The sequence below is a fragment of the Anas platyrhynchos genome, chromosome 2 (assembly GCF_047663525.1).
Source record: "Anas platyrhynchos isolate ZD024472 breed Pekin duck chromosome 2, IASCAAS_PekinDuck_T2T, whole genome shotgun sequence".
NCBI classification, from domain to species: Eukaryota; Metazoa; Chordata; class Aves; order Anseriformes; family Anatidae; genus Anas; species Anas platyrhynchos.
The window spans coordinates 153593766-153665854 of NC_092588.1; the positions used below are offsets into that span (position 1 = coordinate 153593766).

Consider the following 72089-nt stretch of genomic DNA (forward strand, 5'->3'; position numbering starts at 1 on the left):
TAAGCTAAATCCCAGGACCTTGCCCTGGAGTGTCTTCTTTTCTGCCAGCTCGAGCAGAGGAGCAGAACAGAGCAAGGGACACAAATCGTTTAAAATGGTTCCAACCGGATTTACAAAACCTTCTCTTCTAAGACTTTAATATTTGCTGGAAGTGGAAGTTACACTAACCCTAAGCTGGTGTTAGAGCCATGGCTGATCTGAGGCAGCACACCCCTGCTCACAGCGTGTGAGGATGGCTGGATATTTGCTGGTGCAGCTGTTAGCAAATTCCCTGCTGGCACAATGCTGGGAGGTCTGTCACAGGTGGGGAAATAGCTTTGGTGTGAGGTACGGCTCAGAGCAAGCGTTGGACCTAGAATTGTAATGGAGCTTCCACTTCACATTTCCCCCCCCCTTTCAGCTTCAGCTGAATACCCTAAAAGATACAGTGAGGTTGGGGTGGACATGGAAAAAGTATTGAAAAATAATTTTTTAAAAAGAGCTTTTTATACTTGTGCCAGCATGGTGAGGAATGTAATCCCCCAAACATGAGGCAGGAAAGGTGTGCGCTCAACTTCAAAGTGAAGCATGGCTGGCCTTCTCCAGGCACCTGATGGTGGGGAGTCCCTGCCCTTGTATTTTGGCATTTTTCATTGCTATACGCATCACTTTTCAGCAAAAATACTGCTTTATTGGAGCTGGGAAGGAAATGCTTACAGGTGTGGGTGCCTGTGAGGGGTAAACATAATAATAATCATGCTGTCAGATTCCCTCATGAAGCACTTGATGTCCGGTCACCAAATGGCGGCACTGTCCCCTGCCTGGGGACTGGTTTAAGCACACCTCTTCGGGCTGTCCCTGTGAGGGCGAGCCCTCTTTTATTTTATTTTTTTAAGCTTTCGGGGAAATCCCGTTTTACCCTTTATTAGCACATTATTGTACTGAGGCGACGCCGCCATGGTGGGCTGACAGAGGGCGCTGCAGCGCGCCGCCGCCATCCTTCCTCTCTCCCTCCCTCACTCCGCCATGGCGGCTCTGCCCCGCCATCGCCGCTTTTTGGGAGGTTTCGTCTGCGGGGCCGCTGCGGGAGCTGCCGCATCTTGCTGGGCAGCCTGGAGGCTTCTCCGGAGCCAGAGCCAGCCGGAGCCGACCCCCGAGCGGGTCCTGCCGGAGGGTAAGAGCCGGGGGCTGAGGGGACGCGGGGAGCCGCGGCTCCATAGCGCAGCGCGGGGCGGGAGCTGCTCCGCCTCAGCGCGGCCGCGCTCTCCACAGTCTCCCGTGTCCCCCGAAGAGCCGCTCTGTTCCCCTGTGGTCCTGCTTTTTTTTTTGGCTGCTTCCTCCGTGGAGTGCCCGAAGTGGGCAAAGGAGGGCGGAGGGATGTTATATTGGGGGATTCAGGGCTGAAAATGGGGTTATAAACGCGGCTTCCCGGTCGCAGCCAAGCGGTGCGTGAGGGGAGGGGGTGCCTGCGGCTGACAGGATGGCTGACCCTGTGGGCAGCTGCAGCAGCCCTGCGTGGTCTGGTCATTTGGCATGTCTTTGTAAAGATACAACAAACACACCTACACATATGTTTACTTATAATCCCACAGGTCGGGCAGGCCATAAATAAATTTCAGCCCTTTCCCCCCCTGCTTCCCTGGGGTTTCAGGTGTGTAGGGAAGGGGTATTGAGGGTGCCTCAGGGTGTGGAGGGAGTTAATGTATTTCTCTGTAATCTGAAGGCTTTAAAAGTAAGTAAGGTGGATGCAAATATTCCTCCATTAGAGAAAAATGTTTAAAAAAAAAATCTTACAGTGAAGTTTTCCTCCATTCAGCAGCGTGTAACTATTCCTAGTGATGGTAGGACTTGTGCTTAACACCCTGATTTGCAAGGGGGAGTCTGATTTCTGGCTGGGTTCCTGAAAGGGGCAATCTGTGTGTTGGTACCCTGTGTCCTGAACTCCTCTTTGTCCGATGAATCCCTAAATAAATGATAGTTTCTCCTGTAGAGGCCAACCCAGAGTAATTGCTGAGTAAATGTGTGCAGGCATTGCAGTGAATGAGTTAGTCTTAGAGCTCAGATCCTCCTGTGAGGGCATGATGGAAAGCACAGCTGTTTTTTGGTGCAAAGAAGTTTCACTGGATTGCTCTCTTAATTATTTTTGTCTTTAATTGTGGCAGTAATCTCAAATAGCTCCCTATACAGTATGTCTACATCCACAGAGATGCTTCTCTTACTGTCTTGTTTCTGATCACATTTCATCTTTGGATTGCTTTCTGTTTATTTTTCTCTTCAGAACCAGTAGAAGACTCTCTGCTGGAAAAATATGGATTCCCTGAAGCTGGAACAGAGACCAGATGTTACACAAATCATGCACTGTCTTACGATCAGGCAAAGCGCGTGCCTAGATGGGTGATTGAACATATTTCAAAACAGAAGACACTGGGTATGTAGGTGTTTATTTACTTAGATTTACGGCAGTGAGAATAGGTTTTGCACTTCACAGGATGCGGACCCAGGAATAAACTGGGAGAAAAACCCTGTAGTGATCTCTAGGTATGCCTTTTTCCAGCTATTCACAATCTTACTGGAGGCAGTAGGCCTCTGGATGGATGTCAGCTCTGTTACATTTGAAGGCTGATATTGCTAGTGAATTAAAAGAGATCTGTCACTGCTGGTTGACAGGTCTCTTCAGTATTCCTTATCTTGCTGGGATTTGTCTAGTATTGCACATATAAGACAGGTCTGCATGACACAGCCCAAGGGCTGAGTGTGAAGGGGGAGTGAAGAAGAACTAGAGCTATCTTCCATGAGAAGAAATTTCTGTTGTGAATTTATGAAACAGTCTAAAAGCACCAGATCAGTGTAGCTGAATCAGTGTAAACCTTCTAAGTTATGTTGCAGGAGGGAAGCTTAACTTCCCTCTATTAAATATGAATGGATGGAGAGAAAGTAAAACTGAAAATTAAACTTCTTACCTTATTCAACCTGCAAAATTCAGTCTCAAGTCCCTCAAATTGTTCTCGCTTCCTTAGCAAGCGTAGTTAGTTCTGTAGGACAATTTATGTCAGTTGAGGCACTGCCCCAAATGAGTCAATGCCTTTAATAACCAGACCATTTCACCTATAGATCTTGAAGAGATTTGCTCAGAATGTGAAGAAAAGATGAATCTCTGTTTCTGAGATAAAAATGGAGCAGAGGGCATCAACAGTTATAATTGTTCAAAGCTAGATAATGCATAGCTACTTGCTGCAGACATTACCTACTTTGATGCAGTTCTGTTGTATTTTCTGACGTGCATTATCTAATAGTCTCTTCCCTGTTCTTTATGCAAGACAGGCTTAGTGATTTTTGCTGTCAGTGCTGAGTGAAATGTGAATGGTATACAGTCGTTATAAATCAAGTTTATAGCATTAGTTCAGCTTTTATAAGGTGAATTATTAGTAATGGATAACTGTATAATTGTAAAATGTTTTATGAAATCAGTAGCCCTCTAAATATATCTTTATCACTGTCTTCAAATTACCTTTCAAAATTAAAAGCATGATCCTGAAAATATTTATAACCCACCCCTAAGTAGCATCATTGATTTCCCTTCTTTCTGAGAAGAAAGCAGTAGTTCCAGGCTTACTTTCAAGCAGGCCTTAAAAGTTGAATTGTTAAAACTTTTTCCAAATGATCAGGTACAACTAACTGCAAATTGAAAATATGTATCTTGAGACATTCGACTCAAGATTTATATATAAGAGCTATTGTAAGTGAGATTTGGGGCATACCTGTGTTGTTCAGGGTATCTGTCACAAAAACCTTCCGTGTACTGGAGTTTTTGAACTGAGAGATGTAAAAAAAAATAAAAATAAAAATAAATATGGGGGGGGAGGGAGTGTTGGAAAGAACTTAAGTGTTTAAAAAACACAGTGGGAAGGCATTAGCTTTAAATGTAAATGAGGTCTAATTACAGGAGTAATTCTCCATTTTATCAAAGCAGTGGACAGAGAATAAATCTTGATATATTTTCCATTTTTCAAGTTTAATTGATAAATTACGCTTTGTGCTTTGTCTTAAATAGTGAGATGAAGTGTCTTTTTTTTTTAATGATAATTCTGTTGCTTTGCATGCTGATAACATCATCGGTGTTGCTTCCTAAGCATCGATCCTGTGTTAAACTATCGTACCACATTCTTTACCAAAAAAAAAAAAAAAAGAAAAGTGAGAGCTCCTTCCTTCTACCTGCGCTGCATAAAGATGCTTTGACCACTCTCCATTTTGACATTATCTCCATATTACCTCCATGGACATATGCACAGATGGCCAGTGAAGAAGAGGAAATTGCTTACAGACACTGGTTTCTGATCTGCATTATCAATATGTCTGCACGTTCCCCACTCCTTCCCTTCTTTCTTGTGGTCTTTAGATAATTCTTGGATAGAGAAGCTGCCAAGTGGAGAGCATGGAGCACAGCATGCATAGGGTGTGTATGCACTCAGTAATATCACTGAATGTACATGCACAGTCAGCTGTAGAAGACTTAACTTTAACAACTAACAGTGGTAATCATTAAAAATTGCCCTTCACGTTTTATTGCAAGAGAAAGTACTTTATGAAGTGCCAAGTTTGAGGAAAATTCTTGTGCGCACAGGCCCTAATTCATGCTTGAATGAAAAGAGAACATGTAATGGTCCTCTATATATTGCGTGCGTGAAATTTTGCCTGACACCCTGAATTTAATGAAGAAAAATCATTATGCTGGGGATTCTTTGAATTATATTGGCATTTGGAAAAAAAATGTGGACAACAGTGATGGTGCTTGAAGCTCTCCCACCGCCTGCGTGGCCCTGTTGCACAGGCACAGCCTAGTCAGCCCTTGGGTGTTCCTCAGCTGCCTTCATGGCACACCTTGCTCGTAATGGCTGTTCATGGATGGATCCAAGGCTATTCCCTAAGAAAAACGGTGTTTTGTTGGAGGTTTTCAGTGCCAGAATAAATCATGCAAGTCTTCTGGCCATCACCTTTTCAAGGAAGTGGCCGATTTTGGGATGAAGTTTTCTCAAAGTTGCAGCCTGCTCTGAGTAACTTCTTTCCCAAGGAGCAGGCTGGGACTTAACAACTTAACACAGTGCAGGGACACAAAAAGGTGTATGCCCACGAAATCTGTAAAAAAAAAAACAAAAAACAAACAAAAAAAAACCACCACAGGCTCCCTGGCAGACGTAGCAGCTTAGTTTGGGCTGCCATCTCTGGAACAGTTCAGCTAACTCCTCCCACAACCCTCTGCAAAAATAAAAATAAAAACTGTCTTAAAGAAGACTTAAGCCAGGTCATTTTTGTGCATCATTTCCAAATGTCTGGAAAGGCAGCAGGGGAATCCCGGAGAGGGACAGGAAATCTCTTCACTTAATTCTATGCACGTGAAGAACAAATGACTTGATGTTCTCTGGAATGGCCTTATTACCAGTGGGAAGTTTATAAAATAAAGCCATTCCACTTCCAGGTTAGACTTGGAAAAAGAAGAAATGCTTGTAGTGGCTCAAACATTAAAAAATGGAACTGCTGCTGGTGAAGATTTGTGTATCTTACTTGTCCTAAAAAGAGAATCTGTACTGGTTTATATCTTTAGCAATCTTGCCTTTAATATTAGTCTGCCTTTATGATAAGGGTAAACTATTTTTCTTTTGTTTTTGTCTATAAAACAGTAAAAATGCAGTCTGAGGTAGGGAAGGGTAGTGGGAATGGAGGTAGGAACTGGAGCATGGATCTGTAAGGAGAACTCTTGTACGGCTGAGGAGAATATTCAGATTATTGTGTTGAATCCTAAAGTGTGGGCAATTTGGTGAGATGTCTTGTTGTTGATAGTTTAATGATAACAATCCAGTGTGTTATTTCTTAGGCAATGCAGACCGAAGGCACTGTAAATTCAGACCAGATCCTAACATCCCTCTAATGTTCAGTGCTGTCAATGAAGACTACCTTGGGAGCGGGTGGTCGCGAGGACACATGGCACCAGCAGGAGATAACAAATTTTCAACAGTAGGATTTTTTTATTTATTTATGTTTTTTGGAAAGGGTGAAAAATACTCTTAAGAGTAACGTATGATGTTCCTTTCACTGTTTTTAGATGGAATATGGTCTCATTGTTGAAGCACAGGCCTGATTTCAGACTTAAAAGGTCTGTTCTTGATTGAGCATTGTAGGATGCTTGTGCAATCTAACTCAGGTGTCCAAATTGAGTGAAATTTAGAGTCTCAAATGGGAACAAAGAAGTTGAGAACCTTCACGCGCCAAACCTCACAAGTGTCTTCTGAAGCTCAGTGAAGGGAGACGAGGAGAGATGACTTCATTTCAGCCAACAGGTGCTGAAATGTTTAAGGCTAGATTGGGCAAAGCAAAGATACTGTTAAGTACTGCTCTACATTGGCAAGAGGATTGACTGGATGATTTAAAAAGTTTTTTTCCCCCTTTCTGGCAATGTATATGAGGTAAATTAGAACCTTTTTGCCATAGTTCTTTCAGTCTATAAAATGTCTTCACCTGCCGTTCGTTTGAGTTGTAAGAAAAGCATGCCCTAATGCCTTGGCTGACTAACAAAGCAGCCTTGGATTTATTGGATCCTCATGTGAAATGTGCCTAATGCAGGCAATTTGTCAATTAACAAGCAGTTTGAATTTGTATTTCTGCTCTGCGTAGTAGTATGCTCTGGGGCAGAGTGACAGCACGCTGGCATGTATCGGATCAAAGAACCAGTCATTTTATTTCTGCTGGAAGCGTCTTGGTGGGAGGTTATTTGTGATACCTGGGCAGTTTTAGCAGAAGAGTTACCTGCACAGAGAGATTCTCTACCTGGTTTGAAATGCAGTGAGGTAATACGGTCTTTCCAATACAGAGTTATAAAACCTTAATTTCACGGTTTAATTAGTGCAGGCAGTGTTTGCCCATTACTCTAAATTCTGTCAGCACCTTCACTTTGATGAAGAAGTATCTGAAAAACATTGACAGCTGTAGAACCTGTGAAGATTCTGGGTTAAGATTTTGGATTTTTTTTTTCCCACTGTATTTCCCTGCATATGTGTAGTTGTTTAGCCCCAGGTCATTCACATCTCGAGATATGCAAGCTTCAATTCAGAGAGGTTTCTGACACTTTTAAAGCATAAAATTAAGCAGGTATGTAGGTGTTTGCATGTTAAGGTCCCATCATTTCATTACCTGCATCATATGTATTTGCAAGATTGTAAGATAGAGGTGAATATTCTGTCTTTTGTTCTGACAGAAAGAAAAAGCTGGGGAATAATCACTCAAATAAATGAAAAGCATAAGTGAAAGCATTGTCCCCTTTAAAATAAAGAGTATCTAGTTGCATCCAAAGACATTACAGTACTGGGAGTCTGTTAGCATGTTAATTACTACTGTGCCTCTAGAATTGGACATTCTTGTACTGTTTCTGTCCAAAAAAAAAAAAAAGAATAGATCCAATTTGCAAGGTTTGCTTCTCAGTTTTACACCTCTTATTCCAAAACATTTTTGTAGATACTCTGACTCAGCTCTTGTCTGACCTTTTATTCTGGTAATGGTAAAACTAAACTAGAAATGGCTTCTGATCCAAAAACTTATAAAATGTGTTTACAGCTCAGATGTTTCAATGAAATGATACTATTTTCTTTCTTCATGCAGAGAGCTATGGCTGAAACGTTTTATCTCTCTAACATTGTGCCTCAGAATTATGAAAATAATGCTGGATTTTGGAACAGGTGAGAAATTACTTATAAGGAATTAACTAAATGAAAAATATCAGGCTATCTGTAGAGATCATGTCAACCTTCTCTGAAAGGTAACTCACAGTCCTCACAATGCAAGAGCAGTATAATGGCTGCTTTAGCTCTTTATTCAGGAAAACTTTACAGGGCGTTTATTTAGAATAAAATCATTTATTCTGGCTGATGTGGGTAAAGATTCCAGGCTTAACATTTCTGTCTGTAAGGAAAAATAAGTAGGAGCAGGGAAATGGTTTAGATCTAGTTTTAACATCTCCAAAAAAATCACTTCCAATATCAGAGTATCCACATCTCTGTACGTGGACATCTGTTCACTTTGAATAGGAGAACTGAGTGCTCCCTGCTGAGCTGTGACTACTCCAGGGCTTTTTTAGGTATTTCTCGGAGTGCTGGCTTCCAAGTAGCACTCAGGCAAGTTCTCTGTTGTTTGTGAATGCTGGCTGGATCAGCTGGGAGGTGAAGCGAGTGGAAGTAAATCTTACCTTTCTTTATGTAGGGTTTTTATTCTGTCATCCCCTTGAGCAGAAAAAAAGCCTAATAAAACGAGCATTCATTCTGTGCTTCTTGCATAGGGCTTAAAGAATGTGAAGACTCAGAAACAGGAGGGGAGAATGATGAATTTCACAAGGCTCACTCGAGGGAAGGTTGGCAAAATCATGTACAGTATTGTACTAAAAGTATGTCAGAAATGCATCATCGTTCAACGACACGCACCTGCTTTCCAGTTTTTACAAGAGTGCATATAAAATCATATGAGGCGTTCAGTAAGGTTACACTATTTTATAGACAAATAAAACGCTATAACATTTTAAGAGATGTTTCTGTTTTGTTTTAATACCTCGAGTATTTGAGCGTAAAATTTCCTTGTACTGAAGCTAAGCGCTGGAACCAGTTTAAAGCTGGAAACGCTCCTTATTTCTCTGGAGCAGGATTGGTGCCTGATCAGGAAATCATGGGGAGTATTTTAGAATTTCCCCTGCCACTATCAGCCCCACAATTTAAGCTGCTGTTATAACTTTCTACCAACCCCAGCACCTTATCGCCACAGTTTAAGTACACAAACCGGGCATTTGTGTCACTTGTTTCGTCAATTGCTTTTTAAATGATACGTAGTTTTAAGGGTACTGTACCTCGTATGTGTTGCATCCCTTCCTGTCTTCAGTACTCCCTTCCTTTCTTGATTTTAATCACTTCTTGAATTGTCTTTTGAGGTGCAGACAATACAGCTTAGAGAGTTTAACAGTCTGATGATTTTTAAAGTGATGTTTGCCCTCCAGCTGCGTGTTTTTGCTGCTTTCCCAGTTCCAGCTCTGATATGTGCCTTATTCTACAGCGAGTCAGCTCCATTTACTAACCCAGTTAAACTGATACACATTTTGGTTTGGTTTGTTAAATTTCTGCCAGATTAGAAAATTGGATCAACTGGTGAGATGAATGCTAGAGCCAGCGTGGAGTAGGACAGTACAGCTGGGGCAGGCAAGGGGAGCAGGAGGAAAGAAGACTGCAGGACTGTCTTTCAGGAAGCTGTTAGATAGATATTAGACTGGTTTCTTGATGTGGTCTAACTGTTTATTTGTCATTTTCTTCCTACCAGTGTGCTTCCTACCAACGTGCTTCTTTCTTCCCTTCTGTCTTGAGTGTAACTTCATGGTCACTGTAGTCGGATCTCTGTCCCTGCTACCACTAACAGCTGTTCCCTAGCTGCCTTTATTCCCCTTCTTCCCTTGTGCCAGGTGGTGTTTGTAGTGCCATGCAGGGAGACGTCCAGAGGAACTGAGCAACTTGGAAGCAAAGCTAAGGAGAGCAGAAAACAAAATTAGCTTGTGGTCAGTGCTTTGGCTTGTCACATGGCAGCACACCATCACCAAAGAAAAATGGGTTAATTCCTGCTAATTCTGATTTGTGTGAGCTTTTTTAACTCACTAACCCATCACAGGAAAAAAAGTCTGGTTTTGGTCAGGGTTATGGACAGGTGAGGAATGCTAAAGCTGGCCCAAGTGAGAGGTATGAGGAACAGGAGGGAGAAGGGGGTGAAACTTTCCCCCGTGAAAGCAGACATTATCTGGGGTCGTCTGTCTCCTGTTCTGGTCTCTTTGTCCATTTGAGTGAGGAACAGTTCTGTCTTTAGTAAAGGCCCAGTAGGTGCTCACTTTATGTAATTTCTGTAACACCTGGGATGTTAGATCAGAGTGGCTACAATCTCCCATTTTCTGTAATAAAGCTGTGATCCGGAAAACTTTTTATTTGGAGAAGTATTTTATGCTGTAAACTGAATCAGCTAGTTTAGAAAACAAAACGAATGTTAGTATTTCTGGAGTAACTCTTTTTAATTAGTTATATATCAAAAAAAGCAATAAGTAGGCTTAGCAGGAATGGCACATAACAACTCTGGAAGTTCTTTGAGCTACAGAAAGAGCTGCTTGTTCAGGACGTGGATTCCTTGGGGGATGCATACACACCCAGTAGTGTGGTAGAACCATTTGAACTAAGAATGCCACAGCCTGTTTAAAACAAGTGTCTTGCTAATCTAATCAATAGTTATCTTGCTGGTGTCAGGTGTGGGATTAAGTAGAGAATTCAGATTTTCAAGTTAGGTGGCAAGGCTACAGGAACTATTTTCAGATGTGTGTGATAACACACACCTATCTATACATAAGTGAAACTGGAACAAGAGGGAAGTATGGCTTGGGCCTGTGGTTTACCTTCTTCGGCATGTCAATCAGTCATGTGAGTGTGAAGTCCTCTTGCCCTTCATGGTCTGTTTTGAAGTTTGTTGTGTTAAGTTTTCCCATCTGGCTCTACTCAGTCTGACAAATATGTTTCAGAATGGAAATGTATTGTCGGGAATTAACCGAGAGATTTGAGGATGTCTGGGTGGTTTCTGGACCTCTGACCTTGCCTCAAACAAATGATGATGGAAAGAAGAGTGTTACTTACCAGGTATGTACTGGGTTAATTGTGCAGTGGTTATACTTTTTTAAATTACTATTTAAGAACAGGTTTGATATCATTGCAGCTTGATAAAACAAAGTTAAACATCCTACTATCTACAGTATGTCCAGTAGTAGGTGGGACTAGTTCATGGGAAATATCTTGCCTACGTGTTAAAAATATAATTTTAAAATTATTTGTTTTATTTACAATGAGAGAACTATTGAATGTCTTCATGATTTGCAGTAAAACTATATTCTGACTTCTGTATGACAGTGTCTAAGCAGAGTGTGGGTTTTGCTGATTTGAATGTATCTGTGCAGTCACTGATGTATTTTTTTAGAAACATGGCACTACAAAGGTAATGGGGGTTTTTCAAACCTATTTAGGGGATTGCAATGCCCGTGCTCTGCTAAAAGCAATTTCAAAAGCAGTTCCTTGGTGATATCCCATATGTATCACTTAAAATCCCAGTTGCAAGGCCTTATCTAAGAACAACAAAGTCAATTGAAAGACTTCATTCAAGTTCCGTAGGTTTTAGGTGAATGCAGTATAATCACTTGCCCATGATACCAGTACCTCTTTTGGTCCTCTGTTTTATTATTTGTTTTAAATACCCTGAAGATACGGGTTTGATCAGGCACACTCTCTAGAAATTATCGCTGATAGACAAACAGGAAAGGTTATCACGTTGAAAGGTGAATTTATGGTTGCTTGTCCTAACTTCTTGTAAGCATGCTTATAGACATCTGTAGGATCTGTAAGGTTCCTTGAAAACCTTCCTATGCTCTTCTGCCCCTACTGTAATGACATATTGCTGTTTTCAGTTGTTGAATGCTAGCAAGCATAATGCAAATAATATGGTATTTTGCACCTCTTGAAAAAAACACTTCTCCATGAAAATAAATGCTCAGATGAACTGCAGCGTCAGCTCGTGAGTGATTCAGCTGTCCAGCTAGGTCTCTGAGGAGCAATGAATGAGCTTGCTATAAAAACAAACCCTGTAGCTGAGGATATGAGAGATGCTAAAGAGCGAGATGTTCGGCTTTCAATGCTGGCTTGTTTAGCAGTGAGATTTAGGCACTATTTCTCTGTTCTGAATGCGCTTGGAACTTTTTTTTGATTGAGCTTGGAAATCAGTAGTGATTTCATTGTTTTTTGTTTCTTTTTTTGTTTGTTTCCCTGACAGTCCTGTGTTACACACATGAAAACGCGATAATTATAGTTCATCTTTTTCATGTTGGGTGGCAGTTGCAACCTTCAGTTCCAACCTTGTATGCAGGTGCTGATTGGCACGTCCTTCCACGAGGTCCTTAATGAAGTAGTGCAACAGAGAGAACCATCCATGCCGGCTTGTTTTTGTTTGTTTCCTTGGCTTTTTTTCTACTGCTATAGAAAGATACATCAGCACAAAGGAGTCCAGCACGTACCGGTGACAGTGTGAGATATGTGGCAAAACCATGTAGCTGGGAGCAGAAGGGAAATGTTCCTTTTCAGCAGTGTCAAGCTTAACATTTGGCTCACTGTCACACAGAATGGTACCGTAAGAGTTCTCCAGGTTTGCACATAGCTTGCTGGAATTTGTTTTCTTGTAGTTGTCAAGATATTGCATTTATTTACCATTAAAAATACAGCTTAGTCTTACATTGCAAAGAGCTAAAAATCCTGAGCAGACTTGAAAATTTTATAGGCTAAAATGATTTTCCAGGAAGCAGTTGAATCATTTATCAACTGCATCTATCAACCGTTTTGGTTTAATACTGCTCGTCTTTATTTTTTTTTCTCTAGAGAAAGTGTTTGCTTAGAAGAGGAAAGATTACCTTTTCTGAAATACAATTATGGCTCTACATTTTGGTTTTGAAATGTAAATGTTAGTATTCCACAGGTAAAAAATAACAGCAGGCACTGCATCTTACTGCCTTTATTCAAAGTAACTCGATACCAGGATCTGGTGCTGGAATAACAGTGGCACAAAATGTCCGTGCTGCTTTGATTATCATATCGTTCTGTTCTTGTCCGTTGCCAAGATGTCTTCATCATCTTTGGGTTTGATGACAACTCCGGTCTTTTACGAATGTTTTATCAGTTTTGGTCTTAATATAAACTATGAAGTGAAGTTCAGTGTGGAGTTGAAAAGGGTGGAACGATCACACTCACGTGTTCATTTTGCCATTTGGCCATTCATAAATCCTTCAGTCAGCTTCCTAGGATGAGATTCATTATATAGATTGATTTGTATTTAAGCTGTATTTAAGAATAGATAATACTGTCAGCAGGTGGAAAAATAAAATGTTGATTGGGGGTGAGGTTGGGTTGAATATGCAATTATTTGAGTTGGATCCTGTTTGGGTACACTTCTAAGCATAAATAAATGCAGGCTGAGGATTGTTTGGTTATTGTGAGATTTCTTTATAGTATAAGTGCCTTTGTTTGTCATTGAAGCCCTCCTTTAGGGGGAGAGAGTTCAGAGTAGAGTGTTGAGGGATTTTTTTGGTTTTGATTTATTTTTTTTCCTCCATCCATCAACACGTACTCTTAGAAGAGGGAACACAACCTGTCAAAACAGTGAGGAGAAGTTCTTTTCAAACATACACAATTGCTGTCATCGCAATTGATTTTGGTAGTCTAGGCTTCAGCCCCTAAAACGAGAACACTTAAAGAGTTTGCAGCTGAATGAGATGGGAAGGTACCTCTTAGCCATCTTTCAGGAGCAAACCCTGTAAGGTTCAAACAAGTGACTTAGAAATGAAAGGCTTTTAGACCTCATTGTTTGGGCTTATGAAGCTGATGTGGGAAGGTGTCCTTTTTCTTTGTGTGTGCTGTTTAGGGAAGAGTGCTGTAGTGTACACCAAAGTGCTGAGACTTGCAACGTGTCATCTGGCAACATAACTGTTAAGGCTGAGCTCCCTTCTGATGTTGTTCTCATCCTACAAGACTAGAGATGTAGAAAAAGAAAACACACAAGTACTACTGTGAACGTGTCCACGTTCATTTGCTTCAGTTCCTCTCTTCAATTGTAGTTTCCTTGTTTTTTTGGCTAAGTAAGTGATGAAATATGTATCCGTGGCTTTACAGGCTGGTGTTTTTCTCATCAGACATCCAAAAAGGTTATTTTTAGATCACTATAGAGGAAAAACAGAGCATCGGTCATGGCATTGTTCCCAGTTCCTGCTTGGACTCTGGTACCATTTGCTGTTTAATTCCAGAAAGGGAATTAACCTTGAACTCCTTAGATGCCAACGTTGTTCTATCTATTGGCTGAACTTGCTGTATCCTCAGATATGTTCTGTCATTTCATCTGTCTCCAGCAGTGGCTTTTATTGCAAAGAGTAGATTGATGACCACGCTTGGTATCTGAAAAATACATTTTGAGAATGTATGTAAAATAGAATGCCAACAGGAAAAATCTGTTCTGTGTCGTTGGAGAGGCAGATGCAGGTTTTTCATCTTCGTCCAGATCAAATCAAAATGACATTGTCTCGTTTTGTACGTTGCTGCTCTCCAGTGACTGTCACTTCGGTGTTTTTCCTCTGTCAGCAGATTTGGAGTTGGAAATAAAATTTTGCAATAATTCTCCTGCATCGTGCTCAACCCTCCACTCTCTTATTCCCTATGCCACTGTAGTAAATGTTAATTTGAGAAAGGTTTCCCATTAAAGTAAGTATGGTTTAGATAATACTTTGTTTATTGCTTCAAGACAACATTTTCCTGTACTTTTTAGTAAGCTCATTCTGGAATCAGGTCTACGGTTTAATTTTCAAAATGGAATGGCTGCTTTCCTAAGCTGGGCCAGAGTTGTACAACAACTGAACCAGAAAATACACTTACTTGTCATCTATTTCTGTGGCAAACAAGTCCCCAGGACACAAATCACACCTCTCAAAAATAAGATGGTACTTTATGGTTTCCGCAGTCAGGTTTCAAAAGCAGTAGAGATTCTCCTATAAGTTTCTTAGCCAGGAGAGCAGGAATCTTTGTTAAAGGAAGAAATAAACCTTGGGGCTACTTGTTGGCTTTGCCAAATGTGCTCAAGGCTACACAGACACCTAGGGGATGTAGGTACATTATACACGTCCCATAAAACCTGTGTTCAAATGGGTAGTTACTAGATCAGCTGGTGTAAATGGCCAGAGTGCTGTCAGCCCTAAATTTAGACATGATGTACAAGTGAAAATAATAGACACTGGGTTAAGATCGGAGGAGAAGAGACACCAAAGGTGCAGGGTAGATTTATGGGGTTGCTTTTATTTACCACTGTAGCACTCCTGAAGGTTCTTTTATTATAGGAAGAGTGGTGATAGGGGCTGTGGTGGATTCAGTGTTAAGTACAACCTAAATGGATTTTGTGGGAGTAGTAGTCTGTCATCATGTGAACATGGCATTGGAATGCCTGTACACATCCTCTTGATTAAAACAAAGAAAAAACAATATGGTGGAGCGTGTCCTTTAATGCTGTAATTGTGGTTTTAGGCAAATTTTTTGTTTTATCATCTTGTTTCCTTTTTTTAATTTTTTTTTTTTTAAGATTGCCAGATTTGGCAATAGCAAAATGACCATACCACTTTTTTTCAGAAATACATATATTTGGAGAACTTGGCTGTGCGTTTTTGTAACAGTTCATTAATACATTTTTATCAGTACTGTTTTCTATTTTCTGTGTTACCAGAACTGCCTTCACAACATTCAGTTCTTGTCAATGCTATCTGATAGAGTTCTCCCAAATACTGTGGGGGAAAAAAAAAACACTATCAGCAGAATCAGTGCTGCCTAACACAAATCCAGAAGGAATTGGAGTGAAGGCGGTTAAAGCTGTCACAACAATCAAGTAAACAAATTATACTGATAGGAACGGGATTTTTTTACATTGCCAGATTGTCTGCTTCTATATAGAATTCAATATCAAATTATAATGAGCTCCTGACTGTCAAACACAGGGTCGTATCAGCAGGAAGGATACTATCTGCAATAAAACATCTGATGGGCCTGGTCAGTGGCATGCTGTAAGTTGCAGCTAAAACGAAACAAGCCTCTCTTTAGAGGGAGGTGCAGTCTTATTTTGTGTGATGGGAATGTCCTTTTTAATTCAAGAAACGTGACGGACGTCTTAATTTCGTTAATGGCCAGTTAGACGGAAGTGTTGTTACTGGAGAATTGTACGTGTGCTGTTCTCAGTCCATCCAGGCTTGCAGCATGGCTTTGTTCTAAACTCGGGTTATTAAAGACAGGGTAGGATGGAAGAAATGGTTCCTGGAGTGCAGAGGGAAAATCTGCAGCTATCGTTTTAATGTCTTTGTGATGATACCCTTTGATGCAAGGACTCTTCAGCTTGTGCTGGCAGTTAAGTCATGATTGAACGTGATTTCTGTTTACCAGAATCTCAGATAATTGCCAGTAGAGAGCTGGCACTCGCTGATGAACGGCTAGTCCCTTCTGCTAATTCTCTTTGTGGTTGATTTTCATTTTCTAGTCACTAGGTGGCAAAATACTACTTTCACATTCATGAGTCCTTACTTTTAAAAATTATTCCTACCCTTTCAAACGAAGATAAGTTTCTTACTGCTCAGGGCAGCTGTAACCAGTACAATGTAAAACGAAGATATGATAAAGCTTGTTTTAAAATGTCTAATCAGAATAACAGTTCTGCTACTGTTCTAATGCAATCTTTCAGGTATTCTGCCATTACGCCCTTTATGTCAGAATGGAATTTTCTTTCTCATAAAGCCCAAATTGTGATTTTTAGGGACTGCTTTTTCCTGTCTTTATCTGATTACCCCCATGAAGGTGACATTATTTAATGCCATATGCTTTAACTTATCCTGGATGCTGTTAGCAAATGCCTTCATTCTTTATTGTGATATTTAAGCACTCTGCAGGTATTATCAAATTTGTCCTTCTTCCAATTAAAAAAATAACTACAAGCAAGAATAGTTATGAAGAAATATTATGCAAAAAGCCAAGTTCAGGAAAATCCTCATCCAGTGACTTAGGTATGAGACTGAATTTATCAAAGTTCACTAAATTCTCTGTGTTTTAAGAAATCTTGTTGCTCCTGCCTTCATCTTTGTCTATGTGTGTGAGCTCGTTAAGTGCTTTAACTGCTGTTATGTTTGTTGTTTTAGCAATATTTCAGCATCTCTAAATGTTAGGAATTGTGTGTGTTTTGATGGCCCATCCTTGTGACTGCTGTCCGTGTTTAATTGGGCATAACATTGAGTATAATAAGTTTAGGCACACTTGTTGAATATCAGTATCAGTGTCAATGACAATAATAATTAAAACAAAAAAATAAAAACTATGCTGAAAATGGTGTTGCCATAAAGTTGCATTATTAGATGACATCAGTTCAGTTACAGGGCTTCAGGCAGCACCAGATCACTGTGGAAAGCAAAATACAAGGGAATAAGCAGCTCCAAAAAGTTAGGGCAGTGAACATAAGTATGCTGAACAAATACAAACAAAAAAAAGTGAAGTCATATCTGAAATTTCACATCAGTATCCCAAACGATGATGGGAAAGGAGTACTTTTACTGCTGTAAAAAGAGGATTTTTAAGTTTCGTGCATTTTTTTCCTTGTCATGAGGATGTTGACAATTGGAAAGTTTTAGCAAAAGTTTACAGGAATAGAGAAGACTTTCCTTGTGGCCTGCTCTCAGCAGGGTGTGAAAGCACGTGGGACAGCAGTGATTTTCAATATGCCATGGCTGTATTTTCGAGATTGTTGTATTAGCTTGTGAGATGTTTCTGAGTCACATACACTATTAAAAACTGCTGCTCTTTTCCAGCTGGGACAGATAGCTGTTGCAGGCATTGATTGCTAAAAGATCGTCTGCTGCCTGTGGGTAGACTAGCACAAATCAAAGTCAGCTTCTGTATGGATAATCTTAACCTATTTTCCCTTTTTTTGCATTAGGGGCATATGTTCCCTGCCTCTGTTAGGCATGCATTGAGGATGGGGGATAAAGGGGATGGCACAGGTCAGGTTAGTGACTCAGGCTGCTGTAGCTAGGTGGGAAGATCCTCTAGGTGGCAATAGGAAATGACTTGTTGAGTTTGTTTTTCTTACCAGTTGCTTCTGTTGCAAACTTCACTTCTGCAGAATCACACATTGCTTCACTCCGTGGCTGCTGGGCTGTGTGGTGGGCCAGTGATACAGATTCATTCATCTGCAGCTTCTGTGTCAGCTCCCAGAGAAAGGCAAATTGTGGCATATTAAAGAACATAGTCATGGAAATATTACAGCATGCTCCAGAACTGCATTTATTTTTTAACAGGAATCACTGCATCACACTGGCAGCAGAGCTGATTGGTGATGCTTCCTGTGTGTGCTTCATGTAAGTGTTAAAGTGCAGAAAAATCTTTGTCAGGCATATTTAGTCTGTCAGAGAAATGGGGCACCCTCTATTTTCTTTCCTTCCTAACTGCAGAAAGAGCTGGTGGCAGGGCTTTTACACCCCGTTTTGTGCAAGGAGAGGATGCTGCCATGGACTGTTGCCATTTGGCAGGCTAAGAATTTGTCTTAATCATTTTAACGGTATTAGAACTCAGCAAAGTAATTGCAGAAAGAGTTTATTGCTACTCAGAGGATACGGTATAAAGCCTGTGCACTACTTAAATTTTATTCAAATCCTCAAAAGAGAGCTTGTGCGGAACTGAAGTGGTACATAAATTGCATGTATGGCCATTGCCTGTGCTGAGTTTTTTAGAACTGCTTTTCTCAAAAAAAAAACCCTTCCTTTTTCTGGAAGTAGTCCTCTCTTTCCTTCTTTTCCTCCTTCCTTCATATACAGTGCATAAATGTGCATTATTTTGCATAGAATATATAGATATATATCGGGGGGGCTTAATACTGCATAAGCATAGGGTCTGTTTTCCCTTAACACCCACTCCAGGCATTCAGCATTTCCATTTCGTACCTAACCACTCTCTGTGCAGCTCTGTTCATTCCCTCGCCTTTCTCTCCACCCACTCAAGTCCTCAGCCTCCATCCCCTGTTCCCTCTGCTAGCTCGCTCGCACACATTCACCTGTTTGTTTTACACATGCCATATATATCCCCTAATTGGAGGTGCTCCCAGCAGCTCCAGCTACCTGTTCACCCTTCCTCTGGTCTTTTATACAACAGACAGAGGATGCTGGTGTGTGTTTGTGCGTGGGAGGTGTTGAGGAGCGGAGAGGACAAAGCTAAGGAGGACCAAGGTGTTATGCAGGTATTTATAGCAGGAAAAACTTTGCAAAGAGCCCTGGAGAAGGCAGCGCAGGCACAGGAATGATGTTGATGAGGGGTTGTTGGCCCAGCAGAATCTGGGGAGCAGGGTTTGTTCTTAGTATTGCCTTCTCTGGGGAGGCCACAGCAGCTTCAGGGTGCAGCACAGCTGTGCACAGCCTCTTCTTTCCTCTCTGCCCTGCCCTGGCAGCGTGCAGGAGGTGGGAAAAAAAAAGCTCCAGCCTTCAACAGCATCAGTCGCTGCCTGTGCTCGGGTGAATATGGAAATATGAATCCCCTCCTCCTCTCCCCCTGGGGGCTTTTCATGCTGCTTAGCTCCCTCCCTCCCACCCCCAACACGTTGCATGTGCTCCCCGGTTTGAGTGCCAGCTATCTCAAGCAGGTTACACCCCGACACGCCTCGTTTTTGTAGTTCAGTGAAACCCACCAGGTATAACAGTGGGGCGAAGCGTAGTTTTCAGTGTGTTTTAAAATTACCTGTACGTCAGTCGGCTTTGATTATTTATGCAGTTGATCCTGAGGAGCTGCAACTGTGGTTTCACCCACACTGAATGCTAAATGTAAAGTGCTTTGACACTTGGGAGCTCTCATTTCCCTATCAAGACATCTGTCGTAGAAAAGGAAGAGTAGCTTTGGCATAAGGCATTTATTTATTGCTTTCCGTTTTCAGTCACTGCTAGATGTTTAGGCAGAGCTTTATTTAGGAGAGTGTTGGTGGCACAAGCAAGATCATTTCTGTAGAAAAGTGTAAACTGCAGCAATGCTGTTAAATAGCCTTGTATGGGGAAGGGGAGGAAATATCTGTTTTTGGTAACAGAGTAAAGAAATCTTAAGAGCGTGTTTGTCAGAGACTGTAGTAAAGTTACTGCTACGTTGTTGTGCAAAACCTGGAATAAATCCTCTGTATTTAGAGGCTGGCCTTTCTCCTAAAGGTGCTTTTCTCTGGTTTCAGCCTAACCAGAACTGGCATCAGAGGTAGAAGACACATGTCCAGCACTGAATGGTTAGAATAGACTGAAGTGAACTTTGTTTCAATAGCCACGGTCAAATTTTAATATAAAAAATGTGTTTCCTTTTGCAGAAGTACCGACTACTCTCAGAATAAAGCATACATAGGGAATATTTCTTCTGTGGTTGAGTTATACTGTATATATAAATCGACCAAGCATGTCTGAACTGATATACCAACTTAGCTTGTAAAATACTTGCAATTAATGTGATCAGTTGTGGCAGTGAAATAAATGTCTGCTTTCTCTGAAATTGTGTTTTAACTGCATCTAACAAAGGCTGTCAGAAATCAAATAAGCAGCCTTCGCTTCTGCAGGTATTGCAAGTACTGGAAATACTACCAAATTACTGGATTTGATGTGAAAACAAGATGCCTTTGTAGTTCTTGCAGGGAGTCTGTATCTTTTTCTTCTGCTGCCGTTAGAATAAAAGCACGAATTTTTGAAGGGTGGTTATGCAGAAGGGTTATGCAAAACTGAAACTTCCCCTGCATGAGCCTGTTGTACCTTGTCGGCACAGCAGACCCAGTTCAGCAACACTGCAGGAAAAAAAGAAAAGCCTAACACAATGCATGCATGAGATGCATGAGCATCAATTTCTGAATAGAGATTACACTTATCTTTGACAGGTATCTTCCCTGGGACTAAGTTTTGAGACAGGGTGGGGTATCTTCTGTGTAACATATGTGTGTGAGTTTACAGTGCGCCTTGTGTGACATCAGATTCCTGATCATCCCATCCTGGTGCTTCAGTTAAATTCCTGGATCCTGATCCAATTGACACAGCAGGAAATCTATTATGTACACGCTCATGAGTTGAATCATAGTGAATTCATGGAAGAAGCAGATTCATCAAATTATACATTTTCTTTGGATAGACTTCCTTCAGGATACTGAGTCACCAAACGTACTTTATATCCAGATCCTCTCAAAAATGTATTTCCTTAGGTAATACAGCTTGTAAAAACAGCCTGTATAAGGGTATTAGAGATATGAAAAATGACTGGCAGAAGGTAAGTGAGAGCTGATTTGAAATGGGTGTTAAAAGGTACATGATTTGGAGCAGTCAGATCAGGATTCATGTAAAACATATAGATCCAGCGTTACTGAAAACAGCACTCAAAGTGTTAACAATGTGACGCAGCAGGACAAGAACCTCTACCATGCCTTCATGTCAGTTATGCTTACAGATCAGCACCAGAGGATTAGGGAGCTGGGCTCTTGGCTGACTCCCTGTTTCCAAATATGTTTTTCGGATTCGGTTCCAGTTCAGTTTCAGCTGTAACTGAAGTTGCTCTGGTTTGCAAGTGCTTGGGAGATTTAGGTTAAATTCATTCTTCTGCCAGAGCTCCTTGCTCTGGATCTTTACAAATATCTAGACAATGACAGGCTAATCTTTTGGCCTTTTGTCTGCATCGTTGTTTTTAACAGTGCAATGTGAAGTCAGTGGTGGTATGAGAAAGGCAGAGAACCTTCTGGGAGAGTCTTCTACCAACAGTGGCCAAACAACCCTGCAGCAAACTGTTCTCTGCCCTGCTTCTCCTCTTTGAGAAAGAGATTCAGATATCAAATGACTAGCTCAGTCCTGACTGGCTGTATGAGGAGCTGCAATGAAATTGTGCTTTTCCACTGTAGCTTCTGGTCTGATAACATTGCACGTGATTTCAGTGTGTAGTTACGTGCTAGGACTCCTTTTTAGAGGCAGTAGGATCTCTTTTCCCCTCAGTTGACAAGATCTGTGTCTTTTCTTTTGACAGGTAATTGGAAAGGATGATGTAGCTGTGCCATCCCACCTCTACAAGGTGATCCTTGCCAGACGGACCAGAACGTCGACAGAGCCCTTGGTGCTGGGGGCTTTTGTGGTGCCAAACAATCCCATAGGCTTCAGTCACCAGCTGACCGAGTTCCAAGTAAATATTGAAGAGCTGGAAAAAATGGCAGGTTTAGTTTTCTTCCCCCAGGTGGACAAAACCAAAGATGTTAAAAATATCTGTGAGGTGGACACCTGTAAACTGATAGGCTTCAAGGAATTTACGTTGTACATCACCACTCGAAAAGTGCAGAGTGCCCGTACGTTGCACCGGTTGGAGAAAGCCATGTCAGAGTTAAAGGAGGCAGGAATTGAGCCTGATGAATATCTCCTAAAGCTTCACAAGAAGAAGGAGGAAGAACTACTGCAGGAAAAAGAAACAGCAGCTAGAGAGGGGAAAGCTGGCTGAGTACTTCTTTAGGAAGATGCTTGGGTTTTGTACTTTGAAAAGGGAGCTGAAGGCAAACAAAAACCAGGGTTTTATAAATGATCCTTTTCTGAATTGTGAAAACAATAAATAAACATTTGGAAACTGATGGGTTTGGAATAATGTTCATTCTTGTGTAACACAATGCCCACACGTGGCTTGCTGCAGTGTTTAGGTATGGGAAATGAAAATGACCCCTTTTTGGCAGGAATAGATTACAGGACCTCCAGAAAAGGCTTTGTGCTATTTTCCAAGCTGGACGTCAGACTTGGGGTTTGTACGGAATCCCTTCTAGGAATATTATAAAAATAGACAGTAGACACCTTGGGAGTATAGCTGGAACATGTCTAAATGTAATTCAGCCTGCAATTGTCTTTCAGAATGATGCTGTAGAAACGGTGGTAGTTTCTGGGATTTTTTAAGATTAGATTAATTTAGAAATACTTAACACATTTAATAGAGGTTTGTAAGGCATAATCCAAATCCCTTAGAGTCTTTAGTTAGTTGTGACAAACAAAACACATTGTCTCTTACCTCTGCTGACCTTGCATGCTTTGGATACCATAGCATGTCAGTAGCTGTCAACTGTTGCCCTCTGCAACAGGCTTCTTCCCATAGGATTCTGCAAATTTTAAAAAAAAAAAAAACAACAAAACAAAACAAAAAAAAAAAAAAAAAAAGAACAGCTGAGGCAGAGTTCACACAAGTTGCTACCAGCATAGATTAGGTTTTAGTAATTAATGTAAGCTATATCACTTTAACCACTAAGTTTGGACAGACGTGTTTTGTTGCTTATTGTTTGATTTGAGAGGTTAACGCTGCTCTTTTCATTTGTGGTGGTCACTCGCTGGCTTCTTGCCCAGCATCATAGGCTTTGGTCTGTCAGCTTTGCAACATGAAAGCAGATTGACTATAAATGCATTTCCACTTCTGTTCCAGCTGCAGCTGAAGTTGCTCTGATTTTCATCTTCTTGGGATATTTTAATATATTTTTTCATTAGTTTTGCACTGTGTATGCATCTTAGTTTCAGACATAAATTCGTGTGATTGTATCCTGTGAGATTTTATGTCTGGAAAGAGTAAAAAAAGTCAATATTTAGAATATTTTTTTAATGAAAAGCATCTATATGAATTTGGAGTTGTGCAGTAAAACTACCTTTAATAGTTTTATTGTGAGAACTAATAACTTCTGAGAAAGGGTCTTGTGCCAGGCTGAATTGGGTTGTTTCCTTAAAGGATGAATCAGGAGCATTATTTGGCTATTGTGAATCATTGACATGGATGTTCTAAAGACTATATAGTTTCCTTCGTCTCAGTTCAGTTGCACTATCCAAAAGCAGATCGCTATAATGTCGTTATGGTTCCCACGATACTTCTGTGTTTGCCAAGAACCCATTTACACAACCCAGGCATTTAAAAGCAGAGAAGTGTGCCTAGCTAAGGACATCGTAAAAGCTTACTACCCACATAAATTAGAGACAGATTGGGCGAAATCCTGACAAAATGTTTGCTCATTTCAATTTTAGCCCAGAATTTTGGTTGTTAATCTTACTGAGTGTAACAAAACAGTAAACTGCAAAACAACAGCCCACCTCTCACTGTGTGGGATATAGATGTCAGTGTTACAGCCTGGAAGAACAAACTGCCTGCTGCTTCGTGTGTGTTCTGAGGGCCTTGCATGTGCTTCGCAGGAGTCCAGGCAGCCCTTAGAACTGCCTTCTGGTGCTGTGGTGGCATCAGCTGCTGTGGAAAAGGTACCTGGTAGTTGTTTTTGGCATCACCTTTCTCATTTCAACACTACCTAAGATATTTATGGTTTTAATTCCACCTTTCTCTTTGTCACCAAAGTTTTCAGCTGAGAGGATAGAGAGGTACAGATGCTCACGCACACCTAGCTACCGCTGAAACAGATCTCAGTGCCACAGGTACGTGTCCAACTGGCAAAAACTTGTGTTTGGACAGCACCAGTTTCATGTGAAGAACTCATCTCCCTGTTCTGCTGCCAGCTTCCTGTTACAGCAGGAGCACAAGCACTGAGGGTGGCTCTCCTGACAGAGGCCAGCTATGGAAATAACCCTAACCCGATACCTCCTTGGGCCTTCTGTGCCCCACTGAATTCCTGCAAGCCCCAATTACCATAATTTTCATGCCTTGTGGCTTACTGCATCGACTCCCTGTGTAATTTTCAGCTGTTTCAGCACGCTTGGTGTCCCTCAGCTTCCCTCAGAGGGTGGCAGCAGGTGGCGAATGGTGAAACTGCATCCGTGGTGGCTCACATGCCAAAGGTTTCTATGCCATGGTTCACGTGCTGAAGGATATGGTCACCTGCACGTCTTCGGCTGGTGATGTCGCCTGAGGTAATTGTGGAGTCTAGCATGTAACAAAACAAATGTGTTCTCTTTACTGAGAAATACAGGACAAGTCATGGCAAGGGGGAGTGGGGGCTGACTCAACACCAATTTGAGCCACCTCCACAAGAAATTGCTTCAAGATCCTTCACGAGAATAGTGCTTGTGTCTGCGTCCACCTGTCTTTCCCTTTGCGTGCTTAATCACTTGCAGCTGTGCATCTCTAGCGACGATGTGAACCCCTTGATGCACCTACGTGCCAGGAGTCCCAGAAACAGAGAAGACTCCTTCATTCCTCCACTGTTTCAATATGTTTGTTTCTAAAGCTAAATAACTGACTTGTGAAGGAAGTTGACAGCTAGACCGGCTGTGGCCTGATACAGTAATTTTCTGATATTCCACTGACGGCCTACTCCTGATTGTTGCTGCTAGGCTTGAATCAGGGGGAAAGTGGTGGTAAATAGGACGATGCTGTCTAAAATACCACACTGAGAGCTGCTGCTGTGCTCAAGGGCTCTCAGCTCCTGCTTCGCCAAGGCTGGTGCTGCCTGGGTTTGCAGCCACCGTCCCAGCTCAGTGTGCTGTTGGTGTCTGGCCTTTTGGTGGCAGGCTGCTTCTGTGGTGTCAGCCTCAGTGGCCAGAAATAGTGGGGGATATGAATCGAGTATATCTGGCCCGTAATAACTTTCTTTCTGCTTGCGATCTACTAAGCTATCCATTTAAAATGAATTGTTGTTTGAAATGTTGTACTGACAGCAGTGCAGGATGGAGCTAATGATTTTTCATGGATAAGAGTTTTGACAATGTTTTAAAGTGCCTGTAGATTGACCGGCCAAATTGAGTATCTGCTCCAAAGACAATTTTGAGTCCAGCTTCTTCATGAATCTCATTCTGGGTGAGGATTTAACTCCGTAGCCTTGCAATAATATTGCTTTGCATCTATAAAAGCATCTTATTGAGCAGTTTTAAGTTCTGCTCTTTATTTTTTTGTGTGGTTGGCTCGCTTTGGAGTGCTGTTTTGCAATTTTCAATTTGCACTTCAGTGGAAAAAAATGGGTCTCATTAGCTAGTTATGCTAAGGGCTGTACTAACCTGTGGAGAAACAGTCCCTGTCCTGAAAATGTAATATGTATTGGATACAGTAGGTAACAAACTGGAAGGGGAGAACCTACACACCCAGAAATTTGGGTTAAAACCCATAAAAGGGCTTTTGTTTCTGCAACACCCAACTTTGTGTCCTTTCCATCACTGGAATCATCTCCCTTACAGGGACACTTGGGTGGCCCATAGAATAAATGGATCCAAGTAGATATTAAAAATAGGACTTCTGGAAGGTGCTAACCTTCCAGCAGTGACTGCTGTGGCAGGTGGGCACTGGGTTTCACTGAGGGTTTTCAATCGTGAGCATTTTCATGGAACTGGCTAGATAACTCCTTCATGGAAAACTATCAGAGGCCAATATGCCAGCTGGTTTTGTGAGACATCGAAGCAGTAGTCCTGTCACAGGCCCTTTTATTCAGTTCACAGCCTTGAAGCCACTGATATTCCAAGTGGAAACCTCCACTTCGCATAAACGCTGCTGAAGCGGCAGCTCAGGCCTTGCTGTCCCCTGGGGCTGCTCGTGGGGGTATCAGCCTGGCTTGGGGTCTTCCCTGGGGGATTTGAAGGCCTCCGGTACCCCAGGAGGCTCTGGAGGAGTTCATCACCCAAAATACACAGCTTAAAGAGGCACTGGCAGAGGAACAGGGAAGCAGGGTTAGGACTTGGTGGCAGCTTCCAGAGCAGTGGGCACCTCTGGTACTCTAAATGATTGGGACTCTTTGTGTTTGCACCTGAAGGGAGGCTGCAATGAGGATGGAGCCTGGTTGCTTTCAGTAGTGCCCAGCGCTAGGACAGGAGGCCATAGGCCCAGCCTGGAGCCCAGGAGGTTCCCCTAACCCCCAGGCAGCCCAGAGGCTGTGGGGTCTCCTCCTTGGAGAGCTCCAAAAGCTGCCTGGCCATGGGCCTGGGCACCCTGCTCTGGGTGGCCCTGCTGGGGCAGGCGCTGGGCCCAAGGGACCCCGAGATGCTGCCAACCCAACCCAATCCCTTTGTGCTGTTAAACCCATGGCAGCCAGTGTGAAGTAAACCCTTTCTGTCTCCATCCAGTCCCCGTGTGTGTGTTGCCTGGCAGTGAAGCTGTGGTGGAATTACGAATAAACCCCAAAGAGCTCTTACTGGTAACCTGGCTCAATGGGTAAGTGAAGAGCAATTTTGCTGTTATTTTGAATTGTCTTCTCCTGCAGTTACACAGGAAAAGCTTTTCTCACCATGCAGCAAAGCAGATCAGCCAGTATCGGCAGGGTTGTAGGAAATGTTCCTTTTTTTTTTCTTTTTTTTTTTTTTTTTTTCTGATTCAGGTCCATCTAATCAGCTCCACCTACACAGTGCTGGTGTAGCCAGTTCTCATACGCTTCCTAATAGCCATCTGCCTGTGCAATTAATGGCTTATCTGCCTTTGCCATGCCTTGGAAAAAAAAGACCAAACAAGAGATTTGAGTATTTCCTTCAAATATCTGAACTGTGTGCATGGATGCTCTGGGACGGGTGCTCAGCACAGGCTACAAACACACACACACCCCCTTTCCCATGGTGTAAAATATTACAGAGCGATTGGCAGTTCCCACTATGCCCTTCAAACAGGGCAGGTTTCCCACCTGCCATGTGAAAAATTAATGGCTGTGGCGACATAATATTCCCAAAATACTCGCTTCAAACTGCTGAATGCAAGTCTTTTGATGTTGGTTTAAGAGGTACGGTGGCTGGCATCCCAGCTTCCCTGCCGGTGCCTTCAGCGGGTGGGGAGAGAAGTAGAAAACATTTTTGGAACAAAGTGCCTCCGGCTCTGCTTCAGATGCAGAGTGGAGGTGGTTGGCTGCTCACAAAGGTAAGTTTGGCTTGTGCCAGGAATAAATGTTTTCTGGGACAACAAATAAAGGCCCTTGCAAACCTTCTCTAGCAGCTGATGGAGCAGGGCTCAGCATTGAGCATGGCTGGGGCTGGGAGCTACAATGCTCCAGAATCAAGCCCTATCTCCTCATTGCACTGTGCACCCATCTGGAGGATGGCCTTGTGTGAGCTGGGCAGCTTGGATCAGGCTGGGTCCACCACTTTTGTTGTGGACTGGAGCCATAATTTGCACTAGGAGCTGGTGTTTGCTCAGCAGCTGCTGAGCACCCGCTGGAGGATACAGCTCTGCACAGTAGTTATAAAGTAGAGGGGAGAGCAAACGAAGGCAACACGTCTCAGTCTGGTTAAAATCAGATGTGGCTTCTGCTTCAGGTCCGAATTAAAAAATAAAAAAATAAAAAGTCATTTTCTAGTAGTCCAGCCTTATTTTACTCCCATTTGGAAAACAAGATGCATTCTTCCCTATGTGGCTGTGTTGTGACGCAGCTGATGCTCTTTGGCAAAGCAGTGCCCTGGGAGCAGGCTGGCCATACCTGAGCACTTGGGGAGCTGCAGTGAGACACAAAGTGCAGTGAAATGACACCATAGCTGGATTAGACAACATGACTGTGAAAGTGGACTTGGGCTTGGATTTGTTTTCAACACCTGAGCCCTGCAAGATGCAAGGTAAGCTACAATGAGGCTGTGAAAGCAAGGCAGGAAAGCTGACCTAACCTATGGTGCTGCTGGAAGGAGGATGCCAAATCATGTCCCTATGCCATCAGCACGTCCCTTGTGATACCCACAGAGATGTGCTGGTGATGGGGTGTGTTTCCCTGGATCCACATGCTGCCCTCACACCCTGCCAGAGGCACTTGGGAGCCCTAAAAGTACCTGTCAGGGCCAGAGAGCGAGCAGAGCGATTGCTTTGTGCAAATTTGCGTGGGTGACAACTTCTTAACCTTTCCTTTCTGCTTTGTCGCAGGCACCCTGTAGTCTCCCAACGAATTGTAGCAGTGGCTGTGCAGGAGCAGCGAAAAGGTTGCAGCAAAATCTCCCCAGCCTCTTTCGTCTTCGGGTGTTTTAAGTGCATGGGGAGATTCCCACAGGTGGGGATGCGAAGGGTGTGCCCGTGTGGAGCCAGGGTCTGCGTGTGGCTGCGAGAGGGAGCTTTGCCTCCAGGGTTACGTTTTCATTACCTGAGATCCATGCTGTAGCGAGTAGGCGGTTTCAGGAGAGAAACTGATGTTCTTGCCCTCAGAATAATTCCTGCCGGTAGCAGAGTATCCCTGTTGCCATCTGTGGAGTTGCCCATTTTGGATCCTTGCTAGGGACTGGGTGTCCAGGGCAGGCCACATTCCTCTTGCAAAAGCAGTGCCCATAAAAAGCAGGAATGGATATTAGAGGTCAATATACAAGCACTGCTGCAGCCGATTTGCAGCAGGGCTTTGAACCCTAGCTCCCCACTCCTGGGGGGACACAGTCACCACTGGGGTGTAGGAAGAGATGGGATTGAACTCTCCTGCTAAAGCTTCTCTGCTTTCCCTAGCTTTGGCGCTCATGGTAAAACTTTGGTGAGCCCAAGATTAAGCCAGGTGCTATAAATATATATACATATATGTATTTTTTAATGCAAGATATGCTAAGCACGTTAAATACTGAATCCAGCCATTCCCATGACCTTTGCCATGCCAGACTCCCCCCTGAGCATGGCCATCTCCATCCCCATGCCCTTCTCCATCCCCACGCTCTTCCTCACCCCCCTCCAGGCTCAGCGCAGCCGCCTGGCTTTGTTCTCACCCCCTGGTGCTCCCCCTCTGTCGGAAGCTGCCATCACCAAAGCCAGCGCCTTGCTCTTACTAATAGCAAAGTAATCATTTCGAGTCACTGTATACATTAGTAATGGCCATGTAATTCTAGTGCAAATTAGGTTTGGGCAGGCTGAGAAGCCTGAGACATCTTGTCTTCCCCAGCAGAGCCTGGATTTACAGTCCTCTGGGGAAGACCACGGTGAACGCCCCCCCCGCTCCCCTCGCAAATCCTCCCTTGATTGGATACAGTATGGTCGCCTGATTAAAATTGTGCAGTGGTTCAGAAAATGATTTTCAGCCAGTGCTTCACAGTAAATTACTTTTTTTTCTTTCTTTCCTTTTTTATTTTTTTTAGTTCCTCTCTCCCCCCACCCTTCCCACTCCCTCCTCCCCCAGACAACAAATTTGTTCCTCGAGTGCAGCTGGACACCGGACTGAGAAGCTTGAGAAAGGCAAAGCACTGGCAAGGTGAAAAGGGGAAGGGGGGGCAAGGGAAGTACAAGGTGACACTGGGGGGTGTGATGCCACCACCTTAAATGGGATCTTAAGACCCTGTTTCCTTTCTTTTTCCACCAAGCTAGGTCTCTTGCAAGGTTTGCTGGTGCCATGGGTGGGCAAGGAGCAAAACGGGCAAGGTAGGATGCAAATATCCCAGGGACTTGTGTTTTCCATGCTAGCATCCCAATAACACATCCGTCCCTGAGGTCTGAGCTTGTGCTGGCTTGTGCATCCAACCCAACTCTTCTGCACGGGATGAGTCCAAGATAAACATCCCACATCAAATTGGGAAGGGCAGGGGGTGCATCACCCTTCCAGGGCTTCTGAAATGACACCTTAAGCCTTCTTCCTGCAGGAAGGGGGCTTTGGTTGCAACTGGTGCTGATGACTGCCCCAATTTCAGCGTGTTCCTGCCTCACTGAACTGTGAGATGTCAATGTGGTGATCAGTGTTCCCTGGTGGACTTTCCTGGACCTTGGGCCCACCTAATGGAGCCAAGTTTTGGTGTCACAGGGGGCTGTGTCTGCGTACGGGGGAGGATAAGGAATAATTGCCATATAATTATGATCCAGGTAAATGCTGCAGCCAACACAAGCCTGGGAAAGAGTGGTTGGTGGAGGGGAAAAGGGAAATGGGATTTTTGAATTAGAGATGGGTAATTTATTGACTGTGGGCTCGTGTGTCGATGTGTCATTTGATGTGTCTTTCGACAAGTGCTATGGCATTGCTTGTAGGTGGTCCTGGTGATCATACACTGAGCTGAAGATCTCAATTTATTATCCTTCTTAATTCCTGGAGGGACTGTGACAGCTGGGGGGAGTGGACAGCAAGCCGTGAGTTTAACACACACAATATTTAAGATATATTTCTGTTCAAACAACTGTAAAACGGATTTTGTTCCTTTGTCCCCAGCACAGTGGGACACTTTGTGCTTGCTCTGTGGGAGAAGGGGAATGGTGAGGGTTTGTTGAAGGGCTGTTGATTAAATCACAAGAATATGAATATTGGCACCGAGGCTGGAAAGGAGCAGCGCGTTTGCCCACTCCTCTCTCAGTCCCAACAGGTTTGTTCTTCACCAGGGATTATTTGTGCCCTCGTCTGTCCCGTTTGAAATGTCACATTTCCTGCTGCAATTGGAAGGAGCTTTTATCCGTGGGATGTGTGTGTGTGTGTGTGTGTGTGTGTGTCTGAGGGGGTGTTTTCATCGCCGCTAGGTGAATGTTTTAGTAAGCAATGTCCAACACATCACACGAATGCTTGAAAAGAAGCATTTTGCTATTACTAAAGACTGTTATTGCAGCTTGCGTGACCTTTCAGAGATCTCTGGGAACTCGCAAGAAGGAGTGGGCTTATATAAAAAGGGAGCACGATCTTATTTTTAAGCTGGGGCATGGGAGAGAGGTGGTTTTAGCCTGCTTAGTCTCCAAAGGAGCTTCTCTCGCCCTCACAGGGCTCACCAGCGACAACCTCCAGGCAGCTGGCAGCAAACATTTCCACATTTTGGTGGAAATTAGGCAAGAGATGCCAAAGGGTAATGCCCCATGGCAATGCAGCAGCCCTGTGCCCTGCTCTGAGGGTGGCAGCACCCCCTTTGTTATTCAGGGAGTGGGCTGCTGAGCTGGGCAGGGGGCTGCAGGACCTGCTGCGGGGGGCTCCAAGGCAGCAGAAAGCATGCTTGGAATATGCAGAGGATGAGGATAGGGCTTGGTATGGGGCCAACAGTATCCAGGGTGTCCAGTGTTTGGCACAGTTTCTGTCACAGGCTTGTCCCGTGCCCCCTAGCACTCTTCTGGGCATGGGAGGGGTGATGGCATGAGCTGGGTACTTCTCTCCCTGAGAAATCTGCATAAAACCAGCCAGTATAGGGGTGGAGAGACTCATTAGTGTAAGCCCCTGTACCATTTGTAGGAAGCAGATTTCACACTGTTTAATTTACCAGTACAGACACACCTGAATGTGCCTTGAAGTTCATGAAAGAACGGTCTTAGTAGAGGATTTCACCCCAAATATGAAGTCCCTCTCTTTCTGATTTGACAACACCTGCAACCACAGGATGAAATTTTCAGTTTTTACTAATATAGTATTAGCTATTGAGTAGACACACTCTTTTTAATGGAGCAAAGTATAGCTCCAAATGAGTCCGCAAGACAGAGCAGAGGCCTTGGGTATGATGTATAATTTCACAGAATTAGGTACTTGTTTACTGCCTTTTGTGTACATGTGAGAGGATGAGGTGCGTACCCAAAAGGCTTAGGGTTTCAAGGCATGATCCTACAAACATTTATTCACACAAGTAGTCTCAATGACTTCAAAGGGGGCTCTTCATAAAAAGGAAATTTGCCTCCTTAGAGTTAAGAAAGCAGGAAACGAAAACATTGAGTCAGTCATGGTGCACCACCTATATAATTTAGGGTAGACATTTAACAATATAAACACTAATATATTGGGCTTGACGGCCAAGACTTTGAAAAATTAAAGCACTAATATTAGCTCTCTTCAACTATATTTGGGTTGCAAAAATCCCCGAAGCATCAGGATACAGAAACATATACCCAACTTCAGCTATGTGAAAGGGATTTTGGCCTTCAAGGCATTATTTAGGCTGAAAATTCAGTATTATGTGAAAGGGGGGTCAGAGAAAGTGCACTTGTTTTTACAAGTGCTGTATTCCTGGCTGCTACTGCTACTCTCCTTTGAGTGGATTGGCAAATTTAAGCATTTTGTATAGGTGAAAGTGGATCTGCACTCATGGTCAACCATGCTTGGCTCCTTGACCCACCTTACCTCCTTCATAGTTAATATTTCCATCTTCATCCCATGTTCAGATCTCTCCAGATCTCTCCAGATCTCTCCAGATCTCTCACCAGCCAATGTCTAATGTCACAATAATATCTCCTCAACAGAACAGCCTGGAGCCCAGGAGGTTCATGCTGCTGCTGCCCATGACCAGAGGACAGTGCTGCATCCTTGGCACACTGATCCTTCCCTTAGTAAAAAACAATATATCAGGGTTGCCAAGAAAAGTCTTCAAAGCCGCCTGGTGCATTTAGATAAATACCCCAATTATCTGACTTTTGGGGGTCACTCTGTGTGATCAGGTCCTCACTCTCCTACCTCACACCTGAAGTGATTAGAAACCACTTTATGTGGACAGCATTAGTTTGCTGTCAGTCTTAATGATAATATGGACTGGGGTTCTGCTGTTGACCTGATATTTATTCTAAAGTGTGTGTATGACCTAATTTGAAGCATTGGCATATGAAAGTGCTGTCCTTGGCTTTCAAAAGAAAGTCAAGGTAAAAAGGATACGGGAGAACGTAATGAGAAAGGCAGTCCATGAGGAGCACTGGTGAGAAAAAGGTTTGAATATCATGGGCTTACCAGCAAAGGCAATTGTCTTGCCTCATAGCCACTTCACTTCAGATGTGAAATAAAAGATCAATACTCAAAAATAAGGATTTTGGTGTACAGATCAGCATCTTTTCTAAAGCACTCTTATTTCACATTTCCTGATGTGTCTGCATGTCCTACTGTAATGATACCTCGCACCAGGGAGTGCATGTTGCTCCTTCACTTTTGGGTTGACTTTGCAGAAGTCTAAAACAAGGCACCAGGAAAAGGCCTGGGGTGCCTGTGGCTTACAGGTAGTCCCCTCCCACTTCTCCCTCAATTTTTCTTTTCTTCTTCATTTTTATTTTTTCCCTCTTTTGCTCTCATTTCACTTGCTCTTCCCTTGTTCCTTGATGTTCTGGCACTGCCTTCGCCATACAGCTCACAAGGTTCTGTGCAATTCTGGCAGGGCTGATCTGTGGGGGAAAAAAAAATGACTAGATTTTGAATATACAATAGAAAAAAGCATGAAGCCCAACATGTTAGTAAGGGGCAGGCTTTAATTACCTAACCATTATTGGATTACTCCAGAGTAGAGGAAATATGACTAATGCTGTGTCTGTGCTTCTGGCATACGACTGCTGTCAAATTCAATAAGGACTTATTAAACATCACAGAGGTGTGACTAAAGAAAACGATGAGCAGAATGTGGAAAACAGCAATCACGGTCCTATTGTGTGCGCTATGAATTTCTAATCTAAGAGGGTGGGGAATGTCTGTGGGGGCAGAGCTGGAAGAAATTGCTGTATTTTGCCAGCAAAGAAAAACAAAGTTAGGCTTCAGGGAAGGGCATCCTAACCGCGAAGTGATGGGTGATGCTCTGGTCCAGGTGACCCTGTGGGGCTGCTGTGGCTCACCTCATGGCCAGTCCCTCCTTCAGGCATGACTTAGTCCTTTTATATGAGACAATTGTTGGCTGAAAAACTCAGGAATATTCTTGAGGTGAGAGACCAGAGCAGGTCTGTCTGCCTGTGAGTGATGCTCTCATGCTCTGTCTCTCTGTCCTAGGTATGGTGCGATTTGGCATCCCAGCTACACCTCTGTAGCTGGACATGGAGAAAGTCCAACTCTTGGCATACCCATGGCCTGTGGTAGGGCTGGGATGGAGGAGCAATGGTCTGGTATAGAGAATCTGTAGGATGGAGCCCGTTCGTGCTGCTTAGAAACTTGATCTCCCATTTGTCAGCCCCCCAGGGCACCAGCACCAAAATATACCCATCGTGCACAGACGGGTGGTGGCAAACGTCAGGAGGTGCCCAAGGCAGGCAGTCTGGATCATCCTAGCATGGAAAGGCACCTGGTGTTTTTGTTGTCACTGTGCTCATGTTAAAGACCTATACAGGTCATCCGCATCATGCCTACAGCCTCCCGAATCAAACTCCTCTGAGATGCACTTTTATTTAGGAATCGGTACCGAAGACTGCTCTGGAGAGGCAGGGCCTGATATGAAGCATGCAATTAGCTCCTCAGAAGAGGCGTAATTGTAGAGCCAGACTCGCTGCTGATGTAAAAACTGCCAAAAGTGTGGTGACCCCATCAGGAGCGGGCCAGCCCACACCAGCAGCAGCCAACCCATCCTCCAGTGCATTACCAGCTCTGTCTTTGAAACAAAGAAACACTCGACAAGCGTTTGTCCATTTTCATGCATTAAACAATTAGAACAGCACGCACAGAGGATTTACATCACTTCTCCTTTCATTACCTAACATCAGTGCCTTCCTCCTGAATGAGTTTTTAGCCGCTGTGTTGCTTTGAAATGTGGCACAGCACCATTAACAGCTTTCCAGCACAACTGTATTACTTTTAAATAGGGCATTACAGGACCAAGTGCTGTTTCTCTTAGGGATGCAATTAGGTAGGCGATGAGGCATGATACCTGGTTAGGTAATCGATCAAGTGCAGGTCACCTATGGCCCTATATTAATGAAATGTTCAATGGTGATGCTACAAGTTTACTAAAGAAATGGAAATGAAGGAATAGCGGGGCTTGAACTGGGTGGTCATTGGTTTTAATGAGCATTACTGTGTGCTAATGAAGGCCTGAGAGAGAGGAGCTCATAGTGCAAACTTATCTCTCTGGTTACTCCCATATCCCACCTTTGCTTCACCCAAACCTGCCAGGCATAGGGATGCCCTGGCAGGAAGCAGGACTGCGTATCACACCCTGAGGATGTCCTGGTGGGATGTTTAGCCTTGATCTTCTGCCAGCTCCTCCAGGGGAGGGAGGTACCATTCATAAGATGCTCTTTGGGGACTTAACAGTGAGTTTTCATCACCCCTGTAATGCAGGCTGTAATTTGGAAGGCAAATGACCAGTCAGACACTGCTGTCTCAAGGTCACACATGGGGTCAGTGAAACTCAGAAGTCCCAGCTCCATTGTGCAGGCTCAGCCACTTAACCAAATTATTGTACTGATTTTTCCCCTTCTTTTCCTGTTGTAATGCTATTACTGTCTATTAAATAAACTGCATGTATTAATGATCCATGAATATCTTCTAGAGAAATAAAATGAATTGGGGATTTCAATCTCTTGAAACTTTAACCAAAAGCCTTAAAGCATATGCCTTAAAGACTCAAATTTCAACATAACCAAGGCTCTAAAAGCTATAACTCAGCTGCCATCTTATCTGTAGGTACCCAAGGGGTCTGTTTCTTTTGGTTTTCTTTTGGTTTTGGAGGAGGCATTTATCCCCTCTTTCTGAGTTTATATTGAGCAAGATAAATAGCTCAAGCCTATAAAAAAACCCTACATATCAAAATATTTTGTTTCAGATGGTTTCATACATGGCAATACAATTGATCTGGAACTGTTCCCATCAGCATTTGGATGATAGAGATGTGAAGATGTCCATCAAGTCCCTCTTTTACTTAATTATCAGTGCTGATTAGCAGCAGTTCTCATCAAAAGAGCCTGGTGGTGGGCTGTAAAGCTGTTGTAAAAGATCTAAGAATCAGAAAAAGAAAAAAAATAAATCAAACAACCAATGACAATAAAATCAAACAAATTTCCTTCAACTAAACCCAGGAAGTACATCACGCCCTGCTGTAAGGATTAAGTGCATTGGTTGAATCCTTAATATCAACATGTCCACAGCTTGGACTCTTATTTTAGGTGTTATACTTCTCTGCTAACCACATTGTAAAATAATACACTGTAAGTACTTCAAAGAAAATGAAAGCAAGAGCACAAATCTCAGTTCTGGGAAGTCTACTCTTGGATGACAGCAATTGTGCTTCTGTGATACTGCATGTATTCAGACAAATTTTACGGGTGGGAAAAAATTGAATCAAACTCTTGTAATATGGGAATAAAGAGACCTAGATCAAGTTATAGCTACAGTTTGTGGCTGAATTAAGGGAACAATTTATAGATCAGCAAGACAAGTTCCAGAGGTGTAAGAGACATTTATCCAAATACCATGCTTTACATCTGAAAGTGGCTTTCTTAAAACCGTAAGAAGGTGAATTATTTCTAGTCGGGAAAAAAAGACATCTTTCCATCTTATTTTGCACAGTTTGTGTGAAATTTGAGCAAAATTCTTGCTTGTAGTCCAGATCCAGAACTTGTTGGGACCCAACATGACTTCACACTATTTGTTTCTATATCTGAGTTTCATGACCATATTAAAGATTTTTAATGTTGATGGGATATTAGAGAAAGTGTCTTAGTAGCAAGCTAAATGATGAAGTGTCCTCTCCTTAAGAGATCTTAATGTCTCAGGATCTGTTGTGTTCAGGCTAACACAGTGAAACAAAGTAATTTCAACGCTGATATAAATCAGGACCATTAATGCAGATGGGTACATTAGGAGGCTAATACATTAGCACAGATACATAAAGCTGGCCCTAATGACTAGAAATCTTCAGGACTCCAGCCTTGAGTTAATCATGGAAACTCCTCTGCTGTCTCTTCCCACAAAGCCATCCAGGGGAAGGGGTTGGAGAGGAGTCCTTCAGCTCTGGGAGAATCTTTCATGGTCTAAGGCCAAATTAGAGCAGATACCCTGGGTTTTGGTACAGAGGGTGTGTCTGGAGCAGACAGGGACCATCTTTTCATGGTGTTATCCATGGCTTTGACCATAGCTCCTAGGAACTTATGGTGGTGTGGAGGAAGGTGCCCACAACAGAGCTTTTCCAGCTCAGGTCTGCTTGTGCTGCTGATGGCTGGCTCACCTCCCCAGCAAGAGGACAGCCTGGCACTCTCTCTCTTTCTCCAACTTTTGCTATCTGTTTCCCAGTATTTTTTCATGCTTATTTATACATCTTTCATAGAATCACAGAATGGTGTGTGAGAGTCCTTAAAGCCCATCTAATCCCACCCTCTGCAATGGGCAGGGCCCCCTCCCAGCAGCCCAGGCTGCCCCCAACCCCATCCAGCCTGGCCTTGGGCACTGCCAGGGATGGGGCAGCCACAGCTCCTCTGGGCAGCCTGGGACAGGGCCTCACCACCCTCATAGTAAAGACTTTCTTCCTAATATCTAATCTAAATCTACCTTCTTTTAGTTTAAAGACATTACTCCTTGTCTAAAGAGTCTTCATCTTTGAATCCTGTCCTATTGCTCCACGAACAAAGGGACTCTCACAGCTATGAGGTTTTTAGCATCTGCGACTTTTCTTGGTGTCTTGCTTGTTTAGTGCACGGTTCAAATCCTTCACAAGGAAATGTGAGATGAAAGGGTCAGCAGCCTGCATCTTTCTGTCTTATAAACAGCCCTGACTTCCAGCTTTGTGGAGAGGGAAAATAAAAAACAAGCTGCTCACTGTTCTGACCCCCTTCAGACATCAGTTCACAGTCTTTCTCCTGACTTGAGGAGTAGCCTGAGAAGGGAAGAGCGATTTCTGAAGTGAAAAGTGCCCCGTGATGAGATACTGGAGCCAAAGAGACACAAACTGCTCCTGGACTCCCCGCCTGTGGATAAGAAACTCTAGTTGACACTTATGAGTGAGTGGGGAAAAAATGCCTTAAACCCATGTGACACTTATATAACTTCGGGCCCGGGATGTTTTTCTCACAAAGAAAGGACGAGTATCGCCAGGGGCAACTTTCATGATAAAAGCAAGCCAATAATCTCTGAAAATGAAGAGTTACTAAAAAAAAATAAGCCTTCAGGAGAAGCCAGGACACTCCATGTCAGGCTTGTGCCCTTCTTGACTGTAGGAGGGCAGGGAGCTTGGGAAGCTGCTGGTGGCTCCCAAAACTGACGTAAGCCAAAGACCTGAGATGTACAAGTATTTGGGGGGATACAAGAGATGGATAAGCAGGATTTGTTGGTGGGGAGGATGCTGAAGGTGGAGTGTACATGAAAAGAAGGGGAGGAAGGTACCGTGCTGTGAATGGGGGCTGGAACCCCACCTTCAGAACAAAGAAGACTTCACTTTGCTTAGTGAGGTGGTCATTTTGGTGGGAGCTTCCTCAAACCAGCAGGTCTTCCTTACTCCTGGCATGGCTTTCATTGCCCCCAAGAAGCAGACTGGGAGAGCAGAGGAGGGCTGGAGCAGGTGACCTCCTGTGGTCCCTTCCAACATGAGTTTTCCTCTGATCCTGGTGCGATGGTGCAAAGAAGCAGATGCTCAGAAGCAGCCACTGCTCCTTTGTTACTCCAGACTATGTGACAAATACAAGGAAAGGAGATGGGGAGGATGATCTGCATGGGCCACCCTTCCATATAGACCTGTCTGCAGATCTTTTTTTTGCCAGATGATCTCTTTGAAACTGCTGTTTGGTGCCCCGTTAGCTGCTGCTGAGTGAAGTCCTGCACACTGCACTCAGGGGTTACTGCCAGGCTGAGCCCAACCTCATCTGGAACAATTTAGGCAATTTGGGGCAGGTGTCAACAACAGAGGGACCTCCTACTGTAGATGTTTGTTCCCTGACTAGCTTTGGAAGGGCAGTAGATGCCTCCAGAGTGGTGGCTTGGCACATTTACCCAGGTTGTAGGCAGATTCCTGCTTTGGAGTATGTCTCCCACCAGATTTTCACTATAAAGATAGACCTCTATACTTTCAGAAAAGAGCATGTGTGCCCTCCACAAATACTCCTCAATAGTGTCATCTGTTGAAATTTAACACCAGTGGGTCCCAGCTTGCTCCAGGTAAAGAAAGAGAGCCCTGTGTAAAGAGACTTCACGGGACTTGGGTGAGTCTCACACAACTCGTAGTTCTCACCTCAAGGACACATTTCCATCTCAGCATTAGGGTCCTATGACCACATTTTTTGTTGTCTTGCAATAACTTTCCTGCCATATCTCCATCCTTTATGGAAAACTGATACAAGGCAGCAGGAAACCATGCATCATGAACGTCTCCTGCGCAGTGACAGCTCCCTTCCTTTGCGAGCTGCAGCCTGCCTGACCCTGGCATCTGCGTTTGAATCACTCTCATGTTCCTCCTCTAAATCCCCACCTGAGGTCAAGCTTTGAAAGAAAGGTCAGTGCTATTTGAAGGCTGCTCAGAGAGAGACTGAATCATTTAGTGATGAGTCATGTGAAAATTAAATTGATGCAAATGTTAATTTGACAACTTGAAAGTCTGGGGAGGATTCCGGCCGGACCACGAGCTTGGTGCTCATGCAGCTGTGCTTCCAACAGCCTGGAGGAGGTTTTGCAGCAGGTAAAAATGGGCTGGGAGAGGCATAGCTACACCAGCATGATTATTTATTTATTTATTTATTTATTTCCAGAGGCTGACCTTTTACAGCTTTCTCACAGGAGGGGAAGCCCTGCAAAGAGCTTCTAGCATCCCCAAGTCCCTGTGTGGCAGCACGCCACCTGTCTGGCCCCACTTCTGGTCTTTGGGTTTTTGTTATCAGCATCCGAGGTGCTGGGCATGGTGCTGCCGGCCGAGCGCTTCCAGCTCCCCTCATAAATCATTAACTACTCCAGAGCGCTCGCTGAAGCGTGCAAGGAAATCAGCAATTACCTCATGCCCTCGAGGAGCAGATCCTGTCGGAAAAGCGAGAAAGTATCTGGGGATAGCCACATAACTAGAATAATTAAATGCTCTTTTGTGCTTGTTAACTTCAGGATTGTACTCATGGTTTTACTCTCGCCCCCAATCAAACTGGGGGTAATTAACTTTGAGGCATCGTTCCTTGCACAGGCTGACCTTGGTGTTTGCGTGAGCACAGTGGAGTGGTGACGGGGTTTTTGCACGGCCGTGAAGGACTGGAGCAGATGTAAGGGAAAGGAGGAACAGGATTTGTCCTTGCTCCGTACAAGCAAGGGATGGCCTCCAGGTTTCCCACCCGTTGGGAAATGCCAGCACCGAGGTTGCTCTGCAGCAGAACGGCAAATGGATGCTGACTCCTGCACAAAGTTTTGAGAGAAATAGAGCTAAAGATAGGCGCCTCGCCGAAATATAGCCATGTCAGAGTGCTGCATCAAGTGACATTTGAAATGCCCTTTATTTTCAGACTGTGATTTAAAGCAGAAATAGGACGACTTGCTTTGTCAGACTCAGAGCCCACTCCGAAAGCCTGATTTGTTTCTATCTTCAGGAGTGGCCGCTAATCCTCGGGAGTTTTGTTTGCCCCTTGGCAAAAGAAAAGTTCTGGCCTACTACATTTTGGCTGGATTTTCTTTTCTTCTTTTTTCTTTTTAATTATTATTTTTTATTGTCTCACAGCTCAGGAAGTGGGCAGAAAGCACTTTCCAATAAGATTTATTCTACCACTTGTACATCTAATTAGGCAATTGCTATGCATTTCTTAATCATGTAATCTTGCTTTATTCATTTCAACACGGAATACCATTTCTGGGCATCATTACAGGCTTCCAATTAGCAAACAGCAGTTGAAAAGAACTTCATTGGGCTACATTCATAATCAAATGCTAAATGAAGCACAAACCCAGCTTCCTTAAAGATGACAGAACTGCAACAACCATATCTTCTTTATACACGCACATTATTATTATTTATACATATAAGTTAATATAGAAAGCTTCATAAAATCCCTATAGTTTTCTTACATCCTCATTTTTTACCCTTTCTGACTGATCCAGACTACATTTAACTGTGCTATTATTTCATCTGGAACTGAAAAAAACAGTGCAGGTTAAACACAAGCAGGTCTAAACTTTGGCAACTAGACCCCAATCTTCCTGGTGATTTCTGTGCCTTCACAGACCTCCAGCTCATGCTACTGAAGTTGATTTCCTTGCTCTGGGGCAGGCTGTGCTTGCAGTGATTTTCAGAAGCCCTTGGATTCCCATGGGGGAGGCTGAACTCAACACATTTTCCAGCCAAGGAATGTTCGAGCCAAATAATTTGGACAAAACTGGAAGCAAGTACCGAGATAGAACCGAAATCCCTGATAATCAGCCTCAGCCGGGGGAAGCATTAAGTACTGAGGGACAAGTTCTACTCTTCTAACATGTGTTCAACATCATCTCGCTCTGCAAATAGCACCAGTAACATTCCTGCAGGGAAGGCATGCTGGAGACAGCTAAGATTTTAAGCAGTTAATTTACTTATGCAGAGAAACAAGAAGAAAAAAAGTTTCTCAGCCTAAACAGACCTTCTCAGGCTGATTTAATCCTAGAGGGAAACAAACAAACAAACAAACAAACAAAAACAAACAAACAAAACAAAACAAAACAAAACAATAGTCAAACAAACAGAACCTACAGAATAAAATATCAAAAATGAAGATGTAAACATTTCCAGGCTCACCCAGTTTATCAGTGTCTGTTCAGTGACACATAACTCATTTGCCTAGTTGCCAAGTTTACTGTATGTCACAAATAAGTTGATGTGTGGCTTGGTGCTCCAAGGACCATGGATGAGTGAGTGCAGAGCTTGGCTTTCCTTACAAATCCCTGTGATGGAAGTGAAGGACAAGGATGCCCAGCTCTGCTGAAACCCAAACTTCCATCAGTGAAGAGACAAAAAACTACAAATGAATAATAAAAAATGAAACACTTGCAGTCTCAGCAATGAGATCTTGGGTTTGGAGGGTCCTCATCGATGAGATTTGGAGGGGAAGGGATGGGGAGAATGGAGCTGGGGATGGGGTGGGAGCATCAGCAGGGTGGGGAACATACACAGGTGCTATGTGGAAGCACAAAGCATCCAGCAAATGTGGCTGCTTGGGTGTGCATTATCAGCCCTGCTACTCTCTACCTTTTAACCTTTTTTTTTCCCATTTTTTCCCTTTCATTTTGTTTTATTGGCTCTTGCTGAGCCTTTGTAAGAGAAGGGAAATGCACGTGGGAGGAGCGAGGGGGAGGTTACGGCACTGCTGTTGTTCAAGACGGGGCTAATGGCCCAGAGATTTGATAAATAATTCTGTTTAATTTAAGCCTCAGGAGCTTCTAATCGAATTGCATCACCTGTGGTTCTGCTGCTTTCTTCCAAGTCAGAGAGAAGGAAGAAAAAAGCCCAGCAGAAAACCCCGACCTTTGCAACCAGCAGCGGTGAATGGAGGCTTTCCAAGCCTGCGTGAGCCTTGGTGAAGCTGAAGGGAAGTGTTGTGGCCCTAACAGTGCTTGCCCAGAGAGCCCAGGGGGTGGATGCTGCAGCCAAAGTGATGTTGGAAGGATCCTGGGCAGCTGGCAAGGTTATCACAGCATCAAGCCAGCCAAATACACCAGCGGGTTCCTAATTTGTAGATTTACTGGCAAACCTGCCAGCACACGGTACCCCAAAACTCAGCCCAAAGTCAAGCCCCAGCTCCTGCATTTCCTTCCATCAGCTCAGGAGCAAAATAAACCTGTGGGTGAAAGGGGGAGATATGCCTTGATGCTGCGGACATTGATGTATTGTAACATGGATGGGGAAATAACAGCCCATCTTAAAGTGATAAGGGCTACACAACATCTGATTTTAAGAGTTACAGCTCTATTAAAAGGAAAAGAGGAGGTTTAAACCAAAACACTGACTTTTTGAAGGTTTGTTTCTTTACAGAGGTTGAAACTGGGATCCGTGTCAAAGAAGTTGCCTTGTTGAAACACTTGGAAGACACCTGGGGCCTCAGGCTGGGGAAGCAAAGCATTAGCATTAGCAGAAGACTGCTAATGACCTGGGGAGGATGGACATTTATCCCCACTGGACTTGCAGTAAATCTGACAAGGACAAGCCCATCTTGATTTTTGTGTAAATCCTTCAAATGTCCAGCATCATGTCATGGGGTTAGACTGCTGGACACACACCTTTTTTGCTCTCTATCATCCATGCACAGCTCTGCTCAGATGAGAGGGGGCAGGAGAGCCGTGGAGTAGTCCCAGAAGAAGCTGCTGCTGCACAGCAGCCAAATCTGCTCATGCCACCCATCACGTCTCTTTCTCTGCTACCACTGAGATGTAGCCGGGAGCAAAGCAAGCTGCACACAGTATGAGCTGAGCCAGAAAAAGGCATCCTTATTTTGCATTAAAAAAATAAAGAAATAAATGGAAAGGAAAAGAAAGATAAGTCATCACAGCACTCACATCTAGCCCCATCCCATCACAGTCACTTCCAGGGATGCTCTTCCCCTGTTCAGACCAAAGAATGGGAAAGCCCTTAAAAACACGTTGACCCCATGCAGCTCCGCAGATGGCTGTCTCCTGTGATCAGATCAGGACAGGAAAAGCCTGCATCCAAACTGTGATGCATGGGCTTTTTAAGATGCCATGTGAGAGCAGGCTTCTGCCTTCGGGAGCCAGTCGCAGGGTGAGGAGCAAGGTGACTTTTATTTTAGCAAGGACAGGGACAAGAAGAGACCACAGTAATCATCTGATCTGCCTTGCTGCACAAGGGAGGGAGGTCATGAGCATCACCCAGCCATCCCTGCAGCTGTCCTGGGGTTTCTGGGCAAGGTGATGGGCACCAGAGACATTTATATTTGCACCCCTCTCCCCAAGTCTTCATCTGCCCATAGGCCAAGGAAGCAAGAGCTGAATGAAGGTTTCAGAAGAAGATCATCACAAGGAGTTGTACTTGTCTGCATGGCTGTGCCTGAGGTATCCCAGATTGAGGGGGGATGATACTCATGCAATATTGACCCCTTCATTTTCCTGACATCTGTTTTTAAAAAGAAACATTTGGTTACAATCCCATTTAGTCCGGCATAATACAGCTGCCTGTATTATACAGCTGCTAAAGAGAAGAAAGAAAAGTTTCACAGGTTCCACAGGACTAACTCTAAGTTTGTGCTAGGACATAAAGGCTCCTGAAAACCTGATTTACTTGGTTCAGCATTGCAATATTTGGCTTATTTATCTTTTTTCCACCTCACGGACCCTGCAGCAGTGAGCCAAGAGGCAGGAAGCTCCCTGAGCTGCCTGGGAGGGAGCAAAAATAAAAGCATCATGCCCTAAATTTCACCCTTTGCTCACAGGTCTTTCAGGGGGTGTTCCTGTGCACTCTACAAGCTTTGTACACTAATTAAGGACAGCAATTTTAAGTAACCACATTTTCAGTGTAGCTGTCTGAAGTAGGAATCAGTGGTAATTCTTTTGTGGATTTACGTATTTGTAAGAATTTCATGCCCTTTTACATAAGGAAGCCCTGGGTCAGATTTTTCACATGCTTAGAGCTGTGTTAGCTCTGACCATTTATTTTGGTGCCCCTGAAGAATTTAAAAGATGCTGGCCCGGTTATACCTGCTGAAGTTCCCCAAGAACAATCTGCTCATAAATATCCCCTGAGGTCAAGTATGCCAACGATATGTAGCCTTCAATTTGGAGCTAAATTTACTTTCCTTTCTTGTATGTCAGACTATTTGAATTACTGAAGCTATCACGGAGCTGGAAGATTAGTGCAGCATATGCACCCATGTTTTAGTTGCAGTTAGCTAGTTTCATAAAGCCAATCACTCTTTCTGAAGCAAAACAAACCCTAATTTATTTAATGAAGCCAAACATTCTATTTCCAAAAATAAAAATACAAAAAAAACAAAACAACAATGAGACTCCAAATGTTATCATTACAATCCAATTCTAGAAGAACTAAGACAAAGATCAATCCAGGAATTCATTAAATATGTGTCAAGATGACCTTTAAGGTTTGCTAGTAATCTACATTTTCAAATTTTTAAGCCTTGTTTTTACAGAATGTCAGAGTGAACAAAGAAGAACTGATCATACTTGTTGCTTAGCAGATGGGGAATTTTCTGACCACACAAGTCTGCATAATTTATTGCGCATGAAGTTAATGCTTATGGGATAGAGATTACAGGAGAAATAAGGTGCAGTGGAAATGCGAGTATTATGAGCTCTTCTTCTTGCATAAAGGAGTAAGAGTTATGTCAAACAAAGCATCAGGAATTGCCTCTGCCATCCAAACCCCTCCAAAAACAATGTACCACATCTCCTCCCTCTTCTACCCAGAGACAGAGAAAATTTTAAATGGAGAATCAACTTGCTCCAAATCTGGCATCATCCTTGGAGCTGCTCCTGGGTGGAGTCTGGCCTCATACCCCCCAAACTCTAACCTATTTTGAAAAATAGTTGGGTTTTAGTGAGAACGACTGTGCTCAAGTCTCTATGGCAGTTTAGTGGTTTCCAGGAATAAAACTGAGTACTTCAGATGTTTAGATTCTGGGCTGAATGTAGAAGCCCAAGTCAGGGTAATGAACCAAGGACAGGATGGGCAGAAACAAGGCTGCTGCACAGGGAAATCGGAAGAGAGACCATCACTGTGCCCCTGCCTACTTTGCTCAGGTAAAGGCTCCAAAACCTGCTGATTCCAGTGGCCAAAGTGCTGTCACACAGCGTGGTTGCTCCTGTGATGTGGGAGACACAGTCCAAAGGAGGAGCTGCAGCTGGGTCTCAGGCGTGCTTGGGAGGGTGGGCCAAACTCTGCTGCACAGCAACCCCAGTCCTCTGATGCAAATTTTTGGGTAGAAAAATAGATTTTGCCCACATGACTGGGAAGTCTGAAGGTAATCACAGAATCAGTAGGGTTGGAAAAGCCCTCCAAGATCATCTGGTCCAACCATCCCCGTACCACCAATGTCAACACTAAACCACATCTCCAAGCACCACGTCCAACCTCTCCTTGAACACCCCCAGGGACGGTGATGCCACCACCTCCCTGGACAACCCGTCCCAATGCCTGCCTGCTCCTTCTGAGCAGAAATGTCTCCTCATTTCCAACCTGAACCTCCCCTGGCACAACTTGAGGCCATTCCCTCTGGTCCTGTCACTAGCCACCTGTGAGAAGATGCTGACCCCCAGCTCCCCACAGCTTCTTTTCAGGTAGTTGCAGAGAGCAATGAGGTCTCCCCTGAGCCTTCTCTTCTCCAGCCCAAACACCCCCAGTTCCCTCAGCTGCTCCTCACAGGACTTGTGCTCCAGGCCCTTCACCACCTTTGTAGCCCTGCCCTGTACACACACCAGGGCCTCGATGTCCTTCTTGTAGTGAGGGGCCCAAAGCTGAACACAGCACTCGTGGTACGGCCTTACCAGAGCCCAATACAAATGAGCACAACCTGATCCTCCTGGGGTCCCTGATAATCACCCCTACTAACAATTCCCATGAACAGTGATTGATAAGACGAAATAATTATATTTGTTTATCAGAAGTGGATACTGGGAAGGATTTGACCACGATCGCCTAAAGAGGCCAGAAACCCACCCAGCCTTCCCCTCCTACCCACTCCCATTTTTCTTTTTCCTGCGATGGAGACTTCTGGCACCAGAGGCAAAGCGCCTGACTGACAGCACCAAGGGGTGAGCTCTCGTGTCCCCCACAGAACAGGTACAGCCCTCTTATGAAAGGGCCACCTGCTAAGCCCTCCGACTCCCCGCTATGGCTATTAATAATCACTTCCCGTGATTTTCATAGCTTTCTGAAGCGGACACTTGACCTCTTGTCATTGTGTACAGATTCCCTGCTCGTGTTACACAGGATATTCAGCAGCCCTGGTGCTGGGGACAGGCCGAATGTCCCCTCCTCGCCGCTCATCCCCGCAGCCCGTGCACTCTCCTGTTGTTCCCGTTTTCATCTAAGCAGGCAGGCGCACACTCATCCATGGCTGTGCTGACAGCTTTCTGTTTTTCTTATTTAAATTTAAGCACCGGGTTGCACCTGTTAGCTCAGCTCTTCATCGGGAGGAACCGAAGCAGAAAGTGACCCCGTGTGTCCGGCGGGACAATCCCTCACTGCTGATGGCAAGGAGCCGGCTGCGCTAAAGCCTTCAGCGTGTGCCTCCGGGCTATTTGTATCGCTGGTGTTTCTGTCTTATTGACTGCCTCCTTGGAAAATAATTCTGTTGCTTAATTGATTGTAACATTTCCTTTTTTTTTTTTTTTCTTTTTTTTTTCCCCTGCCTGTCCATCAGGACTTTGTTTCTCACTTGTGGTCGGTCGCTATTGTGCAGCAGTAGATGCTGTCAGGGCGGTAGGAGCACACACTTCTCCTTCCCAACCATGTGCCAGGGAGATTGACGTTGTCCCAGCACAGTGTCTTTCCTCGGTGAAGAACAAGTGGTTTTCATGCAGTTCAGGCTTTCCAGGCCAGCTTCATTCACTGTTATCTTCTGCTTTACACAAAGACTCGCGTTTTCCAAAGTCTTTCCTGATCTCCTGTGTATCTACAGGTAGTCCCCAGAATGAGGGGCTCCAGAATGGAAGGACGTGAAAGAAATGTTGGCTGGGGACCTTCACTCATACAGCACAAACAACAAGAGTCCCTCAAAACGCCGCACTGACACAGCAAGCAGGTCCTCCTTAGAACAGCTCCCAAAATGCTGGAGAAAGCTGGGCCCTTTCACACACCCTTGCAGCGTCCCAGGACACACTTTGAGGGGAAACACAGACAATGCATTTGCCTTTCCTTCTACCATTAAAAACCACTCCGTGAGCTCTGAAAGGTGTATATTAAGTGAGCCCCTGGATCATCCTCTTGCAGCCCATATCTGGATGCCTCGCAACAGGCAATAAGGAGCTTTCAGAGGTCCCTCAAGCAAGCCTCTGCCTATCTCCCATCAGCCAGCACCTTCTCAGGGTGGCTCAGCTTAGATAAGAGATGCTCTTCTTTTCTTCGGATTGGCAGTGTGACATACGTATTCCTCACAGTCCTGCTGAGGAGGGATGCTATCAAATGTGTTAGGCAATGAGGAGAGTGGAGAGGGAGGGCAAAACAGCTTGCCAGCTGCTGCTCAAGTAGACCATCAACAACTATCTGCTAGCGAAATTAAAATAAATCAAGGGAGAGTTCTGATTTACAACATTACCCCATTTTTTTTTCTGTCAGCTAGCAGGTAGGCTTTTGCATCCAGCAAAATAACAAGCGTTTACATGAGCTGTTTATTTGACATGGCATTGGAGGAAGGTGAATGATTAAGTCTTCAGGGTGTTAATGGGGTCATTTCATGCTGTGGTTATTGGTGGACTGATAGAGTGGATTATGTGCCTATAATTATCATTTTTTGCTGCTGGGTGGTCACCATTTCCCATTGTAAATCTGCTTGTCAGGGCACCAAGACATTTTTCTGTGGGTGTTTCTTATTGTTATTTAAAGGTAAGGAAATAATTTCAAAAGTGCAAATTAAGCTTGGTTGCCAACAGGAAGGAGATGAAGTTGGCTGGGGAGAAAAAAAAAACACGAAGCAAGCCCCTGGGAATCTGACAGTCCTTCCCACGTGCAGGCACACTCCTGCGGGACGGGAGGATGCGTGGGCTGCCGCCAACCCCCGCGTTCGACTCTGATGTGGAGAGCCGGGAATCAATCACTTTGATGTCTTGTCTTATCCCCGCAGATAGATAAGGGGAGCGTGTGCGGTGGCTGCTGCAGCACCACTTCAGCAGGCCCTTTTGAAGTGCTGGAGCAGCTCTTTAGCAGCTGTTGTGAGAGCGGAAGGGCTGACATCGATGCGGCTTTGGGACACGGCCACCAGGCGCGGTGGGTGAGTGATGGGTTTGTGCCGAGTGGCTTCCTTCCTCATCACCCATGGGTGTCACAGCTGTGATGGTGGGTGGGTTTGGGAGCACATCTCTGACCCACGTGTGCATCTGCCCTGGGTAAGTTTGTGGCTCTGGCAGAGAGGTGTGCAAGTGCTTTCCTCCATTTCTTGGGACTTAGACATCTCACTGGTATGTTGGGCATCCAAGCTGAGCTGCTGTCTCACAACACAAAGGGATTGCAGCCTGGTGAGTCTGGCAGCCCTTCAGGGTCCCTCAGGCCCAGCGCCTGCCCCAGCAGGGCCACCCAGAGCAGGGTGCCCAGGCCCATGGCCAGGCGGCTTTTGGAGCTCTCCAAGGAGGAGACCCCACAGCCTCTGGGATGCCTGAGGGTCAGTGCTTCCTCATGGATCCCCCCAGACAAGTCTCTGTGGACAACATGAACTGGGTTCCTATCAATGCCCTCAGTGAGACTCATCTTCTACTCCCCCAACCTCTCACCATACAGATTATTTCTAGCTATTTATGATTTATTCTCCCTACCACCCACAAAAGCCAAAAACCCAAAGTTTGCTCCAAGTGTACATTACCCAAATCTGCAGCAACCTTTTCCCTAGCCCTGGCAAGCACAGTCTTACTGGGCACACATCTGTTCACAGCATTTCCCCTTTGCCCTGGCTGGCACACCTCTGTGGTTTTATCTTTCCACACTTTGCCTTATCTATTGTATCAGACACTGCAGCCTGATTTTGTTTTCAAGGCCTCTATGTCCTGTCCCTTGTCATTGCTAATTCCCTCCTCAAACTTGCCCAACACCAGCCTCTTCTACTCACTGGTATGATCTTCAAACAAATACTGTCGTGTTTTCTGGTGGATACCTAGAGACTGTCTGCAAAGTGCCCTCAGTGCCCTCCTTTTACTTTATTTTTGCTGTAAGAGAGCCCTTGGTAGTGGTTAAGCTGCTGATAGACAAGTATCACTGCCATCACGCTGATGGACACCACTCCATCATTTCCCAGTAATCTATTACACCTATTATTAAGCACCTTTTCCCTTGGTTGGAAACTCTTAGGATAACTTTTTACTCTGTGTTTTTACATTGCCAAGTACAAAGATATCCTGATCCACAGCTGGGACTCTCTCAAGCACTGTAGGAACACAGGTGATGAATAGAAGGATAGTAATTTAGAGCTCACTGCTTCTATGTTGTGCAGTGCTGAGGATAAAAGTCAGCTTAGTTTCTTTCAAAAATCTGTGCTTCGTGCATCAGATGAATGAAATCCACAGACCCCATTCTTCATCAGTGCAGCTAGCTTGTTTGCAGTGCCTCTGTGAAAGCTTTTCCATTAATGAGTTTTTGTTGTTGTTGTTGTTTTCTTTTGGCAAAGATATGAAACCTCGAATTTTTAACTGAAAACATTTCCCTGCCCACACCCCACAACGTCTCCGTGGTGCTTCACAACTTTCTTTCTCCCTGTCTTTTCATGCAGAATAAAATATAGATATACTGGAGCCAGTACGCTGAGATGTGACAGAGTCCATTTCACATGGTATGAACTCCTGCTATTTGCCACCAAATTTTTTTTAAATGACATTTTCTTCCTTACTTTAAAAAATAGTGCCATGAGACACATTCATCCAGATCCCAGTTTGGGTCTGGCAATAGTATTTGCTAGTGAATCATTGCTGAAAATGTTTTTTCTCGGTTATTTTACGTTGCAGGTAAAAACTACTTTGTGGCAGGATCCCTTTGGATGCCTAGCCAGAACTGATTTTTTTTTTTTCTTCCCCTTTCTAAATTACTGTTTAGAAATCCAAAGATGTTCCCTGCTATTTGCTGGCATGTGAAAAGGCATGCTAAACGACACATGGGGGTTAATTTTCATGACCCTGACTCTACCTCTCAACAAGATAGATTACATTTTCAATTCTATTCCTCAGTGTATAAGAGTGAATCATTTTGTAGAAAATGAGAATTGATCCAAATCTTCACCCTAAAGTCAAACTGCAGCTTTATTGACCAGAAAAGAGGAGAAAAAAAAAAAAAAGAAAAAAAAAAAGGATGCATTTCTTAAGAATACAACATTCCCCATGGTAACCCCTGTGCTAAACCAGCACGGAAAGGGAGCAGGGTTGCCACCTCAAATGGGAACCCCACATGTAAGGAAGGGAAAACCATGCCTGGGAGACCCAGCTGGCTGCAACCTTCACCCCTTTTCTTCTCTTCCTGTGACTCTTTGGCTTACTGCCTTCCTTCCTTCCTTGCCTCTTTGAACAGCGACCAGGGACTGTGTATGGCCTGGTGCAGGCAAAAATCCAAGGGGATCTTCCAAGGTGCAAAAGGGAGCTGGAAGTCCCATTAAAGTCCTTGGGAGTTGGTGGCCACACTGTTCTTCAAGGGACATGTCCTGCAGGGACAAACTGATGCCATTATATCTCCCCATTCACTGGAGAAATTCAATGCAGATAATAATAATAATAATAATAATAATAATAATAATAATAATAATAATAATAATAATTTCCTAATTTTACATTCATGAAGAACTCTTGAAAACGTGAACCTACAAGGTGAAAAAAGCCCCCCCAAAATCCCTTGCTTAAAGCACAGAAGCAAAGCCCCGTCTTTTACTATAGCTAAAGATTTTTGCTCACCCCATGGCTCTGGATACTTGTGCTGGCACTGTCAATGCCAAACTGAGCATCCCGGTGGTTTGCTCTCAACACCTTGTGTGCCAGCAGGCACCAGCATGAGGCCAGGCTTGGAGAATGCTATTTTATCACCCTGCTGCATAGAAAAGGAAAAAAAAACCTGACCAAGAAATCCCAAAGCCGAGAACAAAGCCCTTCTCCAAGAGGCAGAGGGCAGTGTTTGCACACACATAGTAATTACAAGCGCAAGCAGGTCAGGTTTGTCCCTGCTGTTCTCCCCGTTGGAGTGACGGTGGTGGACCACCAGGTTTTGGTAAGGTGAGGGATGGATGGATTTATGCTTGGGTAAGTTTAGTAAGCTTGGCTGTGTTTGGAGAGCCCTGCAAGGGGCTGAGGTATTCACCTCGGCCAAAAAACCACCACGATACTTCTCAAAAAAAGGGGGGTAATGATCTTCCCTGGAGTCAGAGCTGTGGCAAGGACTTGTGGATGGTGGTTTTTTTGTCCTCCTGGGGAAACTGCCTGCATGAAAAGCATCTTCAGAGGCCGATTCACAAACCTGGCAGAGGTTATGGGCTTCACAGCAGTCAACTGCTCACAGGTTTAGCTTTTTGGTCCTGTGCCATGGGCACCAAGGGTCTGGAGAGGGGAAAAACGAGAAGCTGTGGATGCCCCATCCCTGGAAGTGTTCAAGGCCAGGTTGGATGGGGCTTTGGGCAGCCTGGGCTATTACTAGTCATGTAGGTCTATGCCTACAGAGACCGTAATAATTTGTATGCATCTTTACAAGGAGAACATAATATTTTCCTTAGCTGCCCTTTTAAGTCACCTACAACCTCCATGGCAAGCAGCATCTTCACCTCTAAGGTGCAGCTGCACTGGTCATGGTAGAGATGTTACAGTAGAGATGATAGGAGAGGTTCTTCTGCCACTCTACACTGACCATCCTCTTCAATTCATCCTTACTTTAGCTTCATTGTTCCTCTGGAGCTGCATGAAGGATTAATTTATCCTGCATAGTTTATGAAGTCCTCATGTGTTTGTGGCAGAGAAGAGAGACCCTAAATACCAGCTGTACACCCAAAGAGCTATTTGAAAGTCCAGAGTAGTTCTACCCTGGTTCTGGCCTGAGCAGGCTGTAGAAAGATATTGTTGAAGAAGTGGTATTTAAAAAGATGTGTAACACAGCCACATCTAACTCGTTGTTAAATTGTATGCTTGAGAAATGTCTCATTGGCCTGAGATAGCATTTCATATTCATCAGAGATGTGGCACTACTATCACCGAAGTGGAGGAATTAACATTCCTCATTTTTGAGCTATCAGATACTGAGGGATCCCCAGGTCATTTCCACTGGGGACAGAAACTGGTGATAATTAGGTATTTATATAATGAAGTGGCTGCTGCATACATAAATGTGCTGGAACCCTCTGTGCTGTAGGAACCAAAGAACATGGATATCCCCTACTCCAGGTTCTGTCCTCCAGCCAGCCAGCCTCAGCCTTTCTCTATTATCCATAACAATGAGTTTCTCTAAGTGCTTCACTATGAGGCCCTGGCACAGTAACACATTTGCCCAGAGGAGCTGTGGCTGCCCCATCCCTGGCAGTGCCCAAGGCCAGGCTGGATGGGGCTGGGGGCAGCCTGGGCTGGTGGGAGGGGGCCCTGCCCATGGCAGGGGTGGGACTGGGTGGTCCTCAAGGTCCCTGCCAACCCAAACCATTCTGTGATTCTGGGGTTTGTTCTGAAGGACCCTCTCCATGGGTATTATAGGTCTGCCCCGAAGAGAAGGTGTAGAGAAGAGGACAAAAGCCGATGGTGGTGGAAGAGGCTTGCCCATCTTGCCTTACTCCCCTTTCCTGTCCCTTAGTACCTGCAGAGGACAGTCCATGCAAGAGAACTGGAGCACTCATCTAAGACTCCTCCAACCTGCCCCAAACAATCATCTTTCTTCCCTATGTCAGTGCTTGTTTGAAGCAGATCAGTATTTCTGGTCATCATGATTTCTGTTTTAAGAGGTCTTTAGAGCTCTAACAAAGCTTCAGACAGGGTACTTCTGGGGGACTAAAGCCCTAAGTTGTGTAAGACAACATTCTTGCATCATATTTGTGGGGCTTGTGCTGCTGTGGTTGCTTACAGCATCCCACTGTGTTCACCGCAACTGGATGTACCTGCTGGGAGGGGACCAGGATTGCTCAAATCACTGAAGGGAAGCACTTTGTGAAGCACATCAGTTTAGGGGGTAAGATATTCCATGCTCTTGTCTGTTGGTGAAAAATAAAGGAAAGATCTTCACTAGAATGACTTCATTTATTTCCTATTCAGAGCTGGACAGAACCCAAGGGAATAATGGGTCCTGCTCCACCACCAGGGCTCCGTTGTAAGCTCCTCGTGGCTCCTTCCTGGGATGCAGAGGTCTTTGTGGCACAGCAATGCAGCACACACACTGCGTTGAACATTGCTGATGTGACAGCATTTTGGAGCTGCAATTGCCTGGTGGCAGCGCCCCAGGGTAGGACCAGACTAAACCTCCTACATGGCAGGAGACACCTCTGCCTACGTGCTCCGGGACTCGGGCAACATGCTGCCTGCAGGCACCTAACAGCACACGCAGAAAGCTCAGATTTACACTGCATTTCTTTTCTCTCTTCAGAAGACTCTTTAACGTGAATTCAGAGTGGGTAGACAATGAAGATCTGACTCTTAGGAAAGGCTCCTGGTAGGAACCCTGGTTTGTTCCAAAAACTCACTTCTGAGCACTGTACCTCTGTGGGAAGTCAGATCTGGGAAGACCATCATTCCCTACTTATTTTTGCACATCTGCAACATCTGGCTCAGTGCTCACGCCAGGACAATTTGAACCATTCTGTCTTCATAGATGGTGCCTGCCACCATGCTGTGCCTGACCTCTGTGTCTCCAGGGACGCTCCATGCCAACCTGTGCGTGGTGTATACTGGGACCTGCTTGATAAAGACAACATCATCCTTGGTGATTTTGTATAAATAAAGCAGATTTTAACCTCTGGTATTCTGCCTTTAAAACACAATGGCATTTCGTAAATAATATAGCATTATGACTCCCAGAAGGCATTTACAAGTACTTTATTAGGTGTCACGTCGCTCCATTTTGCAGCCACTGCCCAGAACTAGATGTCCTATAATTCAGTTACACTGTAAGTAGCCACTAATGAGGCATATTATTATAAAGAGCCAGTGCTGCACAGCCATGCTGCAGTAAATCTGGAGTAATTCCAGTGAAATCAGTGCTAAGGCATGGATTTTCCCCTACGAAATGAAAAGCAAAGTCAATCTGAAAAAAAAAAAAAAGAGTTTTGAAAAACGATTGTGAGCTTTCGAGAGGGGAAGTGTGTGAAACCCCCAAATTCTTCTTTTCAGCCCTTCCCTATTCTCTTCTCCATTCTGTTTTCATCCATCACTCACATATTGAGCATCCTGACAGCTCTGCCTGACGATTAATGCTCCTATTCTGTGGGTTTGCATAGTGCCTCCTGAGTACTTAACAGGTCTTAGAGAGTTCAGTTCACTAAGCTCTCAGATTGTCTGGTAGTCCCCAATGGCTTAATAATGTAAAATCATAAACTGGACTGCAACTGATTCCTCTTCCCTGTCTATCCTTTTATCAGGGACTGCAACGTGGGATCTGGAGGACAGAAAAATAATTAGATGTGTGCTGAGTGGGATTTCCCTTCAGCAAGCACAGGTCTGACCTCCAGCTCAAGATATAACCAGGGATTTTGGGGAGATGGATTTTTGGGAGATAATAATGCTTCCTTTACTATAGGATGAAGTTCATAAAGCAGCTTCTTTTGTACACAAGAAGATTTCTAGCCTCTTTCCTAAGATAATGCTTACTCAAATACATTCTTGTGGGAAAGCTGAAATTGCTGTACGCTCTCGCAGTATATAAATGGGGATGCAACATGTTTGCATGATGTAACCTAAAAATGACCTCACCCTCCTTAAAATCTGTACTATTCAACCAGTTTCCAGCTGATAGATTTATTCTTAGCCCAGAATGACATTATCTCCTATAGTAGACCAAGAGGCTTGTTTCTGATCTCTGCTGATTAATAGAAAGTGGGTTTCCAGAGAAAAAGCCTGGTGTGCATGTGAGGATAGGTCACTCCCTGGGCACGTATATGTGTGCATGTGCTTGCTGACAGCATACCAATCCTTCTAGCAAGGCACAATCAAATTTGCTATTTCCTTTCGATCTGATCAACGTCATTACCTCCTGCTAATGTTGTTAGGAGGGAGCAGGGGATGCTCTGGGATGTTGGGTGCTGGTAGCAAAGCCAGAACCAGGGGCATTGAGGGTGAGTGTGTCTTGCAAGGCAGAGGGATGCTGTACCCTGGCCATGAAATTTGAACACTGTGGGAGTTGGGTCACTGAAGCCAAAACATCCCACATGAAGAGGATATGTAAGCCAGAAGGGCTGCTGCTTTGAGATGTGGTAGTCAGCAGCAGGACAACCATACAAACCTACCTTTGCATTATGGCTTCTTCAATTTATGTCAAATCAACCTTGATTCAGCAAAACGTGTGAAACTTCAGCTGGGCTTCCCTGGGGCTGCCCAGGGGCTTGTGATGGGCAGATGCTTCCACACAGCAGCAGCAACTGGAGTGGCTGGCACTGTGCAAGTCTTTTACTCTCTTAGTCTCTGTTACTCTGGAACATCAAATCAACAGCAAAGCTGGACCAAAGGAATGAGATGGAAGGTCTGTGTGCTCTGGAGGCACTCAGAGGATAACACAAAGCAAAGTCTTTTCTTTAATATCAAGCAGTAAAATATTGAGTGGACTGAAAGCCAGCTATCCTCCCTCCCAGAAGAGCACCCTAGTCATGAAGCTATAGAGTCACATTTCTCTCTTCTTCCTAGCCCAGCCCAATCATCATTTAATTATTTCAAGATACTGGAACAGCAGCAACATCAGGGAATGAAGCACACATCACTGCTCCAGTATCCCCTATGCTTTTGTGGCCACGGTGCCCAGAAAATGGGTTTAAATCTTTAGGGGAGGATGAGAAAACCATAGTAAAGTCTCACATAAATGAATCAGCTTCCTCAGCTGTGGCCCTAGAGGAACCATTGATTTTGGAGAGGACAAAGCCGTTCAAGTCTTGCAAGTGTGCTCTGAGCACGCTTGCAGCCCCAGCCTCACCAGGGAGCTCCTGCTTTGTGCACCATGAGAAGCCTGAAGATCCAGATGGGCACTGGGATATTTGGCCCTCCAAAGGCTGTGGAGTGCTGTCGGCAGACCTTGAAGTACCTGGGAACATTAATTTAAAAAGACATTTCCAGCTCTGAACATCAGAGGCCCCCTGAACCTTGCAGAACAAGAGTGTTTCACTTTGGAGCCCCCAAGCAGTGTTCAGGCAACCAGCAGCCTGGTGTGGAGGTAGGGCTGGGCATTTCCATCTGCAAAACAGATGTGAGGGGGTGAAAAATGCTATGAGAGTGAAGTCCTTGGCTGTCGTGGCAGTAGGAGCAACCAAATAACACAGACAAGAAGAAATATAGAATAAAAAGCCTTTGTGCTGTGTTTTAGCAACAGAAAGAATAAGAAAGCAAATATCTGGGGTCCCAATTCCCTACAAAGGATGCAAAATCAGACTTTGTTCCCCCTAATGCATGCATGTATACTCAATTTCCACCTTTTCCACAGAAGAGTTTGCCTCCCTCGCATTTTAGAAGCGCCACCATGTTTTCACACAGGTCTTTGTTTTGCAGCTGGTCTTTACTATTTGCATAAAAAATCTTCTTTTTCAGATACCTTGTGCAAAGTCTATTTGCTACCCATCTCCCTTTGCCTGGCATAGTGAATCACTGCTCACACAATGCTGAATGAAGCCACTAATTAAGTGTGTGATTTTTATTAGGCTCTAGGCAGGCTATACTTACCAGCCCGTGCAGCAAATGACTTGTTTGTACTACTCTTTAACATATCTCCTGCCCCTTTCCGACTGCTCTGAGTACAAACAAGTCTACGCTCGCAAGGCATGACGGCCAATTCTCTCTGGATTCGTGGTTTTGTACACAGATCCAAATCCTCAAGTAAAGAAGCCTGGAAAAGTAATTACTTGGCTGCTTGTGACTCATTTGGTTACCCTGAAGTAGCTTGGAGGTTTGAGAGGGCTCTCTGTGCTCCTGCTGAGCTGTTTGCTGACTTTGCAAGGAGTTCATTTAAGCCAACGATGCACACCCGCTCCTGTGGTCGCATCTATCAGCAGAAAAAAAAAGTTGGGGTGAGAGCACAGCTAAGAACACTGCCTTCTGAAGATGCTCATCATACAGATGAGGTGCTCAGATCCCCTCGGTTCACTCAAACTTTTGTTTCCCTGTAAAACAGATCAGATATAATGAGACGTCATAGGGGGTTTTGCAGTGGGGGAAAAAAAGGTTGGGAATGGGAAAAGAAAAACATCACTTCATAATCACTTATGATTGAACAGGTTAAAAGTAAACATGCAAGAAGACACAGCATCACAAATCACAGCATATTATAAAAACAAACAAGCAAAAAGCAAAAGAAAAAAAAAAAAAACAAAACACATGCACAATGCACACACACACAAAAAACCCACCACCAAAAAAAAACACAAAGCCATAAAATGATGAGAGAGAAAGAGTTCTGGGGGGGAAAAACAAAACACACCTCCCCACCTTCTGTTTCTCAGACAAATGCTCTTCTATAGTGCGGATGTGTGCTATTTTCTTATGGCTTTTAAATTGGTTCCTTGATTTGTTTCTTTATCTGCTCCCTGAGACTTTCCTGATTAGTTGAGATTTTTGCACTCACTAGTTGATTAAATAATGAATACATTTGTTTGATTTGCAGTTCCTTACTTAATTAAAATTTCTTTTCAGTGCCCCAATTTTCATTATGATTTCAATTTTGCATTTAATCACTGTGTTGTTCTTTGCTGCCACCTCTCTTAATAGAGGTCTAGTCTCCTGTCAGCCTTATTGCAAAACTTGGCTCCAGGCTGCACATGGGCACATGGCAGAGAGAAACCTCCATTTGTGCACTTGATTTATATAGGAACTAGCAACGTGGGGGGAACCTGGGGAGAGGCTGACTTGGCAGGAATAATCAAAGAGTGTAGAAGTGTTTTAGGCTAGAAAATAAAGGCAAACCTTTCCTAACAGTGTCTGGTTCAGGAGCATCACATTAGCCTGTGGAGGGAGTCAAATTTCATATTTAACAGCCTGCAGGCAAGTAAAAAGGCAGGTCTCTTCATCCCATGGTCCGGTCAGAAGGATCTCTAGTGTTGGTGGGCAGCTTGCGGTGCTGGCAGAGCACCCTTGGCAGAAGACGTGCTGAGGTATGTGTTCAGTGCTTTACTGCTGCTTCATTTTAGGATGCTGAAAATTCTCTTCCTTCTCTTTCTTCTCATGTTTTTCCCTTCTTTGATCCCACTCTGTCTTTTTTGTTTATTTATTTATTATTATTTTTATATTGTCCTGTACTTCTTTCTCAGCTTGAGTCTTTTCTACTCACCAGGGGGATCAGCCATGACACAGTCAATGTTGTCCTACCACCAGATTTTAATGCCAATCCCCCAATCAGATTAATAAGAGTGAGGGAAATCCCACTTCTGATCCTGGTGAAGGCTGCAGACTTGGGCACATGCCCCTGTATTGGTTCACAGTCAGAGGGCACCCTGAGCCACAAGTTTAGTCTTGGCATTTCAAAAGGAAAAGGCATCTGTCATCCCATGTACAGCAAGCTTGGCGGATATTTTTTTTTAGTGCCAGGCAAGGCAGAAATGCCACGTGGTGAGCCTGTTCCCAGGCACGTGACAACACTCTTGTAATGGGGTTCTTGGAGAATAAATTATTTGCCATGTATTTTGTCTTCTGCACAAGTGTTACAGTAACTGTCATCAAAATATCTAACCAGAAAAACTGATCACCACAGTCACAGCTGAAGAGGATATAACACAGAGGGGTTCAAGGAGACAGGTTCTGAGGACAACAGATACTTTGGGAAGGAATGACCCTGGTTAGTGGCTTAAATCCTTATCCATCCAGGAAATCTCTTTAACTCCACTGAAGTGAATATATGTCAGCTTAGAAATCACAAGAACATCTGGTTTATGTATTAGAAGAAGTAAGTTTTTTTAAAGATTCAAATTTTACTGCCTGCAGTTCTTAATTCAGGAAGAAATACAAAAGCATCCTTTAAAGCTGTTCACAAATAACAATGACTCCTCCGGATTTACGAATTATTTGTGCTAACACCAAAAGCAGTAGGAACAGTTCTTGTAATCTTGACAACTGTGCACGATAAGTCTATGACAAATGTGCCTTTTCATAGGAATGAGAAATCAGCCTTTCATAAAAAAACAGAGCTGGAAAAAACTTGCAAACTTGTCTTCCCCAAGTGTAGAGCTTCAGGGAGCCAGAATCCAAGCAAAAGCCTTCCCCTAGGAGAGCACTCCAGCCATTATGGCTGCACACTCCTTCCCCTAAATTCTGTCTTGTTTTTAAAGTAAGAGATATAGAATAAATGAGCAAAAGAAAACATCATCCATCACCTAGTCAAGAAGGGACTAAAGTGTACTGACTCTGAAGTAACGTCATGAGGATGTTTTCAGAAGGTACATACTGTAACGTGGTCTTCTAAAACAAACATGTGACATCAGGTACATTAGTCTAGTGCAAACAGTCATGTTTCCTCATTCTGGATGTTTCAATAGCTGTGAGAGCCAAAATCAAACAACAGCTCTATTGCTCAAGGAGTAGCAGCTCAAAGCTGTCCTGGTCTGGTCTGTGATGTGGATCATCTGTATTGATGGACAAAGAAGTATACATAAAAGTCTTATCACTAGGAGAAAGATGTACGTGTGCGGCACAGAAGACAGGAGCAATGACCAGCCACACAAACTGAACAAGACATTATCTCTTGTCTCAGTCAGTCTTTCCTAGTGGGATTTCCTTTAATACTACTTCCAATAAAGTTAGATGCTAAAGGATCCATTTGCAGTCTATGGTAAGATTCAGGTGCCTCAGAAGGACAACTCATCCCCTCCTAAATTACTTATCTCTGATAAGTGGGATGAATCAGATGCTAGAGGAATTTATCTCTTTCCACTGCCTATTTATTAAGTGCAATTGATAAAGTAGTTCGAACATTTAGCCTTTTCGGAGCAATAACAATGGCAGCAAACTTGCTATGAAAGAGTATTTGGCATCTCAGGCTTTGAGTTAGGATGCTGGTAGACACTTTGTTATAACTGCTTCCATAAATCTGAAAGCTAAAATGTGAGGGAAGAAAATCAATCTGATGCATAATTTGATTGTCTTACAATTCTCTCACCATTCAGCAACATTCCCATTGCCACGTGCAGCAGCTCTTACTGGTTTAACTTCTGGAATAACCTTCCCTAAATCATAAAGTCTTTTTCATCAAGAACAGACTTGTTTCCCTATAAAGGATATATGTCTGTGGAGTAGTTGAACATCTCTTGAAGCTAATGTCCCCAGGGAAGACTTTTTTGACTTTGTATTTATCATGATCAAAAGCACTGGCAGCCTTAACCTCTCAAATTTAATTACCTCTTCTTCACAGTTCATAATTCAGATGGTTTTGTTGTAAATCAACCACAACATAATAACCTAAGTCACTTTTAAGTACTGACTGGACAAGTGTATGTTCTGTACTTCAATAAGTATTGATAGCAGTTTCAAGTTATTGAACAAGATTCAATTACATCTAGGACTAGCAGGGCCTCAGGCATTCCTGATCAGTGCATTCGTTATGGAACAAGAAGTTCATAAATCAATTGTTTAAATGAAAGGGGATGCAGTCATCATCTGGTCTGAGCTCTGGAAACAAAATGAAAAACCATAATCCCCGTTGGAGATGTCTCATTTGGAAGGCAGCTGGAGATTTTGGTACAGCAGATCCCTCTTCCTTATGGCAGGAGCAATGTCCTAACCCCACTGAGTATCTGTATGCACAACCCATCACTCACATGTTTGACTCAACCCAGAGCAATGGAAATATTTGTGGAATAAGGTGATCTCTAACAAAAGCATGGTTGATGTAATTTAGGTCTTCTGTAATACTGACAGCCCCTGAAACCTGCTTGGTTTGGGCTGGGCTGTCCTTTGCTGCACCACGGCACAGTTTGCCTCAGAGAGGAAGCTGATGGCTTTTGGTGATGGTTTTTGAGGAGATGGACCGAGGAACTGAGGTATGACAGATGGACACGATGTTCCAGAGTCCCACAGGCCAAGAGGTGGTGAAATATGGAGGGAAAGCCCAAACGCTGTGAAGGAAAAGAAGAACAGCTTTTGGTGAGAGCAGATGTCCATAAAGTGCTTGAAAATCATGTGTGACTGAGCACTGCAATCCTCTAAATAGACATTTTGGCTTATGTTTACACATGATGGTTAACAATAAAGAAACAGAGACTAGCACTCTAATAAGCTTTTGTTCCCTGAGGCACATGCTGCCTTTTTTTCAGGTAACAGCACCCTTTCCAGTGCTAATGATTTTCTTCTGTATACCAAGGCAGATTTTTTTTCCCCTGTTTCCCTCTACCTATGCATGACAGATGGTGTGATGTGCAGTTTTGGGAGCTAGTCCAGGGTGCATGAACTGATATGCATTAGGCTCACAAATTCAATTGTGTCTTACCTGTCTGCCTGAGGAATCCGTCTACTAGAAGAAGTGAAGAGCTGAGGAAAGGCAGCAGCTTATGTTTGTTTATTGTGTTTTTCTTTGGGAAAAAAAAAAAAAAAAAAAAAAAAAAAAAAAAAAAAAAAAGTTTTGCCTTTCTGCCAGAACTTTAAATCACTTTTCAACAGAATATGTCAAGGGCTTAAGGTCGTCCTCTTATGAAAACATAGACAGAGGGTCTGGGAAGCTTCAAGCTGAAATGAGGGTTTCTGGTGTAGATAAATTCAGGGAATGCAGCAAGATGCTTTGCTCTTATGGATTTAGGCCCAAAGCCTGAAGGCTCTGAAGTACTTAACTTTACTCAGTAGTGGTAAAGTAGATCAGCTGAAGCCTGTGCATTCATTTTTGAGAGACAGGCAAGGCATATGTATAAATGAGCATAAATCAGGTAAAAATCAATGCTTTCCATCCTCTTCCGAGGGTTGTGCCTGCTCATTCAGTCACAGTAATGACAATTCCAGTTGGTGCCCGTCTTCCCCTGATTTCACCTCTGATGGAGGATGCGTGGCTGAGGCTCGGGGCACTCTGTGCTGACCCACACATAACCCGCACACCCTTGGCTTTCTGGGTCCAATAATTATTTTTGCCCCGGAATATATAGGGCTGCATTGATGCGATCACATTATGTGCCCAGAGGAGGTGAATAGCCCTAGACAGACCTCTCCTGCTGGGGGTTTACTGCTGTCCTCTTGCTTAATTAGAAGATGAGGGTAGAGAGGGTGTCAAGACATGGTGGGTCCCCAAAAAGCAGACCAATCTTGAAATAACCACACATACTTGGTACAGCGTGACCCAAATTATTTTGCCAAAGCTTGAAGCCAGACAACAACCCTCTGACCTCCTCTTGTGCCAGCACAATTTTGCACTATTCTTTGCACTATTGCACTGGGAGGAGTTGTATTATTGCAGTGTAGCCCTGAGATACTGCTGCAGGAGAACAGATTACAGGAGAACAGACCCAAAGCATCTGGTGACCAGCTCACAAACAGTTTGCAGAACTAATTTCACCTGTAAGCAAAACTTTTAGAAACATCTCTGGTCAAAAAAGGCTCATAAATTGACATAGATATGGTAAAAATGTAACATCACTGATGGTTTTCAATGAGCAATGAGACCTGGCAAGGGAAAATAGGTCAGCAGTGTTGTTTTATTTATTTGCCCATTTAAGCTATAATTCTCACTCCTTTTTTTGGCCATGCTCACCCCTTTCTAGCTGTCCAACCTTATGGCCCATGACAAGCCTTGAGACAGCTCTAACTCAGATACTTGCAAGCTGCCAACCAGCTGGATCCTTGTACAGAACATCTAGACCAGCACCAGCAGCTCCTGTTTTCTAAGTGTCTAGCACCAGCAAATACTGGCTTGAAAGTATAAAAGACAGAAGTTCACCTGCAGAAAGAAGCGTTAAATGGGAGTGTAATGGAAAGATTAAAAGTCAAAATTCCTGAACCAAGCTCTTGCAATCTCAAGTTGGACTATTTCTAAGGTCGCTTTTCTGCTTTGACCCAGTGTGGAGGTAACAATCCAAGTCTGTGATATTCTTTGCTGCAATGTAAAATAAATAACCAAAAAGTAAAGTTGGTCCTCCTTCTGCCGCTCCCCTGTACCTCGCAACAGTTTCTGAACATTTCCTACCACAGACTCATTTCTCTGTGGGGTGCAGGGATGTACACAAGATGGGCAGTGACGGAAAAATCCTGGTAAGCATTTTAAAGGAAAAAATAACAAAAAAGATTAAAACATCATTGCTTTAGATGGAATTTGCAATGCAACTGCCTGGTTAGCTTTCACTGACAGATAAATAAAAAAAATAGTTTTTTCCTTCTCCCAGTCTTCCCCATCCCCAAAGAGGCACAAAGCATTCCAAATCCCCCATGGTTTTCCAGTTTTCTCAAGCCATGTTTTCCAGCTTATTGTTAAAAGAGAGTTGGCAGGTAATGAAAATTTTACTAGGGAGAGTTTTGGCTAAAAGCCAGATGGGAATTGCTAGTTCATCCATCCAAATGGCTCTGTGCTAAAGCAACTGGCATACAGGATGTGGACTGAGCCCTGGTTTTTGAGGACATTGAACAGCCCTAAAGATGCAGAAGTGTAACCTCATGTAAAGCAGGGTGCCACAGTGTTTGTTGTGCTGATGATTAACGGGATTCCTGGTGACGCAGACCCACAGTGAGGTCAAGTTCCACTCACGTCCAACTGAGCTATCATCAGGAATGTGATTCAAGTGCAGAGTTTAGCCCAGGATTTCCTGGGTATGGGTTGAGTACGAGGTTTAAGGCATTAGTCATTACAGTGTAAAGAAATGAAACAGTGTACAACAGAAATTTATCACAAGGTTGAAAAGCACAACAGAGATGTCAAAATGATATCTTTCTGGATAATCTGAGGGAGTTTCATGTCTTATCATAAATACCAGACCACTGTGTTAATTTTGTTTTGATCAACTCCCTTGTCCAGGGCATTCTGCATATAGCATTTCTTAAATCTTCTCCATTCTGTTCCAAAAAGCACAGAAAGACTTGGTGTACCCTGATGCTTTGAACAGGAGCGAATTTGAATTTGAATCGTGCTAGCATAAGAGATAGTGCCCCCCCATCCCGATACATGTGTCTAACCACAGTGAGGAAGGTGACACAACCAAAAGTTCACCAGAGAAAAAGCACTACTAAAATAATAAAGAGTCTGACCTTTTCCACCTACCTGATCTGATGTGACAGCAGAGGTCTAAGGGAAAACCTTTTTCATCTTTCCTCATCCTTTGCTGCTTCGATGCTTCTGCTCTCCCCCATTTTTTTGCAAGCATGAAGCTCCTTTCTTGCCCTCTGCCACCAGCATCCACAGAGAAGACACAATGGGTTTATCTGCTGAAATTTGGGCTGGGGAAGCAAAACCTGGCCTTGGAGCTCCACAGGACAAGACAGCTGGGGTCAGAACTAGACATAGGCTGCGTACATTGCACTCACTTTACACCAAATGGTGCAGCAAGGCTGGGGAGACCCTTGCTCAAGGGAAGGGGGTAAGCACAAGGGAACCAGGACCAATGCCAGTTTTGAGAAGCTGGCCTCTCTACAGCATCTACTTTGCCTTATTGCACATCTTAACCCATCTTCTTATCACATGGTCTTGTGGGAACAGGTCTGTAATTCAAGCCATATTTGTTTTAATTGCCTCTGGCTTTCATCGCCTTTTGGCATATGTACAAAAGGAGGATATAAGAGCTTTTATGGGAGTAAAATTCTATAATGAATCACTTCTATACAAAGCAGATCACATACTAATGGGGGGGATGAGAAAGTAGCTTTGCCCATGGATTGTTCTGTGCCATTAACTTATTAGCAAGCATCCCAGAAATGAGGATGCTTCCCAAAGCCTATCCTTTACTGAGGTATAGCATTCTTACCTAGAGTTATTGAGCTGTAGTCAGTACAAAAGAGATCAGACAGTGCATTTTCCATAAGTGAAATTTCATTGTTGTATTTGCGTGACAGCAAACCTGACCATACCATTTTTTTGGATATTGAGGCCAGGTTTGAGTGGTGACTTCTTCTCCCAGCAATAACATAATCCAGAGCTGATTTCAGATCCAGGGTCAAACCTTTTGGCACTACCTATGTGCCACAAAAGACCATCATCTGACCCCAGCTGCCCATTTTCCAGGGAATATTCACGGGCAAGGAGCAGAGGGTGGCAAACCACAGGGAGAAGGGGCTCCCATGCCAAGTGCTGCAGCCATCTCGGGATGGGGAGGTTTTGGGGCTGGAGCCAACTCCTCGCAGGCACACGGTCCTTTCACCACTCCAAGGCACGAACAGATTGAGAAGCACAGCCCTTTCCCAGCCCCTTATATGGAACAGATTTCAGTATAAGAGATAATCCAGCCCGAAGGGGTTATACAGATAATACCCAACAGGCACCATGGAGGCATGCTCTGCTGAAATCCCCTTATATGGTGTAGCTGAATAGGCTCGGATCTCCCAAATATCTGATGTGTAAGGCAACTCTGCGTGAGGTCACACAGCAGATGGCAAGCCCAGTGCAGTGACAGAGTGCATCCTCCAGCCATGCTCTGTGAAGACTTACCCAAAGCACTGGGGTGAGACAGGCACAAAATACAATGACCCAAGTTGGAAGAGACCTTGAAATAATGCCAGGTCCAGCCTTCAACTTCTAGGACCCTGCTTCTGCATTAGGGTGGTGCCAGGCCATGGACATCATAAAGGGCCTCAGTCCTTGCTGACCACACCATCCAAGACATCTGCTCTTGGTCAAACAAATGAGTAGTTCACATGTGAAACCCAGCAGGTCTTTGTGTAATTTTTCCCACCCCCACTTAAAAAAATTACTCAAATGTGTATATGTTTAACAGTCTTCTTTCGTCTTTGAATAAATTGAGAAAAAGCACTTAGTGTAGGTACTATCAAAACAAAATGACAGGTTCTTAAGGCATTTACAGAACGTTTTTTATTTCTACAAAAAATATTTCTCTAAAGATTTTTTTTTTAGAAAATCAATACATCTTTTTGGAATAAATATGAGGCATTCCTTCCAAATCCAGAGCTTGTAAATCTGTGTCAAAATTCTAATCCTGTAAGACTCAGCTCAAAATAGCCATTTTATATTTCAAATACAAATATATATGTACATATATATATGGAAAAGAATGGTTGCTACATTTTCTGACACACATCCCTTTTTGAACTCTATTACAATCCCAGTGCAGCAGAACACTTCTAAATAAATCCAGCTTCATAAACCCCATGGGGCTCCAGCCAGGGATGTCGTCCACATGCCAGTCCCAAAGGGCCCAGCACCAAGTCACCTCCCACAGGGAAATCCTCCTCCTCTCCAGAGAGCAGTGCACTGAGTCCCATGGTCCCCATTCCTTCATCAGTATGGCCTCTATTTCTTTTCTCATGCACTAACATAAAGTATTCCAGAGAATGGTATGGTATTTTAACAACTAGTAATTTTTGATTGGGATCATGTCTTGCATAGTCAGCCATATTTGGGAAAAATAAATAAATAAATAAATAAGAAATAAAGATATCAGAAATAATGTCAGTGAAGTATCAGAAATAAGCCTCCTCTAGAAATTCTTTGCAAAACCTATTCCAGTAGTAAGGATCTTGCGATTTATTCCATTTAATTGATAATTACCAATGTGGTGCATTTTGCGAGATGAAGGATCTGAGCTGTTCTGAAACTTCTAAAATTCCCAGGCTGAAATTTTCCTTCTGGAAAGTGCCACACAATAGATAAGGAGCTGTTCCTTGGGGGAGAGTGGGAGGGAACCGGTAGCAACGTGTCTCCATCTGAGATTTCCAAAAGGGAAAAACATGCTGAAACATTTCGGTACAGCATCGCAACTGCCATATCTTATGGTTTGCTAATTGTATAATTTGCTGCCCAGAAACTCTGTGGTTTGCACACTCTTCAGGAGCAGGGTCTCCTCTGTAGCTCCCATTGCTCAAGGTGTTTATTTGTTATTACATTAAGCAGCCAGTGGACAAAACCTGTAATAATCTGAGGAGCACAGCAGCCCATTTTGCACAGAAGGGGTGGACAGTTCTCCAGCCACCTCCCTTCTGGTGGTTCCAGTGCCTAAATCACATTTAGATGCTAAATCCTTTACTGGGACTAGTCCTAAATAATGTCCCAGGCTTGTCAGGGTGGTACTGCATTCCTCCGAGCACTGCTCTGCATTAACTTTTAAAAGCTTAAGGATTACTTGTGCTTGCAGCTGAATAAATACACAAGGACTCCAGATGCAGACAACATTTTCTTGTCCATGAAATGGGTGCATAGGTACCCTGTGTGAATAATTACATGTTTGAAGTGGATGTTATTGTCTATTTGCAGGGGTGCTACAGCATGAGTACTGAGCAGGTGCCTGACTTCAGCATGTACCTGCTCAGTTTTGTTCTTTTTGTTTATATTTCCTTCAATAATTTCACCCACTAACCAACACATCAGAAATGCTCCATGAAGGCTGCCTAGCAACTCGGAGGGATGAACAAACTCAATTTCATTTCGGTGTTAAATAATCTGAAGTGCAGGGAATTTATCTTTCACAAACATCGGAGGGCTTAATAACAGCTGCAGCAAAACACAGCACCAGCATAAGGTGGTGATGTCCTAATGTATAGGAACAAGCTGAGAATTGGTATTTTTAAAAAACTATAGTTTGAGAGGGTTCATGAAACCATCTACTAAAAGAAGGGAATTGTTTTATGAGTTTTTCCTTGGTGGAGATGTGAAGAGATAGCAGGGACCAGATCACTGCACACACTCACTGTGCTTGTCTGGGGCTCATGATGTACATCTGCCCATGTATCTGCAAATTTTTAAGTTTGGTAGTTGCTGTTCACCAAATATTTGGCTTCATCTTGCTAAATTGTTGATTTCAGATAGTTATTTTTGCCTTGTTAGCAGAATAAAAAAAAAAGGGGGGGGGGGGGAGGAGAGAGGGAGGAATGTAAAAACAAAACCAAAGAAAAAACAAAACAAAATCAAAAACAAAAGCTTTTTTTTCTGCAAAAGAGGTGTTTGCGTGGCTATGTCCTACCTGGGATGGAGAAATGAAAGGCAGGAATATGCGGAAAAAGGTATAGAGAAACTAAACTCTTGCCGTCTGTGAGCCTTTCATACAGCTCACGGATGGTTCAGCAGTATTTAATAAAATGAATAAAATGACAGCTCAGAAAAAGACAGTGCAATAAAGGAGTCAGGACTGAAATTTCTCCAATATAAAGAGATATATGAAGAAGACAGCAGACTCACAGCTTGTGAGGCTTGTTTCTGCTCCCACTCAGAGAGCAGCAATTTGTGTGGAGGTCACTGCTGTGCCAGGCTGTGGGGAACGCAAACTTAGGTGGCTGCTATCTTGGGACATAATCAACTCAGTTCAGCCTGAACTTAATGAAGTTGCTACAGCAACCTGGGGTGGCTAGTGCATGCTGCTGTGGTGGCCAAGTTTTGCAGAGAGGTGGAGAACCAGGTGTGCTGCCAGGGAAATGCCATTTCCAGGCACCAGCCATGCTCTCTGGATGTAAACTAGATGTAATGCATCAACGTGACTCCCCCCAAAACATCTCACAGTTACTAACACAGATGTTCACGTCTCCAGTGAGCTTACTGTGAACTTACACTGGTGGGAAAAGCAAAGAAAAAGAAAACAAGACAGAGCCTGGTTTTGAGTTAGAAAAAAAAAAAAAAAAGAAAAGAAAAAATAATTCTTATTAAATATTCCACTCCCACTTCTAAGTTTTCTCCTTTGTTAATAAAGAAGCAAAATCAATTATTCACATGGATCTACTGGAAATCAACAGTAGAGCCTAGCACTTCTGTATCATTTCACAGCAACAGCACTTAAACTGCCCTTACAGAGGCAGCATCTATTTCAGACTGGAGGGACAGATCTCTGCTCACAGTGGAAAACAAAAAAAGTAAATATTCACCAAGTCGGCATGTGTGTGTGAGGCAGCTAGATTCTCAATAATAGTTTTCAACTTAGCCAAATACATACAAAGAACAGGTCCTTCTAATTGTAGAACAGCTGCTCCATAGACTGGGGTGACTCCATGCCAAACTGTTCACTAATCCTCTTCCCCTGCAAATGTATTGGCAGGCTGTACATGTCCATTGAGACCCACATTTACTATCTTCAAATCTCTGTTTATCTATACATGCCTTCCCATCTCTTTTTCCATCACGCTATAATTGCCTACCTATCTGTCTCTGCATCATATGCCATGGTGGGATCTGGTTTGGTTTGGGAGAAACTGCTGCTTTGGCTTTTTGCAAAGCCTCTACAACAGCTTCTATTACTTTCAAAGTGTGGCAAAGCACCGTATCCTTTCAGTGAAGCTTTTGCTTTTCCAAAGGAAATTCAATTAGGTTGAATGTATTTCCAACCAAATGGAAGCCTGTGCTGTGTAACCTGTATAGGTTTCCTCTGAGAATAATCCTCGATTTTCTTTTCCAGCTGCTACTGAAATAATAGCAAAAGAAGGGTGCTGCTGGCCAGACCTCCCCTTTTATCAGAGGCAAATTAACTTGTACCTCATGTGTTTTGGATTCCAGTCTAAATCTGGACACTGGTAACTTTTCTGGTTGATTTTGACCTTTAATTGGTACATATAGGTGCTGCTGAGGACACCTGGTTGTAGGGTCTGACCAGCTGAAAGTGTTAACCAAGTCCAGCCCTTTTCAATTCCATTTATCTCACTTAACAGTTCCCTGATGCTTTCCTTTAGGTGATCTTTCTTCTGAAATCAAAGAATCTTCATTCTGATTTGTACCCTAACAAAAAACAGCTCAGAAAGAAAAAACAAACAAACAAAAAAAAAAAAACACAAAACATTACTATTTTTGTTTGTTTTTCTGTGTTATACATGTAATTTATTTATTTATTTATTTATTTTATTTTTTAGGTGTATTCAGGGTAATGACAAGATGCCCACATTTTGATTTTGACTTCACCTCCTAACTTGGGATCCAGTCCTGAGTACAAACACTCAGTTGAACATTATGTGGGCTTCATTTAAGAGGTTTATTGCAGTGCCCCTTGCCATCAGGCAGGCAGGACAGGGGCTGCTATCCCACATTTTCTAAAAAAATGCATTGTTTAGAAATGGGGAATTGGGTAGCAAAGACTGTGGAGGGTGCAAGTAAGACACAGGGCACATTTCTGCATGCAGCCACAAGATCTGGTTAGCAATGCCCATGCTGTGTGAAGCTGCAACTCAATGCTCTCATCTCCTTTCTCTTACCCTCATTTTCCACGCTCTCCAACAGCCTGTATTTTATCGGAAAAAAAAAATATGCTTTTGTCATGGAGCCTTTTGTCTCCTCCTCCTCAAACTCCTGCTGCAGTTTGGGACTCCAACCCTTTTCACAGTGAGAGCTGGTGATATCAGAGGCAGAGAACCGTGACCTTTAAGTGTGAACAAGTCAGAGGAGGAGATAAGTTATAAGAAAGTTCCCGCATGGAATAATTCAGTGACAAGGTGTTTTGAGGGGCAAAATAGACACAAATGTATGGGCTGTAATTTCAAAGTTGAAAGGGAGCCCTAAATGATCTCCAAATAAGAAAGTGATTAACTAAAAAGTGACTTCAAAACCCAAGGATTTCTTTTGTTATCCAAGCACTGTGCTATTTCAGCATATATGGGGATATTATAGGGCTGAAGCATAGCAGATAAGAAGCAATACTGGCACTGCAGTGTTTGAAAGGCCTATGCTATGAAAGAGTGAAAATATAGTCAGTTAAGAAGAGAGAACAGAATTAATATAATCAAAATAAGAAGCACTAAACAGAATGAGTTTGTTTTGTCGCTGCACTTTGCCTACACTAAAAGCAGAACAAATTTCTCTAACACTGAAGATACCTGAGCACGGTCAGGTCTCTGTCTAGTGAGTCAGAAGACCAAGACTGTTTGTGGATAGATCTGGATTTGGACCTCTATCAGCTTTTTGTATTTTGGCTATATTCCTTGTTCCATACTTCAGAGCCAGTTTCTTCACTTTGGTGATCTGGAGCAAAGCCAGAGGTGATGTTTCCAATTTATTTAGATTTAACTGAGAGTGAGATCAGAGTCATCTTGTGACTACATTGCAGAAGTCCAGCAAAATTGAAACAACAACAACAACAACAAAAGTCCTTCCTGAGAGAAGGAAATGGCAGCAGATTTCCATTAAAGGGGCTGGTGACCTCAAGTTTTTGAAATGATTTCAGAAGGAAAAGAGTCAGGCAGTAGATCCATAAGGGATTGTTATGCCATCATATCAAGGATTAAGGAAG

The 72089-nt window shown here is 43.6% G+C and overlaps 1 protein-coding gene across 1 annotated transcript; it reads left to right on the forward strand.

The window, feature by feature from the left end:
• Positions 1-938: 938 nt before the first annotated feature.
• Positions 939-22233, forward strand: EXOG (exo/endonuclease G). The gene is made up of 6 exons (XM_005026386.6): positions 939-1153; positions 2258-2407; positions 5849-5988; positions 7627-7703; positions 10553-10667; positions 21645-22233. Exons 1-6 carry the CDS (start codon positions 1006-1008, stop codon positions 22104-22106), a joined length of 1092 nt encoding a protein of 363 aa, XP_005026443.1. The 5' UTR covers positions 939-1005; the 3' UTR covers positions 22107-22233.
• Positions 22234-72089: the final 49856 nt, after the last annotated feature.

Bases quoted from the DNA above. Each gene is read 5' to 3' on its own strand.
- EXOG (XM_005026386.6), top strand. From the start codon at position 1,006: ATGGCGGCTCTGCCCCGCCATCGCCGCTTTTTGGGAGGTTTCGTCTGC. The intron at 2,408-5,848 runs GTATGTAGGTGT...GTTATTTCTTAG, and splicing joins TTCAAAACAGAAGACACTGG to GCAATGCAGACCGAAGGCAC. The intron at 5,989-7,626 runs GTAGGATTTTTT...TTCTTCATGCAG, and splicing joins GAGATAACAAATTTTCAACA to AGAGCTATGGCTGAAACGTT.